General features: G+C 48.4%; 1 long non-coding RNA gene across 1 annotated transcript; it reads left to right on the top strand.

The window, feature by feature from the left end:
- The first annotated feature begins 38,108 nt into the window (after positions 1 to 38,108).
- LOC140415735 (uncharacterized) lies at positions 38,109 to 50,927 on the top strand. Its single transcript, XR_011944648.1, has 3 exons — positions 38,109 to 38,258; positions 38,491 to 38,607; positions 49,164 to 50,927. It is a non-coding gene; the product is annotated as an uncharacterized lncRNA (long non-coding RNA).
- Positions 50,928 to 72,089: the final 21,162 nt, after the last annotated feature.

Here is a 72,089-nt window from a genome sequence, read left to right as displayed (position 1 = left end):
CTGATCACGTGGAATGTGAGAGGCCTAAATGGGCCGGTTAAGAGGACCCGGGTGTTCGCACACCTAAAGGGATTGAAGGCAGACGTGGTCATGCTTCAGGAGACACATCTGAAGGTGGCAGATCAGGTCAGGTTAAGGAAGGGATGGGTGGGACAGGTGTTCCATTCAGGGCTGGATGCGAAGAATAGAGGGGTGGCAATACTGGTGGGAAAGCGGGTATCGTTTGAGGCCAAGAACATAGTAGCGGACAAGGGAGGCCGATACGTGATGGTGAGTGGTGGGTTGCAGGGGAAGGAGGTGGTACTGGTGAATGTTTCTGCCCCAAACTGTGACGATGCTGGATTCATGAAACGGATGTTGAGGCGTATTCCGGACCTGGAGGTAGGGAGTTTGATAATGGGGGGGGATTTTAACACGGTGCTGGACCTAGCACTAGATCGTTCCAGATCAAGGACGGGGAGGAGGCCGGCTGCAGCCAAGGTGCTTAGGGGGTTTATGGATCAGACGGGGGGAGTAGATCCGTGGAGATTTGCCAGACCTTTGGCCAGAGAATTTTCTTTTTTCTCCCACGTACATAAGGCCTACTCCTGGATAGATTTTTTTGTTTTGGGCAGGGCATTGATCCCGAAAGTGGAGGGAACGGAGTATTCGGCCATAGCCATTTCAGACCACGCTCCGCACTGGGTGGAGCTAGAGCTGGGGAGGAGAGGGACCAACGCCCGTTGTGGAGGTTGGATGTGGGACTGCTGGCAGACGAGGAAGTGCGCGGGAGGGTGCGGGGGTGTACTGAAAGATATCTGGAGGCTAACGACAACGGGGAGGTGCAGGTGGGAGTAGTATGGGAGGCACTGAAGGCGGTGGTCAGGGGAGAGTTAATCTCCATCAGAGCTCACAGGGTGAAGAGAGAGGGCAGGGAAAGGGAGAGGTTAGTGGGGGAGATTTTAAGGGTGGACAGGAGCTATGCAGAGGCTCCGGATGAGGGACTACTCAGGGAGAGACGAAGTCTCCAGACGGAGTTCGACCTGTTGCCTACAGGGAAGGCAGAGGCACAGTGGAGGAAGGCACAGGGGGCGATATATGAATATGGGGAGAAGGCGAGCCGGATGCTGGCACACCAGCTCCGTAAGAGGATGGCAGCGAGGGAAATAGGTGGAGTCAAAGATGGCAGGGGAACTACGGTGCGGAGTGCAAGGAAAGTGAATGAGGCTTTTAAGGCCTTCTAAGAGGAACTGTATAGGCCCCAGCCCCCAGGGGGAAAAGAGGGGATGCGGCGATTCTTGGATCAGTTGAGGTTCCCAAGGGTGGAGGTGCAGGGGGTGGCGGGTCTGGGGGCGCCAATTGGGGTGGAGGAGCTGGTTAAAGGACTGTGGAGCATGCAGGCAGGGAAGGCCCCGGGGCCGGATGGGTTCCCAGTTGAGTTCTATAGGAAGTACGTAGACCTGTTAGCCCCGTTGCTGGTAAGGACCTTCAATGAATCAAGGGAGGGGGGGACCCTGCCCCCGACAATGTCGGAGGCAATGATCTCTTTGATCTTGAAGCGGGATAAGGACCCACTGCAATGTGGGTCATATAGACCGATCTCGCTCCTTAATGTAGATGCTAAGTTGCTGGCAAAAATGTTGGCCATGAAGATTGAGGACTGTGTCCTGGGGTGATTCACGAGGACCAGACGGGATTCGTAAAGGGCAGGCAGTTAAACACTAATGTGCAAAGGCTCTTAAATGTGATAATGATGCCATCGGTGGAGGGAGAAGCAGAGGTAGTGACAGCCATGGACGCGGAGAAGGCCTTTGATCGGGTAGAGTGGGAGTATCTCTGGGAAGTGTTGAGGAGGTTTGGGTTCGGGGGAGGGTTTATTAGTTGGGTTAAGCTCCTGTATAAAGCCCCAGTGGCGAGTGTGGTCACGAACCGGCGGAGGTCGTCGTATTTCCGGCTGTATCGAGGGACGAAGCAGGGGTGCCCCCTGTCCCCTCTGCTGTTCGCATTAGCATTTGAACCTTTGGCCATGGCGTTAAGGGAGTCGGGGAAATGGAAGGAGGTGGTTCGAGGGGGAGAGGAACATCGAGTGTCGCTGTATGCAGACGACCTGTTGCTGTATGTGACAGATCCAGTGGAGGGGATGGTTGAGGTAATGCAGATCCTACGGGAGTTTGGAGATTTTTCGGGCTGTAAGCTCAATGTGGGAAAGAGTGAGCTCTTTGTGATCCATCCGGGGGACCAGGGAAGAGGGATAGAGGACCTACCGTTGAGGAGGGTGGAAAGGAGCTTTCGATATTTGGGGATTCAGGTAGCTAGGAGTTGGGGGGCACTGCACAAACTTAATTTGACGCGGTTGGTGAAACAGATGGAGGAGGATTTTAAAAGGTGGGACATGTTGCCACTCTCGCTGGCGGGTAGGGTACAGTCGGTTAAAATGGTGGTCCTCCCGAGATTTCTTTTTGTATTCCAATGCCTCCCAATTGCGATCACTAAGGCCTTTTTTAAGAGGGTAAGCAGGAGCATTACGGGATTTGTGTGGGCGAGCAAGACCCCGCGGGTAAGGAGGGGGTTCTTGGAGTGTAGCAGAGATAGAGGAGGATTGGCATTGCCGAATCTGGGTGGTTATTATTGGGCAGCCAACGTGGCAATGATCCATAAGTGGGTGATGGAGGGAGAGGGGGAGCGTGGAAGCGGTTGGAGATGGCGTCCTGTCAAAGAACGAGCCTGGGGGCGTTGGTGACGGCACCACTGCCGCTCTCGCCGACAAGGTACACCACGAGCCCGGTGGTGGCGGCATTGCTAAAGATCTGGGGGCAGTGGAGACGGCACAAGGGTGCGACGGGAGCCTCGGTGTGGTCCCCAATCAGAGACAACCATCGGTTTGTCCCAGGTAGGATGGATGGGGGCTTTCAGAGCTGGCATCGGGCAGGGATCAGAAGAATGGGGGACCTGTTCATTGACGGGACGTTCGCGAGCTTAGGGGCGCTGGAGGAGAAGTTTGGGCTACCCCCGGGAAACGCTTTCAGGTACATGCAAGTGAGGGCGTTTGTGAGGCAGCAGGTGAGGGAATTTCCGCTACTCCCGGCACAGGGGATTCAAGATAGGGTGATTTCAGGCATCTGTGTCGGAGAGGGCAAGGTGTCGGCAATATACCAGGAGATGAAAGAAGAGGGGGAGGCTTTGGTAGAGGAGCTGAAGGGTAAATGGGAAGAGGAGTTGGGGGAGGAGATTGAGGAGGGGCTATGGGCTGGAGCCCTAAGTAGGGTTAATTCCCCTTCCTCATGTGCCAGGCTTAGCCTGATACAATTTAAGGTGGTTCATAGAGCGCATATGATGGGGGCGAGGCTGAGTAGGTTCTTTGGGGTGGAGGACAGTTGTGGGAGGTGCTCAGGAAGTCCGACAAACCATGTCCATATGTTTTGGTCATGTCCGGCACTGGAGGGGTTCTGGAGGGGAATTGCGGGAACAGTATCTAAGGTGGTGAAAGTCCGGGTCAAGCCAAGCTGGGAGCTAGCAATATTTGGAGTTGTGGACGAGCCGGGAGTGCAGGAGGCGAAAGAGGCCGGCATTCTGGCCTTTGCGTCCCTAGTAGCCCGGCTAAGGATCTTGTTAATGTGGAAGGAGGCGAAGCCCCCCAGCGTGGAGGCCTGGATAAACGATATGGCAGGGTTTATAAAGTTGGAAAAGATAAGGTTTGACTTGAGAGGGTCTGCGCAGGGGTTCTACAGGCGGTGGCAACCGTTCCTAGACTATCTCGCGGAGTGTTAGATGAAGGTCGGACAGCAGCAGCAGCAACCCGGGGGGGTGGGGGGAGGGGGGGACATCGTTCGTTGGGGGGGGGGGGGTTCCTGTGGGTGGCATGTGAGCAAGAAAGCACATGAATGATCCGGAGACTGACATGTACAGGAAGAATCCATTGTACAAAGTTCTGTATTTTATTGACTTGCCATGTTCATGTCTTGCCACGCGAGTTCTTTTCTTTCTTTGTTACGGGGGGGGGGGGTTTGTTTGTGAGGTGGAAAATATTGTTATTGAAAAATTCTTAATAAAAATATATATTTTTTTAAAACAATGGACAGGGGCGGGTCAGGCTTATGGGGCAGGGCCCGGTGGTATGGTGATGGTGGATAAGAAAGGTGGGGGGGGGGTGCGAGACCCCCAGTAAGGATAATCACGTGGAACGTGAGAGGGCTAGGAGGTCCGGTCAAGAGGTCAAGGGTGCTTGCACATCTTAAAAGTTTGAAAGCCGATGTAGCAATGCTGCAGGAGACTCACTTGAGGGTGACGGACCAGGTGAGACTTAAAAAGGGCTGGGTTAGCCAAGTGTTTCACTCCGGATTTGATGGAAGGGCTCGAGGGGTAGCGGTGCTGGTCAGCAAAAGGGTACGTTTCCAGATGGAGAAGGTGGTGGCAGATCAGGGGGGTAGATATGTGATTGTGACAGGGGCACTGGAGGGGAGATTAGTGGCGCTGTTAAGTGTATACGGTCCCAATTGGGACGATGTGGGATTCACGAGGAAGGTGTTTGGGGCTATTCCCGACTTGGACACACATGAGCTGATTGTCGGGGGGGACTGGAACTTGGTGCAGGAGCCAAGGTTGGACAGATCACGGCCGCGCTCGCTGGTCCCATCAGGGGGGGGGCGAAGGCTCTGGATAGGCTAATGGTGGAAATGGGAGGGGTGGACCCTTGGAGGTTCCTGCACACAAGGGAACGGGAGTATTAATTTTTCTCAGCGGTCCATAAGGTATACTCGCGGACCGACATTTTTGTGGTGGGGAAGGCTTTGCTGGCTGGAGTCAAGGGGTCGGAATACTCTGCAATTGCAGTGTCAGATCACGCTCCACATTGGGTGGATATGGTGCTGGAGAAGGGGGCAGCGCAGAGACCGGGGTGGAAACATGATGTGGGGCTTTTGGGGAACCAAGTGTTCTGTGAGAAAATCGAAAAGGTAATTAAGGAATATGTAGGTTTCAATTATACGGGTGAGGTGTCGAAGGCAGTCGTCTGGGATGCTCTAAAGGCAGTGGTGAGAGGTGAGGTAATTTTGTTTACGGCCAGGGTGGATAAAGAGGAGAGGTTGGAGCAGTAGAGGGTAATAGATGAGATGTTGGAGGTAGATAGGAGGTATGCAGCGGATGGGGACCTGGCAAAGCTGGAAAAGAGGAAGGAACTACAGGCGAGCTTCGACCGACTGTCCACCAGGAAGGCAGTGCGCCAACTGAGACGAGCAAGGGGTGCAGTTTATGAACATGGAGATATGTTAGCAGGTCAGCTCTGGAGGGAGGCAGCGGCAAGGGAAATTCTTCAGGTGAAGGACAGGGCAGGGAAGTTGGTGGTGGCCCCAGTGCTGATTAACAAGGTTTTTGAGGAGTTTTATGAGAGGTTGTACAAGTCAGAGCCACTCGGGGGAGACCGTGAGATGCAGGAATTTCTAGATGGGTTGGAGTACCCGAGGCTAGGGGAGGGGGACAGGGCTACTTTAGAAGGAGCAATAGTGGAGCAGGAGATAAAGGATGCGATTGGGAGGATGCAGTCGGGGAAGGTGGCAGGGCCGGATGGGTTTCCGGTGGAATATTACAAAAAATTTAAGGATAGGTTGGCACCCCTGATGGTGGGGATGTTTGAGGAGGCGATAGGGAAGGGGGTGTTGCCACAAACCTTGGGGCAGGCATCGATTTCCCTGTTACTAAAAAAAGATAAGGATCCGACGGAGTGTGGGTCGTATCGGCCCATATCACTTCTGAATGTGGACGTAAAAGTGTTGGCGAAGGTACTGGCGGGTAGGCTGGAGGAGTGCCTCCCGAAGGTAATAGGGGAGGATCAGACGGGGTTCGTGAAAGGGAGACAGCTGTTTTCGAACATTAGGAGGGTTTTGAACATTGTTATGGCACCAGCGGAAAGAAAGGAAACAGAGGTAGTTGTGGCATTGGACACCGAGAAGGCATTTGATCGGGTAGAATGGGGGTACCTGATGGCAGTGCTGGAGCGGTTTGGGATTGGACCAAGGTTTGTGAACTGGGTAAAGCTATTATATAAGGAACCGAAGGCGAGCGTCCGCACAAATAATATCAGCTCGAGATACTTTTCTCTCCACCGTGGGACGAGACAGGGATGTCCCATGTCCCCCCTGCTGTTTGCACTTGCGATTGAGCCGTTGGCCATCGCATTGAGAAGTTCGGGAGCATGGAAATGAATAGTGCAGGGGGGGAATAGAGCATAGGGTGTCCTTATATGCTGACGACTTGCTGCTGTATGTGTCGGAGCCAAGTGCGTCGATAGGGGGAATATTGGAGCTACTGCGGGTATTTGGGTCTTTCTCGGGGTACAAGTTGAACCTTGGGTACTTTGTGGTGTCTCGGCCGGGGGTGGGGGCAGGGGTGGGGGGGGCTGCCATTCCGTAGAGAAGGGACTCATTTTAGGTATCTGGGGGTGCAGGTTGCCCGGGAGTGGGGGAGGCTTCGCAGGTACAACATCACTAGTTTGGTGGGGAGAGTGAAAGCCGATCTGGCAAGGTGGGACGGCCTTCCTCTGTCACTGGCGGGTTGGGTACAGGCAGTTAAAATGAATGTGTTGCCGCGATTCCTGTTTATTTTTCAATGCCTACCGATTTTCCTGCCAAAGTCTTTTTTCAGGGTGATTGAGGGAAGGATTACCTCATTCATATGGGGAGGGAAGGTGGCCAGAGTGAGAAAGGTGCTGCTACAGAGGGGAAGGCAGGCAGGGGGTTTGGGTCTCCCAAACATGTTGTACTACTACTGGGCGGCGAACGTGGAGAATGTGCAGAGCTGGGTCAGAGGGGTTGATTCTCAGTGGGTCAAAATGGAGGAGAGTTTGTGCAGGGGGTCGGGGCTGAAGGCACTTGCAACAGCGCCGCTCCCGATAGCCCCGGGGAAATATTCAGGGAGTCCGGTAATAATAGCATCATTGGAAATCTGGAGGCAGTTTCGCCAACACTTCAGGTTGGGTTTAGGGTCAAGGGAAATGCCGATTCGGGGGAACCACAGATTTGAGCCAGGGAGGTGGGATGGAAGTTTTCGGAAATGGGAAGAGAAGGGTATTAAGACGCGAAAAGATTTGTTTCTTCGGGGTCGATTTGCAGGATTGAGGGAGCTGGAAGCCAAGTATGGGCTAGAGCAGGGAGAAGTGTTTAGGTACATGCAGGTTCGGGATTTTGCCAGGAAGGAGATACAGAGCTTCCCAGAGGAACCGGCCTCCACATCGCTGGAGGAGGTGTTGACGACAAAGGGACTGGAGAAGGGGGCAGTGTCAGCGGTGTACGGAGCTATTCTGGAAGAGGATAAGGCACCACTGGAAGGGATCAAAGCAAAGTGGGAGGAAGAGCTGGGAGAGATTATAGAGGAGGGGGTCTGGTGTGAGGTGCTCCGGAGAGTGAGTGCCTCCACCTCATGTGCGAGGTTGGGGCTGATACAGCTGAAGGTGGTATATAGAGCGCACCTCACGAGGGCGAGGATGAGCCGATTTTTTGAAGGAGTAGAGGATGTGTGTGAGCGTTGTGGGGGGGGGGGCCCGCGAATCACGTTCATATGTTTTGGTAAGTCCAAAGCTAGGGGAGTACTGGAAGGAGGTGTTTAGGGTAATTTCCAAGGTGGTGCGTGTGAAACTGGACCCCGGTCCCCAGGAGGCCATATTCGGGGTGTCGGACGAGCCAGGGTTGTAAACAGGAGCGGAGGCAGATATCATAGCCTTCGCCTCATTGATCACCCAAAGGCGGATCCTGCTGGGATGGAGAGCAGCCTCTCCACCCTGTGCCCTGGCGTGGCGGGGAGACCTGTTGACCCTTGAGAAGGTTAAATTCGAACTGAGGGGAAGGTCGAAGGGGTTCTACAAGTCATGGGCACTATATATTATGCACTTTCAAGAACTGGATAACATCGAACATTAGTTGGGGGGGGGTGGTGGGGGGGGGGGGGTGTAGATTAAGGGTGACTACGGGTAATCCCTGATTCCTTTTTGTCATTTGTTTATGTAAACATGCGGGCTGATGTTTGGGGGTTGGTGGGCGGATGGGATCGTTGTTATTATGGGGATTGACATATCTTGCTGATTATTATTTATTGTTGATGGGTGTAAATGTGGGAGAAAATGTGAAAAAGGAGGAGAATAAAAATATTTTTTTTTAAAAAGGAAGGAGGGGCAAATGAAAGCGACCCCCTGACCCCGTCCCTTGTGAACCCCCCCCCCCTTCCCATGACCGCTAACCCACCCGCATTCACCTTTGGTCTGGCATCCCTCTGCAATCCTGGGCCTCTGGCAAGTGCAGTGCTGCCACTCCCATTGGCACTGGCAATGCCAATAGCTGCTGACCTCTGATTAGCTGGAAAACCTGGCTGCAGAGGGGCCTCGGTCATGGGGGGGAGAGGGAGACTCAACGGTGGCCATTTAAATGCCTGAAGGGAATTTGACTCTGTTGGGTCTCCCCATGGAACTTGTGGGGGCTTCTCACCGGTTCTCTGCCCAGTGGGCAAGACCCCCTAAAGCCCCACAAAATCTAACCTAATAGAACAACATAATTTACATCACACCCGATTGGAGTAGAAATTCACCTTGACCAGTAGCGCAAAATAGGCCTGTTTTACAGTCCCCCTGATTTATCTTACCAATTGCTTCAAGAGACACAACTTTTGTTTAGATAACAGCTGACCATGACTTTCAAAAGCAACTCAAAGTGCTTCACAGCCAGTGGAATACCTTGACATGCAATGACTAAAAAAAAAGATTATTCAATGCATGGGCACATGTAACATCAATCCCATCAACATAAAACATGCAAATAATTTACTTTGATGGTGGGTCACAAGGAGAACACCCTGCCTTTCTTTGACTAAATTCTGAGATGTTTGGCATCCATCGGACTAAGAGGCAAGTTTCAAAATAATTGTTGGTGGATTGAATCTGTTTTTGCCATAGGGGTGATGTTAACATTGAGGTGTAAGTGGATACTATTGAATACACATACATCTCTGCCAATTTTTCATTTCATGGAGCTAAATGGAAAGGGAGATCAGACAGATTGTATAATGGGTGGTTAATCGATACACCCCAGTTTCCAACATCACCCAAAATTAAAATAACACTCATTCCAATCCCACAAGCATGAATCTAGTTTGGAAACATTTTGTCCTAAAATTGGCACTATCTAAACCAAGGTCCATGGGCTCTAACTATAAAGTGCACCATACCAAGCAAGGATGTGCTACAGTGAGTGACTCATAATGGGCAAATCAGGAAGCAAAGTCCAATTGCCTCTGACAGAGTAAAGGTTCTGAAACATAAACAGAAAAGTGCTGGAAAAACTTGCAAGTCTAGCAGCATCTGTGGAGAGAGAAAATAGACTTTTTTGAGTCCGTATGACCCTCCTTCAGAGCTAGAGAGAGGGAGAAGTGTGATTGATTAATGCAAACTGAAGGAGCAGTGCCTTTTTATGATTAGGTTTGTTCCAGCCCTCAGGACTCAACATTGAGTTCAACAACTTTAGATTGTGACCTTTCTCCTCAACTTGACCCTTTCTTTATATCCAAAACATTTTTTGTCCCAATGCAATCCACCTCCCCATCCCCCACTGGCCCATATGTCATTTATTCTTTAGTTTTGCTTTCACTCATTAACACGTTCTGATAGTATACCTTTATGCAACTACTAACACCTTTTCCTGCCATTAACACTTCCTCAGTTGCAATGTCTCCTAGCTCACACCAATCATTGATCTGCTCCTACTGCCCCCCCCTTATACCATATAAAATCCATCAGATTGTTCCCTCTCTTTTGCTCTGAAATCATGCAGACTCAAAATGATAATTCTATTCACTCTCCACCGATGCTACCTGCTGAATTTTTCCAGCATTTTTCTGTTTTGAGCTACCTAAGAGACGCTAGTTGCAAGCCCTCACATTTGCACATGGAATCAAATTGCTTTTACCTCTTTGCAATCTCTTTTTGCAGAACTGTTTTTCAATCAAAAATTCAGTATGCTTTTTTTGTCAGGGTGTTGTCAGGGTGAGGCACTTTGTAGATATAAACCATATTTATAGTTGAAAAATAATGACATTAGTGGGTCAATGTTCACTTGTCACATCTAGTGCTGCAAATTGATAGTTCTGGAGTTAAAGCCAAGTATTGGTTGTGCAAAAATCCTGGAACTTCCTATTTAACAGTCCTGAGGGAATACCTTTGCATACATAGCAAAAATCCTGGAATTCCCTACTTAACAGCCCTGTGGGAATAGCTTCACATGGCTAGCAGCTGATCGAGAAGAAGGCTCACCAGTAGTCCTCCCTCTTAGCTGCAGGGACACACAGCAATCTGCAATGTACCACACAGTGCACTAAATAGGCTATGCACAACCAATGCTCTTGCTAAAATTTGTGAATGTGCGGCTGAACAGGAAACTTGAATGTACCACGCAGTGCAATAAATGAGCCATGTACAGGAAAGAAATTTTAAAGGGAAAGTTGCTCACTTCCTTGCGAGCAATGACAGATGGCCAATAAATATCAGCCTGATATCTTGTTCTGAGATCATTTTGGGTGTGTTACTTGGTTAGTAGACAGACTGTAGTCATACTCTGGGGCGAGATTCTCCGGTCCCCCAGCTGCGTGTTTCTCCACGGCGCATCATTCACTGACAGCGGAATTCTCTCTTCCCACTGCCCATCAATGGGATTCCCCATTGAAAGTTACCCCACGCCGGCTGTAATCCATGGGCACGGGTACACTGCCAGTAGGAATAGAGAATTCGGCCTTGCTTAATGCTTGTTTATTCGTACTACAATGAAACAGGTTACAGAGTAGGCATGTTTATCCTAAATATGGGTCGGGATTCTCCGTTGGCCGACGCTGGAATTGGGAAACACGGTTGAGCGGAGAATTCGGCGTCAGCTGTGAATCGAGGAGGGCATTCAATGTGCCAAATCTGTGTTGATTCGTTTGATGAATAATCTAGTTAGCTGCACTCCTCTGCACTTTCCCCATACCACCACAATTATTTCTTCAAATATTTACCTGAAGGCTACTTTTAAATCTGTATCCACATTCCATCAGATAGTGCATTCGAGACCCTAACCATTTGTTGCATTAAAAAGTCTCTCAAGCTATCTCTGATTGATTTACCAATTACCTTTAAATCATTGGAAACTGTTTCCCTTTGTAAATTTCATCTGAATGTTTCATGATTTTAAACACCTCCGTCAATTATCCTCTTAGGCATCTTTCCGCTAATAAAAACAATCCCAGATTATGCAATCTATCCATGTAACTGTGATTCCTCTTCCCCGGACCCATGCTAGTAAATCTTTTCTCTCAAAAGCATTCATGCCCTTTCTGAGGTATGGTGGCTAGAATTGGATTCAATGCACCAGTTGGGGCCAAAATATGATATTACATAGGTTAAGCATAACTCGCGGCTTTTGTATTCTATATCTCTATTGATTAAGATGTGGAGATGCCGGCGTTGGACTGGGGTGAGCACAGTAAGAAGTCTTACAACACCTGGTTAAAGTCCAACAGGTTTCTTTCGAATCACTAGCTTTCGGAGCGCAGCTCCTTCCTCAGGTGAATCATCTATTAATTAAGACCAATATTCCTTTTGCTTTATTAACCATTTTGTTAAACTTTCCTGCCACTTTCAAAGATTTGTGTAGAAATTTCTATCTTCTTTCACCATGTTTAAAATTGTACCATTAAGCATGTATTGTTCCTCATCATTCTTCCCGTCAGCAGTGTATCTCCTCACAAATATCTGTATTGAATTTCCAACCATTCCACCAACCTGTGTAGCCATCTGAGATGGCCACGTCCCGATTACAAAATGGACACCCGCAAAGAATGCAGGGAAAATTGGACAATGCTAAGAAACAAGCAGGTGCAAGCTCTGTCTGTTGATTAGAACCTTAAACGCTCAGACAGGACAGAAACTACCAAACGATCTACATACTAATGAGCCATCTCCAGGGACAAAAGGGAAACATTTAGATACACAATGTTAGGACAGACTCCCCGGTGCCAGAAGAAGCTAAGACAAAGCAGACTGACAGTCGCCAAGACACGCCCAGCGATCAGGGAACCACCCCTCTATTGGAGGAAAATCGATTCAACTGATTGAGAAAGACCCAATTAGTTGAGGCCAAGTTCAATGCCCACCCAAAAGAGCGCGAAGCCCTTTTCAATATAAGAGGTATCACCCAAGGGAGAATCGTCCTCCTTTGGCTTTGGCTCTCACCGAAGAGAGAGACCTGCCTAGACGCTGCATCAGACCAAGTAAGTCCCAAGACAACGCACGCTACGAGATAGACGCTCCTAGTTGCTACCCTGTAAACAGCTCAACCCAGCAGCCTCCGAATCGAGCAATGGCCATTGTTCCTCTGACTGAGTGGGCACCCGAAGCTAAGTATATGCTTTAGTAATAGTGGTAGTTTAGTTTGTAGAGTTTATGCATGAGTAGATTTTACTGTCTGTAAATAAATGAGCATTGCTTTTGAACTTACTAACTGGTGTATCGAGTCATTGATCAGTATTCGGTTCTGAACCTTGTGGCGGTGTCGAAAGATACCTGGCGACTCTTGAGCAAACGTGATCAAACAGAGCCAAATTAAGAGCCAACCAAAAGTTAGCAACACCTGTCTATGCTATCTTGATGTCCCTTAATATCTTCCTCATTGTTCAATGCACTTTCAAGTTTTGTTAATTGGCAAATTCGGAAATTTGCCCTATGCCTCCAAGGCCAAGTTCTTAATCTATATTAAAAACATCAGCAGTCTTTAGTATTGAATCCTTGACTGCTGAAGTGTTCCCCGACTAGAAGGGAACATTCCTGCCTGGTGATTGCCGCGTGATGTCCATTCATTCAAACTACAGCCTTCAGAACAGCGACCACGACACCACACAACCCTGCCATGGCAATCTCTGCAAGAGATCATCGACATGGATACCACCATTACACGTGAGAACACCGCCCACCAGGTACGCGGTACATACTTGTGTGCCTCGGCCAACGTTGTCTACCTCATACGCTGCAGGGAAGGATGTCCCGAAGCGTGGTACATTGGCGAGACCTTGCAGACGCTGCAACAACGAATGAACGGACATCATCCCTTCCAGTCGGGGACCACTTCAGCAGTCAAGGTCATTCAGCCTCTGATCTCCGGGTAAGCGTTCTCCAAGGCGGCCTTCAGGACGCGCGACAACGTAGAATCGCCGAGCATAAACTTATAGCCAAGTTCCGCACACATGAGTGCGGCCTCAACCGGGACCTGGGATTCATGTCGCATTACATTCATCCCCCACCATCTGGCCTGGGCTTGCGAAAACCTACCAACTATCCTGGCTTGAGACAATTCACACCTCTTTAACCTTGGGTTACCCCTATCTCTGGATCTGTAAAGTTTTAATCACCTGCAAAAACTTGCATTCTAAGCATTGTCTTGTATCTTTGAATCTGTCTATATATATGTTTCTGGAACATACCTCTTCATTCACCTGAGGAAGGAGCAGTGCTCCGAAAGCTAGTGTTTGAAGCTAACCTGTTGGACTTTAACTTGGTGTTGTAAGACTTCTTACTGTGCTCACCCCAGTCCAACGCCGGCATTTCCACATCATGGCATGTTAACTGTTAGCATGTTGGCATGTTGGCTCTCCTTTATTCGGCCATGTTTGTCCAAGTGGCTCTTAATTTTCTCCCAGATTATTTGTTCTTCATGTTTTCCCACCATTGACAAGCTGCCATGCAATTACAGATTTACTCTTCTCCCTTTTATAGAACAAGAGTATAAAATGTGCAATCCTCCAGTCCTGTAGCACCATCATTGAATCTGGGGAGGAATGGAAGAGCATGTCCAATGCCTACAAAATTTATACTCACTAACAATATGATGCATCCCATCTGGTCAGGCTGATTTATCCAATATAAATACTGTCATCCTTTCTGCTACCTGCTTTTTATCTATGCTTATCTTATCCAGTATCATTGCTACTTCCTGATTTACTTTGGCAAAGTCCTCTTCCTTGGCAAACACAGATGTTAAAGTATTCATTTGGAACCTCAGTCATGCCTTCTGTGGCCACGAGTAGATTTTCACTTTGGCCAGTTGGCTGCTCTACTCCTCCTACGATCCTTTCACTGTTAATATCATTTTTGTTAGCTCCCAATCCACTCTTGGGTTGTTTCTTTGGCCCTCGTATTTCCTTTCTCTGTACATTTTATAATTAGCCAGATTCTCCCTTGTAGTGTTAAACTGGCATCTACCTTTTCATACTTCTGCCTACTCTCTAATTCCTTCCTCATATAGAGAACACTCGTTTTGATTGCCTCCCCTTTCCCTCTTGTGCGAAAGTATCTACACTGGGCATGACACATCTCCTCTTCATAATAATAATCTTTATTATTGTCACAAGTAGGCTTACATTAACACTGCAATGAAGTTACTGTGAAAAGCCCCTAGTTGCCACACTACGACGCCTATTCGGGTACACAGAGGGAGAATTCAGAATGTCCAATTCACCGAACAAGCACACCTTTCGGGACTTCTGGGAGGAAACCAGAGCACCTGGAGGAAACCTATGCAGACACAGGGAAGATCGCTTGTTGCTCCATTACATTACTGCTTATTAGTCTTTGACTCCAACTTACCTGGTCCAGATTCCGTCTCAATTTGCTGAGTTTAGCCCTCTTCTAGTCAACTAATTTTATTCTAGATTCCTGTCTGCCCTTCTCCATAACTAATCTAAAACCTGTAATGCTGTGATGACAAGTCCTAACATGCTGCCCGATTGTGAAATTCCCCACTTGACTCATTCCATTTCCAGCAACCCCTCATTGTACAAAAAACATACTGGTCAATAAAAATTTGCTGCACATATTTCAAAAATTCCTCCCCTTCTCTGCCCTTAATTCAAGCTTGTTGGCCCACACAATCTAACTGTAAACTAACTGATCCTTGCTACATCCCCTTTCTTTGCATCAGTAGCATTATCACTTTTATTATTACTGGTAGTGCAGTGCTCCTTGGTTGCAGATCAGGGACGAGATTCTCCGACCCCCCGCCGGGTCGGAGAATCGCGGGGGCTGGCGTGAATCCCGCCCCCGCTGGTTGCCGAAGTCTCCGGCACCGGAGATTCGGCGGGTATCGCGCCGCGCCGGTTGGCGGGAACCCCCGCTCGATTCTACGGCCCGGATGGGCTGAAGACCTGCTGCTAAAATGCCTGTCCCGCCGGCGTAAATTAAACCACCTACCTTACCGGCGGGACAAGGCGGCGCGGGTGGGCTCTGGGGTCCTGGGGGGGGCGCGGGGCGATCTGGCCCCGGGGGGTGCCCCCACGGTGGCCTGGCCCGCGATCGGGGCCCACCGATCCGCGGGCGGGTCTGTGCCGTGGGGGCACTCTTTCCCTTCCGCCTCCGCCACGGTCTCCACCATGGCGGAGGCGGAAGAGACTCCCTCCACTGCGCATGCGCGGGAATGCCGTCAGCGGCCGCTGACGCTCCTGCGCATGCGCCGCCCGGAGATGTCATTTCCGCGCCAGCTGGTGGGGCACCAAAGGCCTTTTCTGCCAGCTGGCGGGGCGGAAATTTGTCCGGCGCCGACCTAGCCCCTTAAGGTTGGGGCTCGGCCCCCAAAGATGCGGAGCATTCCGCACCTTTGGGGCGGCGCGATGCCCGTCTGATTTGCACTGTTTTGGGCGCCAGTCGGCGGACATCACGCCGTTTCTGGAGAATTTCACCCCTGGTTCCAGGCAATGTAATAATTCATCTGTAGCTCTTTTGGTGAGGCATGACCTCTTCATAAATTGCTCCTCAGTGGGGTCAAGGGAGCTGGGATGGGACATGCCAGGAATTCTATTGGATCCTAGTTGTTTTGGACCTCCCTGGAACACTGCTGTTTAGCTTCCTCATTCTCAAGGAGGGTGATTCTAACTCTGGGTGAGAATGTAAAATGGATCTTATCAATACAGGCACAGATACAATTCTCCCGATTTTCATTTTCATTGACTTCAAAAGAAATGAGGCAAAACTGAGGGATGCTCTGCCTTTCAAGGATGTTACCCTTTAGCTGAGTGAGATGTTAACTGAGCTCAGTGCTAAACAAGGAGAAGAACAATCTCCACATTGATGAAACATGCCTTTGTGTCAAATTTGTTTTTATCAAACTTGTGTAATAGGAGACCACGAGGGGCTGACATTGGATATTCAGTGTTTATGTTCATTATGTCAATCTCTTCCATTGGTGTCTGTAGAATGCATGGCAAGGTTACAAGAGTCAAGCCATTTATTGGCACATGATATGTGCCATCCATCATGTAATTCATACTTTAAACAGCCTCTTTAAGAAGAAAGAAATAGCTTGTTATACATTGCCTTTTATGACCTCAACTTAACCCAAAACACTTTTTTGCCCATTAAGTATTTTGAAATGTCATCAAGAAACATAGCAAGGTCCCATTAATAGCATTGAAATAAATGACCAGGTAATCTTTTACAATGGTCGCAATTTAACGACCCCGTTGCACCCGGCACGGATCAGCTCGCCAGCAGGAAATCTCGCTAAGTGCGGCCTCAGTGGGGAATATCTCCCCGAGGCCAAAAAAACAGCTGAGTGCTGTTGAATTGCAGGGTGCCCAAAAGCAGCTTTGAAATTTGTCTGCTCAATCATGCCCAATGTAATATAAAATAAAAACAGAAAATGCTGGATAAATGCAGCAAGTCTGACAGCATCTGTGGAGGGAGAAACAGAGTTAACGCTTCAGATGCAAATGACCCTTCTACAGAACTGAAGAACGGTAGAAATGTACAGAATTATATGGTTGAAAAGGGGGCAGAGGAGGTGGGGGCAGAATAGAAGAATAGGGATAGGTTGGGGCAAAGGAGATATGGACAAATTTTTCATGCACATGAAAAAAAGATGTGTTAATGGTGCCATGAAGGGATGAAGAGTGTTAATGGTGGCAAAAGGGAAGGTATCTTTCGTATTGACATTGTTTGATGGTTGAATCTTGGACATGGCACCAGCAGAATTCTCTTACTATATTTTGAATAGAGTTGTGGGATATTTTACATCTCCCTGAGAGGGCAGGCACAGCCTCAATTTCATGTCTCATCCAAAAGGCACTTTTGATAAGAGGGGGAGAAATGTGTTCATGTAGCACCACCTTGCAAACACATCTATCCCCCATAGGGCAGCACCACAGGACACTATCTGTGCCACCCCAAGGCATTCCTCACCCATTCAATGATCAATTCAATAAATCATCATATCCACCCACCCCCTCCTTAGCTCCGCCAAAGAATTCACAGATTGACACATGCGTAAGATTAGAAAAGGCCAGAATTTCAAGAGCTTGTGAATCATGGAGGAAGGTTAGTGCTCTCACTTCCCTTGTGTTATTTCATATCAGTATCAAACCAGCTTATTGGTCCATCTCTTTGTCACTGTGGCAACCATCATCTCAGGGCTTTGAAATGTCCGTACCAACCCTTTGGGTTTGGCACTAACTGCAAAACCATTGCATTAGAAGAAAAAATTCCATTTGTGATGGTGAACAGTGATAAAGAGCAAGAATTCAGAATGCACTCACATACAATGCAAAACAAGCACTGCAAAATTCTCAGGAGGCTGTGAATAGTTTTAAGGTGGAAACTGAGAAAGGAGAACTGTGGTTTAGAACAAGGCATGATCCTACTAGGTCTCTGCCCTTTTATAGACATTCTGAGGGGGTGTCCTTCATACATATGTAACAGTATTTGAATCTATGCCCCACATTCTTGAATTCATTAAAGAACTGAATAACTATATCCCCAAAATCACTTCAAAACTCTCGGTGGGTAGTATATCTAATTTGGCTGCAGAACGTCTCGCAAACATCAATGTTTATCGGAAGTATGCAGCTTGTGACCCACAACACACTCACAGCATCAATGCTAATGACAGCTTTGGAGCATTTGACAAGTTAAAGAAAGAAATTGCTTTCATAGAGTATATTTTTACAACCTCAGGACATGTTGTAGCCAATTAAATTCTTGTTGTTGGTCACTGTTGTAATGAAGGAAATGCCGCAAGCAATTTGGGCATAGCCAGGACCCACAAATAGCACTTAGATAATAATAATAATCTATATTGTCACAAGTAGGCTTATATTAACACTGCAATGAAGTTACTGTGAAAAGCCCCCAGTCGCCACATTCCGGTGCCTATTCGGGTACACAGAGGTAGAATTCAGAACTTCCAAATTATCGAACAGCATGTCTTTCGGGACTTGTGGGAGGAAATCGGAGGACCCGGAGGAAACCCATGCAGACACAGGGAGAACGTGCAGACTCCACACAGACAGTGACCCAAGCCAAGAATCGAACCTGGGACCCTGGAGTTGTGAAGCAACAGTGCCAACCACTGTGCTACCATGCCGCCCACAGATACATTCCAAGATAATCTATTTCTATAATGTTGGTTGAAGGATAATTATTGGCCAGGATACCAGAGAAGACTCATTTGTTCAAGTAGGTACAGTACTGTTTCTAATTTTGTTATGAGCCATGGGCAGAGGGAATACTCAGGCACTGTGACTTCTGCAGATCACTTCATAGGTCTAGGTTCTGTAGATCTCATTGTACAGACGGGAAAAAGGAGCAACATCTTTTAATACTGACACAAAGGAGGAAGTCTAACTAAAGGAATTCTTTTACGAAACACAATTGCTATTTCTGTTTCCACACCATGATCTGCAGCACCCTAAGAGATAGTTTGGAAGTGCAACGTCAAGTGTGTTTGGTAATAGGAAGGGGAGTTGGGAGGGGAGATCAATTGGGGAGTATGGAGTGAGTCACTGCGTAGGATAAATGGGACGTCCCCTTGTGCAAGGATGAGCCTGATACAGTTTAAGGTGGTGCACAGGGTGCATATAACTCGGGCAAGAATGAGTGGGTTCTTTCAGGATGTAGCAGTTCGTGTGAGAGGTGTGGGCGGGGGCCAGCGAATCATGCGCACATGTTTTGGGGTTGCGAAAAATTGTGAAGATTCTGGGTAGGAGTGTTCGCGGTCTTAGCCAGGATAGTAGAGGAGGAGGTGGTGATATTTGGGGCTTCAGAGAAGCCGGAGCTCATGGAGAGGAGGAAGGCCGATATCTTAGCCTTCGCCTCTCTGATTGCACGGCGGCGAATTTTGCCGGGGGTACCGGCTTGGTTGGGTGACCTGTACGACTTCCTGTGATTAGAGGAGATAAAGTATGAGTTAAGGGGCTCTTCAGGGAGGTTTGAGGAAAGGTGGGGGATGTTTGTGATCGTGTTTGAGGGGGTGTTCATCGCGGGGGGGGTGAAAAAGGGGAAAAATCTGCACAGACTGTATAGTTGATTGTTGGGAAGTATGTTTCCCGGGGGGTTTATTCGTTGTAACATGTTTTGATACACGTTTGTAATTAAATAGATTTCAGCAAGTGTGTTCGGCGCAGAGCTGCAGAGAGAACAATTGGGGCCAAAGGCCACTTATGTGCTCTGAAGGGGCACAGCAAGCTGCCAGTACACCACCCACTGGAGTCCTAGGATCATCATGTACCCAGACCAAAAGTGGGTGACGGTGTGATGAGGGATTGGGGGGGGGGGGCAGAATATATGTCATCAACAAGGACAGGAGGATGGTTCGCAGCTGGAAACTTCCCTTCCAATGGGCTTTGCAGACTCGCTCATGTCAATTTCTTTTTCCTTGGTTTGCACCCTTTGTTGCCGGGGAACAGGGTCACCATCGTCGGGACTGAAAGATTCCACTGAGGGGAGGGGTTGCACAATTCAGCCCGAGTGTCTGATAACGAGGGACCCCATTTTCCAGACATCCGCAAGCAACTCCGTCTGGATTTGCTGGTTGATATCCCCACATGGCAACTGCCCCGCCCATTGCTGGGTTAATACCAGCAGTGGCAGGATGCGGTTGAGGGCGTGAGTGAGCGTTGGTTGCCCATTTAAGGTCTTCAGTTTTCATTAGGGTGGGAAGGCTGTCCATGAACCTTCTCTCATGGGCTTCTCCGGGGTGGAGGTGGGAAGGTGATGGGGTCACCACATGTTACCCTCCTGCCTGATTACCACCATACCACCAGACTCACTATGGAGGAGGGTATTAAATTTCTCCCTGTCTCCCTCTAAGTTTAGAGGTCTTCCCTCGCAGTTAAATATAATTGACCACCAGGCCACAAAGAGCAGTCAAGCCCTCCAAGTATTGCAAAAATGATTTCAGTTAAAACTTTTTAAATGTTATTTTTTTAAAAGATAGTCATCGCACTTTTTTTTTTAAAATTCCAACTAAGGGGCAATTTAGCGTGGCCAATCGACCTAACCTGCACATCTTTGGATTGTGGAGGTAAGGCCCACGTGGGGATATCAAACTCCACACGGACAGTGATCCAGGACCGGGAACAAACTCGGATCCTCAGCGCCGCGCTAACCACTGCGCTGCCCTACGGTCATCTCATTCTGACATTTGGTTTATTTGGTGTTTGTGGGGGATGGTTCCATATTTATCAGTAGCTAATAATTTCCAAGTAACTATCAATCTGTCAGATTGCCCCACCGGGAGGAATTAAGTTCACCTCTTTTCTTGCTAGACTTACTGACAGCAGCTCGACTTGATAGAAAGCTGAAAATGTGATTGGTCAGCTGAAAGAACCTTAACTCCTCCGGTAGACTCAAAGAACTTGGTTCAACTGTTTAGCTACCTCTAAGTCTACACTGTTCGCCACATTCCCGAGCAGGCGCCGGATTGTGGCGACTAGGAGCTTTTCACAGTACCGCAATTGAAGCCTACTTGTGACAATAAGCGATTATTATTATTATTGTCAAATAGTGTAGACTTAGAGGTAGCTAAACAGTTGTCTATAAAAGTAAGACAAAGTGCTGGAAACACTCAGCAGGCCTGGCAGTATTTGTGGAGAGGAAAACTGAGTTAATTGAGTCAAGTCCGTTATGATTCTTCTCTCAAAGTATGAGTTCTCTTCAGTGGGAGAGACATATCAACTCGAAACATGGGTGGAATTTTCGGGTCATGTCTGCCCCGAGAACCAGAAATTCCTGCCCAAGTTCAATGGACAATTAAATGGTCCATCAAATTTTCACCCCTCCAGTGTTGATTGCCATGTCGGACAGAACTGGAATATTTACCCAGTCCGTTTCTGTCTCCATGGACTGTGTCAGGCCTGCTGCAGTTTTCCTGCACTTTTTGTTTCTTTTGTTTCTGACCTCCAGCATCCGCAGTATCTTGCTATTATTTGAGCTGTCTATCTATCGTGTGCCTGCTGATAGATTATTCCAATTATACAGACTGGGGAGGGCCGGGGAAATAAACTTCAATTATAAAAGGAGGAAGAGGCTGGATAGCTGAGATCTGACCAGATTTCCAGTTGTCTCGTTGCCAGGATCGAAAGTAGGTCCTGAGCCTGCCCGGACGGATAGCGGGACGGCACACAGAGTTTTACTGGCAGCAGCCTTTGAAGAAGATGCCACGAGGACAGTTGTGTTATTGAGGGTAGGTTCAATCTGGGGCTGGTTTAGCAGAAGGCTAAAGAGCTGGCTTTTAAAGCAGACCAAGGCAGGCCAGCAGCACAGTTCAATGCCTGTACCAGCCTCCCCGAACAGGCGCCGGAATGTGGCGACTAGGGGCTTTTCACAGTGACTTCATTTGAAGCCTACTTGTGACAATAAGAGATTTTCATTTCATTTTCATTCATTTTCAATCAGGGGACTGGCGGCCCCGACAGCACCACCCATAGACCTGGCCACTGCTGAGGCTGCAGAGAGTGGAAGAGGTGCTGAGGTGCCAGTACGTTGTTTTTTCACTGTGCTGGGGACCCCATCCATGGACCATGGGGTTAGTCATTAAGGAAGGCCCCAATAGGAGGCTGCCATAGTTACCTGGTGGCCTCCCCATGCAACGGTGGGGGACGGGGGGGTTGTCCCGTGTCGGTAAACTGCTGCTGGGGGAGTGTAGTGACTGTTAATTAGCAAACTAATTGATTTAATTTGCATTTAAATGAGATATCCTGCTTGGGGTCCCACTGTCCGCCTGAATGGGCTCAGGACTGACTTTCAGTCCGGCAGCCAGGCAAGCTGGGATTTGGCCATATTTTGGCCATCCGGTTTATTCTTGCTCTTACATAATTTATTTAATTGGCCACCTGCACCCAGTTCGTGGGCGACCATACCTTTGACATTCATATTTTGGCCGGGCAAAGATGTCAGTATCCCTCCTGACACCTTCTGACATTTTACGAGGCCTCGTGCCTCTCTGCCCAACACCAGACAGTTGGTAAAATCCATCCTGATGTTCAGGCACTTGTTACTTTTCAGGAGCATTGTGCACCTCCAGGACACATTGCCAACTGGTGTGGTGCGTGGTGACTCTCTGTATGAGGGAGTTGGACAGGTTCTTGACTGGGGCCGTGATCTCGTTATGTGGAAGGTTAGAATTTTTATAGATAACAGTTGGTCCATGTGATATCTTGGCTTTGATTTGATCGCTATTTTCCCTTTGTGGCCCTGGGCTTTTCTTGCTCATTTTTGCCTTTCCCAGGACAATACACAGATGTGGGAGGTGGCTGTCTGGAGGGCTGAAGTATTTAGTCACAACGTCCTGGCCATCATAGTGTGGGGAGGACTTGATGAGTCAGCTGGTCTTTTCCTGTCCATCATTTTTTATGTTCCTAAAAGCTACAAATTTCCACAATAATGCAAATTGTACAGGCAAAAGGTTCACACAATCTGCAGAGGCTTTACATAACAAAGACAAATTTTGAATGCATCAAGTCACCTATCCCATAATTTCTCCAGCTGAACTAAAAATAAGATTCACATGGATACAGCTGGGTTTTATTCCCTTGCTGGGATTGAGGCGGGTTTTGAGGCAGGAGAATAAGGGCAGCAGATGCATGGGAGCACCACCATCTGCAAATTCCCCACACAGCATCCTGACTTGGAAATATATCGTTGCTCCTTCACTGTCGCTGGGTCAAAATCCTGGAACTCCTTTCCTAACAGCACTGTGGTTGTACATACACCACGTGGATTGCAACGGTTCAAGAAGGCAGCTCGCCGCTACCTTCTCAAGGACAATTAGGGATGGGCAATAAATGCTGGTCTAGCCAGCGATGCCCACATCCCGTAAAAGATTAAAAATAAGGTGGGAGAGGGGCAGCACGGTGGTGCAGTGGATAGCACTGGGACTACGGCACTGAGGACCCGGGTTCGAATCCCGGCCCTGGGTCACTGTCTGTGTGGTGTTTGCACATTCTCCCCGTGTCTGCGGGGGTTTCACCCCCACAACCCGAAAGATGTGCAGGTTAGGTGGATTGGCCACGCTAAATTGCCCCTTAATTTGGAAAATAAATAAATAATTGGGTACTCTAAATTTTTAAAAAAAGTAAGGTGGGAGGGGGCAACCCACAAAAGTCAAACCAAAGTGTGAAGATTGCAAAAAAGCAACGATCCTGAACAGAGTTGGGGGTGAAGTCATTGGTACTGAAGTGACATGGGATCTTTTACACACACCATTGAAGCAAAGATAACAATTAGGAATTGTGATAGTCGGTATTAGGGGTATTACGGTACCTAGGTTGAAGCTATAAGATCATTGGTGTGGGATGTACCTGAGACAGGAAGATCATTGGTGATGCCTGCCTGCTGGTTCCGCCCAGTAAGGCGGAGTATAAGAGTCTGTGTCTCCCTAGCAGCTGCATTCTGTACCTGCGCTGCTGGGGGAAACATCTAGTCCAATAAAGCCTTCAATTGACAGCCAATCTCACTTCTGGAGTCATTGATTGAGCATCAGGAATTACATGGTATAACATTCCTGTCAATACAACCAAAGAGAAGAAATCTCCTAATCTTGAAATCTTTCACTTTTCACAGTAGCATTATCTAATTTCACTTTCCTTCTTATTTCCTCTCCTCCCCTGAATTGTTCTGATTACCTCTGCAATTTACTTATCCAAATTCTTGCACAATTTTATTGTTACCATCAACCTTGACCTTGATTACGAATAGACTATCAGCCAGCTTATCAATACTTAACAAGCTGACACTGAATAACCTCTGTTTCGGTAATAAAACTAAGAGTAAAAGCTTTTACTCTGAAACTCTAGCCTTGTTGTTGGTGGCAAGGAGCCTCCATGAAATGAGATTGGAGGAGTCACGATCAAAAGTCTAGTTAAAGTGAGTTTGTCAATAATGCAAAACTGCTCCTAATTCAGCACAAGACTCTTACCAACTAACAGAAAATAATCTCAGAGAGGTTATAGATATGCTTCTGTTTATTGAGGGGAATCACCATTTCTATTGTAGGGATCTTCAGGTATAACTGGTTAAAGAATGCTCTCAAAAGAGTTGAGATAGATTTAAGAAATAAAGGACTGGATTGGATTTATTTATTGTCACATGTACCTAGGTATAAGGTACAAAGGGAATAAAAGAAAATACATAATAGGGCAACACAAGGTATACAATGAAACTACATAAGCACCGGCATCAGATGAAGCATACAGGGTGTAGTGTTCATGAGGTCAGTCCATAAGACGGTCATTTAGGCGTCTGGTAACAGCGGGGAAGAAGCTGTTTTTGGGTCTGTTTGTGCGTGTTCTCAGACTTCTGTATCTCCTGCCCGATGGAAGAAGTTGGAAGAGTGAGTAAGCCGGGTGGGAGGGGTCTTTGATTATGCTGCCCGTTTTCCCCAGGCAGCAGGAGGTGTAGATGAAGTCAATGGATGGGAGGCAGTTTCGTGTGATGGACTGGGCTGTGTTCACGACTCTCTGAAGTTTCTTGCAGTCCTGGGCCCAGGGGTTGCCATACCAGGCTGTGATGCAACAAAAGGAAGGATGGTAGGAAGATGGAAAATCGACTGTGGATATCGAAGGAAATAAGGGAGAGTATCAAATTGAAGGAAAAAGCATACAAAGTGGTAAAGATTAGTGGGAGACTAGAGGACTGGGAAATCTTTAGGGGGCAACAGAAAGCTACTAAAAAAGCTATAAAGAAGAGTAAGATAGAGTATGAGGATAAATTTGTTCAGAATATAAAAACAGATAGTAAACTTTTGTATAAATATATAAAACAAAAAAGAGTGGCTAGGGTAAATATTGGTCCTTGTTTTGGGCTTGCAGCTATAAGGTGCGTTTAGTTTCGTTTTAGATTTGGAGATGCTGCAGCCACAGCAAGATGTGTCTGAATCTCTGCAAGCTTATAAATGTCCATTTGGTGATTTCAACGTGGTAACTGTTCTCAGTAGTGAAGTTAAACCTGATGTCTTTCTGTACAAAGAGTTCTTTTTGTCTTATGGATGTTGCAAGGAAAGATTAAGAGTTATTTATAGCGTACTGTATTCTTTGGTGTTGATAGTTGTTAAGATGTTCACTGTGGGTTTATAAAGTGTTAACTGGTTTCATAAATAAACATTGTTTTAATTTAAAAGTACTGTGGATCTCTGTTGCACCACACCTGTACAGTGGGTCCATCTGCTTCCCATAACCACAATCTATTAAAAGTTGTGGGTCAGGTGAACTCCATGATACACTTTGGGGTTCTCTAAACCATGGCCCATAACACCATGCCAAGGCAAGACCTGAATTTCGTCGAGGGGAACGTGTTGGTTAAATCGCAAACAGATTGGAGCCCAGCGCGGTTCTCGTTTTTGCCTCTCCTGCTATTTAATGGCCTTGTCACGCTTTCACTTAAGCACACACCAACCATTAAATAGCGCCCCATATGTTCAAAGTCCTGGAACTGAGGTTTGACCCATCGGTCTCTTGATCTTGTGAGTGTTTAGTGGGACAATGTAAAGAGAGCTTTACTCTCCATATTCTGCACCTCAACTCACAGCAATGGTCGCTGATATTAGGTGACTAAAATGGGTAAGCATTCTAGTCTCACACAGTGAGATTCCCCACAATGAACAGCACAAGAACTATCATGAAACATAGATTAGAAAAGAAAGAACTTGCATCGGTATATCATCTTTCACCACCACAGGGCATCACAAAGCTCTTCACAGCCAATGGTTACTTTTGAAGCGTATTCACTTTTGTAATGTAAGGAAACACCACTGCAAATTTGCACCTAGCATCTCCCACAGACATCACTCTGATAATGATCATCTAATCTATTTTGAAAGGGGAAGCATGGTAGCACAGTGGGTAGCACTGATGCTTCACAGCGCCAGAGTCCCAGGTTCGATTCCCAGCTTGGGTCACTGTGCAGTGTCTGCACATTCTCCCTGTGTCTGTGTGGGTTTCTTTCGGGTGCTCCGGATTCCTCTCACAAGTCCCAAAAGACGTGCAGTTAGGTGAACTGGACATTCTGAATTCTCCCTCTGTGTACCCGAACAAGCGCTGGAATGTAGCGACTAGGAGCTTTTCATAGGAAATTCATTGCTGTGTTAATGTAAACCTACTTGTGACAATAAAGATTATTATTATGTTTTTGGTGAAATAAATATTGGCCAGGAATGTGGTAGTCACCACTGTTGTATTGTATATACCGCATACGAGGGGTATTACGGTAAGGCCCCTGTACTACAGGTAGGTGGGTAGATCCCTGCCTGCTGGCTCCGCCCAGTAGGTGGAGTATAAATGTGTCAGCTCTCTGAGCTGCAGCCATTTCGGCAGCAGCTGCGGGAGGCTACACATCTCTGCGTAATAAAGCCTCGATTACACTCTACTCTCGTCATAATTGATCGTGTATCAATTTATTACGCAGAGATTTTACAACAATGGATCTCCGCATCAAGCCTGATCGCCTGCAGCTGCATCCTTAAGCAGACAACGCCAAGTCGGCCTTCGCACATTGGCTAGCTTGCTTTAAAACCGACATCGGATCTGCGACTGAACCACCCCCAGAGGTACAGAAGCTCCAGATCCTTTACACGCGGCTGAGCTCCGATATCTTTCCCCTCATCCGGGACGCACCGACCTACGCTGAGGCCATGGCGCTACTGAAGGAGAACTACACTCAGCAGACCAACAAGCTCTATGCCAGGCACCTCCTGTCCACGCGGCATCAACTCCCCGGTGAGTCTGTGGAATATTTCTGGCGTGCCCTGCACACCCTAGTGAGAGACTGCGATTGCCAGGCCATTTCGGCCGTTGCACATTCTGACCTGCTAGTTAGAGACGTGCTTGTTAGGGGCATAGGCACGGCCTACATCCGCCAGCGCCTCTTAGAAGGGGCTACCCTCGTCCTTGCGGCGACCAAAAAACTAGCGATCTCGCTCACAGTCGCCTCACGCAATGTACAGGCGTATGCCCCCGAGCGCACGGCCCACCCCTCCTGGCATCGTGGACCCCGCCAACGAACACCCCATTGTGGACCCCATCAGCGACTGCCCCCAGCCAACCCCAGGCCTGCACCGCACGACAGCCAACCAACCCCGAGGGACCCAAGTGCTACTTCTGCGGACAGACAAAACACCCCCGGCAGCGCTGCCCGGCGCGGAGCGCGCTCTGCAAGACCTGCGGGAAGAAAGGACATTTTGCTGCTGTGTGCTAGACCCACTCGATCGCCGCTATTGTCCCTGCACCCCCCATGTGCGACATGTGGGCGCCGCCATCTTCCTCGCCTCAGACCACGTGCGGCCCGTGGGCGCCACCATCTTGCTTGCTTCACAACACGTGCGGCCCGTGGGCGCTGCCATCTTGCTCGCCATCTTGCTTGCCTTACAGCATGTGCGGCCTGTGGGCGCCGCCATCTTGCCTGCCTCAGGACACGTGCGGCCTGTGGGAACCGCCATATTCCCCGCCTCAGGACCCCTGCTCGTCGGCCACCTCATCAGGCCCCTCATCACCTGCAACTGCCGCCGACCAGCCGCATCTCGCCTCCATCACGATCGACCAGTCCCGACCACACAACCTCGCAACTACGTCGACGACAGTGAAGGTCGACGGGCACAAGATATCCTGCCTTCTGGACTCCGGGAGCACTGAGAGCTTCATCCACCCCGAAACCTCAAGGCGCTGCTCCCTCGCGGTACACCCTATGAACCAGAAAATTTCCCTGGCCTCCGGATCCCACGCCGTGGCGATCTGGGGGTACTGCACTGCCGTCCTCACCATCCAGGGCATAGAGTTCAGCTTCCGGCTCTATGTCCTCCCCGATCTCTGCGCCGCCTTGCTACTCGGCCTGGACTTGCAGTGCAACGTCCAGAGCCTAACCCTGAAATTTGACGGGCCCCTACCACCCCTTACTGTCTGCGGTCTCACGACCCTTAAGGTCGACCCGCCTTCTCTGTTTGCAAATCTCACCCCGGATTGCAAACCCGTCGCCAGCAGGAGCAGACGGTACAGCGCCCAGGACCGGACCTTCATCAGGTCTGATGTCCAGCGGCTGCTACGGGAAGGTATTATCGAGGCCAGCAACAGGCCCTGGAGAGCCCAATGGTAGTTGTGAAAACTGGGGAGAAAAACAGGATGGTCGTTGACTATAGTGAGACTATCAATCGGTACACGCAGCTCGACGTGTACCCCCTCCCACGCATATCTGATATGGTCAATCGGATTGCACAGTACCGGGTCTTCTCAACAGTGGACCTGAAATCTGCCTACCACCAGCTCCTCATCCGTAAGGTGGCCCGCCCGTACACCGCGTTTGAAGTGGACGGCTGCCTTTACCGCTTCCTTAGGGTTCCTTTTGGCGTCACTAACGGGGTCTCGGTCTTCCAATGGGAGATGGACCGAATGGTTGACCGTTACGGACTGCGGGCCAACTTCCCCTACCTGGATAACGTCACCATCTGCGGCCACGACCAGCAGGACCACGACGCTAACCTTTCCAAATCCCTACACACCGCTAAACTCCTCAACCTAACCTACAACAAGGAGAAGTGCGTGTTCAGCACGAACCGATTAGCCATCTTCGGCTATGTGGTCCAGAACGGAGTGCTAGGGCCCGACCCCGATCGCATGCGCCCCATCATGGAACTCCCCCTTCCCCACTACCCCAAGGTACTCAAACGATTCCTGGGCTTCTTCTCGTACTACTCCCAGTGGGTCCTTAACTATGCGGACAAGGCCCGCCCACTCATCCACTCCACCGTTTTCCCACTGACGGCCGAGGCTCACCTGGCCTTCAACCGTATCAAGGCCGACATCGCCAAGGCCGCGATGCACGCGGTCGACGAGATGCTCCCCTTCCAAGTCGAGAGCGATGCATCAGATGTCGCTCTAGCCGCCACCCTCAACCAAGCAGGCAGGCCCGTGGCATTCTTTTCCCGCACCCTCCATGCCTCCGAAATTCGGCACTCCTCCGTCGAAAAGGAGGCCCAAGCTATCGTTGAAGCTGTGCGGCATTGGAGGCATTACCTGGCTGGCAGGAGATTCACTCTCCTCACTGACCAATGGTCGGTTGCCTTCATGTTCAACAACACACAGCGGGGTAAGATCAAAAATGATAAGATCTCGAGGTGGAGGATCGAGCTCTCCACCTACAATTACGAGATTTTGTAAGCTCATCGAGCCCCCCTATGCCCTATCCCAAGGTACTTGTGCCAGCGCACAAGTGGACCAACTCCGGACCCTGCACGATGATGTCTGTCACACAGGGGTCACCCGCTTTTATCACTTCATAAAGGCCCGCAATCTGCCCTACTCCATCGAGGAAGTCAGGGCTATCACCAGAGACTGCCAGGTCTGCGCGGAGTGTAAACTGCACTTCTACCGGCCAGACTGAGCGCACCTGATGAAGGCCTCCCGCCCCTTTGAACGTCTCAGCGTGGACTTCAAAGGGCCCCTCCCCTCCACCGACCAAAACACGTACTTTCTTAATGTGGTCGACGAATATTCCAGATTCCCCTTCGCCGTCCCATGCCCCGATATGACGTCTACCACCATCATCAAAGCCCTCAACACCATCTTCGCTCAGTTCGGTTTCCCCGCTTACGTCCACAGCGACCGGGGATCCTCATTTATGAGCGATGAGCTGCGCCAGTACCTGCTCAACAGGGGCATTGCCTCGAGCAGGACAACCAGCTACAACCCCCGGGGAAACGGGCAGGTGGAGAGGGAGAATGGGATGGTCTGGAAGGTCGTCCAGCTGGCCCTACGGTCCAGAAATCTCCCAGCCTCCCGCTGGCAGGAGTTCCTCCCTGACACCCTTCACTCCATTCGGTCGCTCCTTTCCACTGCGACTAACGAAACTCCCCATGAACGTCTCCTTGCCTTCCCCAGGAAGTCCACCTCCGGGGTTTCGCTCCCAATGTGGCTGGCAGCTCCAGGACCTGTTGCACTCCGTATGCACGTGCGGCTACACAAGGCGGACCCATTGGTTGAGAGGGTACAGCTACTTCACGCGAACCCGCAGTACGCCTACGTAGCGTGCCCCAACGGCCGCCAAGACACAGTCGCCCTCAGGGATCTGGCGCCAGCTGGGTCCCTACACCCCCCCCCCCGCGTCCCTGGCGCCACCCTCCCTCCCCCCAGCACACCCCACCACAGCCCCCGCTCCAGGACAATCCGTCCTCCCCTTGGTCCCACCCAGGGATGAAGATGAGGTCGACACGCTCCCGGAGTCACCGACGACTGAACTGACGTCAAAATCGGCACCAGAACTGTGGCGCTCGCAACGACGGATCAAGGCACCCGATCGTCTGAATTTGTAAACTTTTCCTCAAAATGTTAAACACCTGAATGTAAATAGTTTTCCACCACCCCCGCTGGACTCTTTTTAACAGGGGTGAATGTGGTAGTCACCACTGTTGTATTGTATGTACCACATATGAGGGGTATTACGGTAAGGCCCCTGTACTACAGGTACGGGGGTAGATCCCTGCCTGCTGGCTCCGCCCAGCAGGCGAGTATAAATGTGTGGGCTCTCCGAGCTTCAGCCAATTTGGCAGCATCTGCGGGAGGCTCCACATCTCTGCGTAATAAAGCCTCGATTACACTCTACTCGCGTCTCGTCGTAATTGATAGTGCATCAAGGATACTGAGCAACTCTGCCCTACCCTCCTTCAAATATTGCTGTGAGATCTTTTGCAACTACCCAACATGGCAAATGGAGGCTCTGTTTAAGGTTGCATCCAGTAGCCATCAACTCTGACAGTGCAGTATCCCTTCAGTAATACATTAGGAGCATCAGTCTTGGTCATGTACTCAAGTATTTGGAGTGGGACACTGGGAGGAGGATGCTACCAAATGAGCGACATGCTGACATCTTAAATGAAACGATAAGTTAAAAAGGAAAATTAATGTACTCTTTGACTGTTAATAAGTTGCTAACATTCCAGATGTAGAGAAACAGTTTTTCAATACGTATCTCCGGTAGAGACTAAGATGTGACTCAATGGCATTATGCTTCTCCCTAATGCTACTTGATTGCAATTATCACCCTTCAGTGTCACAAAATGTGCTTCAAACCACTGACCGTAAAGATTATTTAATGACTATTGCAACAGATGGACAAAAGCTTCGCCACCAGTACAAAATAGGCTTGCAGGATTGTTTGAAGAGCATTTCAAAACTGAGCCTCCTTGTTTTCTGCTGTCTTCACATTTTCCCCCTCAAACGATAATCCAAACCAGAAATATCTAGCTGCTTTAGAATTGACCAGCAGGCCACAGCTATGCTTTGAACTTTTTTCTTATTCATTCATGTGGCACGGCGTCATTGGCTGGGCCAGCATTTATTGCCCATCCCACATTGCCCTTGAACTAACCAATTCAGAGGGCATTTTCAAGAGTCAACCACATTATTGTGGATGTGGAGTCACATGTAGGCCAGACCAGGTAAGGATGGCGATTTCCTTCCCTAGATGCCTTTTTACAACAATTGACAATGGTTTCATGATCATCGTTAGATATTTACTAAATTAAAATTTCACCATCTGCCGTGGTGCGATTCGAAACTGGATGCCAGAACATTACCCTGTGACACTGCCTTTCCGCACACCACTGTCACACAACATGAGGTATTGTCTACTTCTGTGGCCAAGCACAACTTGCCAGCATGGAGGAACTGGCATGGGTTTTGAGGGGGGTAATTAGAAAGAAACCCTTTCCACTGGCAGGAAAGTTGGTAAGCAGAGGAAACAGATGTAAGGTAACTGGCTAAAGAACTAGAGGTAAGGTTTTTACAAAGCGTATTGTTATGATCTGGGCTGCGCTGTCTGAAATGGTAGGCGGAAACAAATTCAATACTCCCTTCCAAAAGGGAATTGAACGATTATTTGAAGGTTGAAAGTTTTAGGACCATGGTTGATGCCGCTAACTGGACAGATCTTTCAGCACAAATATGGTGGACCAAATGCCTCTTTCTGTGCTTTCAGATTTTATGATTTGAAAACTAGCTGAGACCTTGCCTATGTTAAAATGTTGCTGTCATTTGTTCATAGGTTCATTCCTTAACAACATTCAGCACAACTTGTATTGACTTTCATGGAATGCAGTTTATGTTTTCCTTCAAATCCCTTCAGCACCTTTCTGCAAAGTTGCTTCGTTTTAGTCCCCTTAATTCATTTGCATCATCATATTAATTACAAAAAGGAATTCAATCAGAACAGTTTAGTAATTCTTAATGCAGTGCACAACTCGCAAACTCAATGCTTGTCTATTTTAAGAATGCCATTCAATTATTTCTATGCTATGATACCACCTTTTTGGCTATATCTCTGACGAAATGCACAAAAGTCCATATGTGTGCCGCATTCCAGAAATCGCACTTTGTTACAGATGCATAACAATCATTTTTTTTCAAAGGGCAAGCATTCCTCTGAACTGGAGACAGAAATTTCCCAGCCTTTGCAGTTGCCCTCTGATTGACCTCAAGCGCTGACAGACAGCTGCTTAGTCGCCCCAGAGCAGACAACTGAGCTGCCTTACATGAGCAGGACCCTGGAATAGCCAACAATGCCATGGAAGATCTGTTACGACATTAAAAGGACATCACACGTTTGCAAACACAAAAAAAATCTGTCACAGTTTTTTCAATGTTTCCTGATAAATATCGGCTGATTAAAAGCACTGTCCTATCTGTAATTGTTCCCCTTATAGTTGAGAAAAGTAAGGAGATGTTTAATAGAGGTGTCCAGAATGATGATGTCTGTGAGTAGGATGGCAGGGGTGGGGGGGTGGGGGGAGGGTGGGGGGGTTGAGGGTGAGGGGGGAGATTTGATAGAGCTGAGAATATTTTGTTTATTAAACGGTCAACAATAACAAAGATTTGAAAATCAACAACACATCATTCCACACATCACAGCGAGACTCGGCCAAACTCGTCGGCCACTCGGCCCATCAGGGCCCGGAGAATTGCCGGGGGGGGGGGCGGGGCTGCTGTCAATGGCCCCCGACTGCCGTGGCAGCGATCCCGCGGGCGTCCGAAAAACGGTGCCGGAGAATGGGGAAGTCGGCGTCAAGGCAGCGGGGAATCTCCGGCCCGGCACTGGGTCAGAGAATCCCGGCCCCGAAAACTCAGAACTGGTGCATCTAGCAGGCCATCAACAGTATGACCTTCTGGCACTCATTCTCCGTGAAGTTGTTGGCCCAGAAGATGCAATGTATCCTTTCTGCGTACTGATTCCGGTCTTCAACACCGATGTCAAATGCATCCAATCGCACAAACTGAGGCATGGCGAAATAGTTGGTTCCAACCTGGGTCCAGAAAATCAGGGAGGTGGTTCAGCTGAGTAGATTGACGCACCGACAGCAAGCCAGTTTACTCCTTGTCGCGAGATTAGTAAGGACAAGCGGAGTCAACTCCAAATAAGAATAACAAAGTTTGGTTTATTTACAATTAGGTTATATACAGCTCCCGGTAGATCGCTACTGGGTCTCTCCTCGGTTGTGCCTCACTAGTTGACCTTTTATACACATTTGAATGGAGTTCCCCCACCTCTCAGCAGGGGAGCTCATACTCCGCAAGAACCACAGGGAAGATTATCATTCCCACTCTGTAAGTCCCGTGCAGGATATTACAGACTCGATGGGCCAAATGGCCTACTTCTACTCCTATCTTTGATAGACTGCTCTATGGCCTTGATTTTGAAGAGCCAAAGTGTTGGAATTTATCAGGCAACAAGGTTGTGTTAATGAAAAGTGACGAAGTTGACTTGAAAAACTTTCATCTGTGGGTTATAACGGCGAGCCAAACTGCGTTCATTTTTTTTTGAGAAAAGGTTAAGAGGACAGCGTGAGGCAGTGTTCCTACTGGAAGTAGATAAAGATCGCCAAAGAGAAGATACTTAGGCTGCACGCCCAGAACTGGAAGACACAAGTAAAATAAAATTGGTAAGCACCTAGCAAGAGATGAGGATGTGCAACAACTTATTCGATCCCAATGTCAAGCATAGGTAAAACTGTGCCTGAGATAATGCAGTGTAATTTATTTTTTATCTGAAAGGAATTAGTTACGGTTTGAGATTCAAGATTACTGTGACAAGTACAGACAACTGTATTTATTTTATATGGAGTGATTAGAGTGAAGGCTTTAAAGGAATTTGTACTTATGCAACCCTTTTAATAAGGTGTGCAGATTAGGTGGATTGGCCATGTTAAAGTGTCCCTTCATGTCCAAAAGGTTAGGTACGGCTACTGAGTTATGAGGATAGGGTTGGTTCGTAGGCCTAGTTAGGGTACACTTTCCAAGGGTCAGTGTAGACTCGATAGGCTGAATGGCCTCCTTCTGCACTGTAGAGATTCTCTGTGATTCTGTGAATGTAGTAACGTCGCAAGGTACTTCACAGGAGTGTTATCAAACCAAAGTTAACACTGAGCCACGTAAGGAGATATCTAGCAAAGGTTTGGTAAAAGAGGTAGATTTTGAGGAGTGTGTCACTGGTGAAGAGAGGAGTGGAGAGGCTTAGTGAGGGAATTCCAAAATGTAGGTTTTATTGGCAGCTCAAGGCATAAATGGTGCAACCATGAAATTGGGAACTGCTAGAGCCTTCACAGATGCCATGGTTCCTGTGTGTGACCTGTGGAGAAGAACCAATCGGTGTTTAATGTTGGAGACGTGGGGAATAATAATTATCTGCGTGGTTTTCATGATAAACCTGGAAACGCAAAAAGAAAACGCAAGAAATAAGCAGTTTGTGCCCTTTACACTCCTTGTATTCTAGTTCACAAATTGTTGAATCATATCGCACAGGAGAAAGCATTTGTTTTCTCTGGCTTTTTGAAAGAAATCTCCAAATTGCCCCATTCCCTGGCTCTTCCCCCATAACTGAAAAGTTTTCATTTTCAAATTTAAATCCAATCACCTTTTGAAATTTCCTGTTGCATTTGCTTCCAACGCCCTTTCAGGCATACGCTCCACACCATCATAACTTGCTGTGAGAAAAAAAAAATGTTTTCATAATCCATCCTGTAATGGATGGGAAAAAGGCTGGAGATTGGTAATGTTGGGTCTCTGCTCAACTGTAATAATAATAATTGTCATAATATCCACTCATGGATATAATGAGATGCAGACAAGCAATGATTGACATACAGGATAACCAATGAACGCACACGACACATAACAACCAATCACCAGACAGGACATCACCACTAAAAAGCACACAGGGCATTAAGACTCTCCCTCTCTCTACAGGACACAGCTACTGAGATAGTAAGAGTGCACAAGCCAGTGAGCACTATCACCATGAGGTAGAGAGTTAGTCTGGTCAAGCCAGTGGGAGGTTATCAGTTAGATTGATAGAGTGTCAACTCACAGCAGACTATGTACAACAATCAGGAAGTTCAATAAAACAGTGTTGGACCATCTCCTGTGTCAGAAGCCTGTTTTTAAGAAAAAGATAGATGCCTTTCTAAAGAATAAAGGGATTCAGAGATATGGGGCGTCATTCTCCGACCCCCCGCCGGGTCGGAGAATGGCCGTTGGCCGCCGTGAATCCCGCCCCCGCCCCCGCCGAAGTCTCCGCTCCCAGAGATTGGGCGGGGGCGGGAATCCAGCCGCGCCGGTTGGCGGGACCCCCCGCTGGATTCTCCGGCCCGGATGGGCCGAAGTCCCGCCCAGAAACTGCCTGTCCCGCCGACGTAAATCAAACCTGGTATTTACCGGCGGGACCAGGCAGCGTGGGCGGGCTCCGGGGTCCTGGGGGGGGGCGCGGGGCGATCTGACCCCGGGGGGTGCCCCCACGGTGGCCTGGCCCGCGATCGGGGCCCACCGATCCGCGGGCGGGCCTGTGCCGTGGGGGCACTCTTTCCCTTCCGCCTCCGCTACGGCCTCCACCATGGCGGAGGCGGAAGAGACTCTCCCCACTGCGCATGCGCGGGAAACTTTCGGCGGCCGCTGACGCTCCCGCGCATGCGCGGGGAAACTGACAGCGGCCGCTGACGCTCCCGCGCATGCGCCGCATTTCCGCGCCAGCTGGCGGGGCAACAAACGCCATTTCCGCCAGCTGGCGGGGCGGAAATCCCTCCGGCGTCGGCCTAGCCCCTCAATGTTGGGGCTAGGCCGCCAAAGATGCGGAGACTTCCGCACCTTTTTGCCGGCGCGATGCCCGTCTGATTTGCGCCGGCTTTGGCGCCAGTCGGCGGGCATCCCGCCGTTGGGGGAGAATTTCGCCCATGGTGTACGGGCTGGAGAGTGGAGCTGAGTCCACAAAGATCAGCCATGATCTCATTAAATGACGGAGCAGGCTCGAGGGGCCAGATGGCCTACTCCTGTTCCTAGTTCTTATGTTCTTATGTTCTAGTTTCACTGCACCCAGTTGCAGTCAACGTTGAACCAACTTAATTAACACATCAATAATCAGTTGACCAGACTGGGGATGAGCAGTGGAAACTCAGACCTCTAACAGGTAGAGGAGTTCAGCCAAATGATCAGGTAATTGCTGTCAGGATGCTTCCCGTGTGCATATTTTTGTCTGAGCTGGAACAATATCCAATTGTAATCATTCCCACATGCAATAAAAATTCAGTTTGCAAGGGAGATCAGGCTAAAAAAGTTCATTTGAATGGAATTGTATAAATTGATCAGGGATTCCGAGTGTCGCTGTTCCAATAATCCAGAAAACATAAGTTCAAATCATTTCATGCCAATTAGGTTTTCAAGATAAAGATGGATAATTTTTTGAAGAATAAAGGAGTAAAGGGGTATGGTATTCGGCCATGATCTCATTGAATGGCGGAGCAGGCTCGAAGGGCCAGATGGCCTAATCCTGCTCCTAGTTTTTATGTTCTTATGATATAGGTAGGAAATTGTTACAAGATAAATTCCCCATATGGAGAAAAATATATCAGCTGGACAAAATACATGGGAGTTGAGGCTCAAAACAGTCCATAATAAAAGAAAATGATGTAGTAATTGGATGGAAAAGCAAGGGAAATATGGGAAACAGGTAAGAAAGGATGGCAAGTACTTAGCACCTCACATCATCTCTGGAAACTTCAAATGCTGGGCTGAATCTTATGGCCCCATCACAGAGGAGGTGGGGCTGCAAAATGCGGCGAACCATTCAAAAGTCATTGACTTTGGCATTCCACCCAACTGTCACACGGTGTAATGTGGAAACGTGGCCACCAATTTGCAGATAACAGGGTCCCATGAGCAACAAGATATTTGCCGATGGTTAAATGGTGGCTAGGTTTTGAAGCAAATTTCTGCAGCACGTTTTTTGAAATAGTACAACTGAATCTTTTATATGCAACTTCGAGGGCAGGCGGGGCCTTGTTATAAGGCCTCATCTGAATGATGGCACTTCTGACAGACTCCTTTCAGATTGCCCGATCGTGCAGGCAGGCTAAGTTGTGGAGCTTTCTCAAGTGGGTCCAGAACCCACAAGCTTCTGACTCAGAGGTTGGTGAGTTACAATGGGGCAATGGTTGATACCTAATGCAAGATCTAAATTTTCTAAAGGTAGTGTTGGGGTCAAAGGGCTGACAAAATCCTGTTGCTGAAATGGTTGCTGTCACTCAGATGGTAGTACTCGTGCCATCAGAAGGTTATGGGTTCAAGTCCCATTCCAGAGACTGAGGCACAAAATCTCAGGCAGTCACTCGAGTGCAGAGTGCCACACTGTTGGACATCTCTTTTGGATAAGAAGTTAAACCAAGGCTTTGACTGACCTCTCAGATGGATGTAAATGATCCCTTGGCTGTATTTCCAAGAGGCTTAGTGGAATTTTCCACAGTGTCCTGGCTAATAATTACTCCTCAACAAAGGTCACTAAAAGAACAGCTTACCTGATCTTTATCACATTGCTATTTGTGGGACAATCTTGTGCACAAATTAGTTGCTGTATTTATCATACAACAGTAGATGTACTGCAAATGTGATTCATTGGATGTGAATTAAGTACCACGCCTATCCTTAATTCATAAAAGGTGCAATATAAAAGCAAATATCTGTTCTTTTTGTATTCAATTTGGCTCAAACAGCATGCAAGGCCAAAATTGTAAAGATGGGAGAGGAGTATTGCAGGAGCAGCAATGTAATTGTGGAAATTGCCGGGAATGAGTGTGGTATCTGAGCTTTGGTCCTTACCGGCTGCATAGGCATGTATTATGAAGCTTTAGCCATGTGTAAAGTTTAATTTCTGTTCTCATTAATTTTCAGGCATAACTAGCTGTTGCCAACAGATCTTGGTGTTCTCAATAAGCATTTATTCAACAAAGAATCAACAGCGTAAAGAATAGACCTTTTGAAACCTCCAACTCTACAAAATCTGAACAGGTCAGTGCAGCAAATAAGAGATCGAAGTGTCAATATGGATTATGTGGAATAGAACAAAGAAAAATTGGATTTATATAGCACCTTTAACACAACCAAGGCTCGTCACAGGAGTGTTCTCAGATAAAAAATTGTCAGAGAGCCAAAGAATGAGAATGAGACATTCGGACATGTGACCAAATGCTTGGTGAAAGCAGGGCAGCACGGTAGCATTGTGGAAAGCACAATTGCTTCACAGCTCCAGGGTCCTAGGTTCGATTCCGGCTTGGGTCACTGTCTGTGCGGAGTCTGCACATCCTCCCCGTGTGTGCGTGGGTTTCCTCCGGGTGCTCCGGTTTCCTCCCACAGTCCAAAGATGTGCAGGTTAGGTGGATTGGCCAGAATAAATTGCCCTTAGTGTCCAAAATTGCCCTTAGTGTTGGGTGGGGTTACTGGGTTATGGGGATAGTGTGGAGGTGTTGACCTTGGGTAGGGTGCTCTTTCCAGGAGCCGGTGCTGACTCGATGGGCCGAATGGCCTCCTTCTGCACTGTAAATTCTATGAAAGTGATGGGTTTTAAGGAGCCTCACGGAATGGCAGATTAGGTTTGGAGTGAAAATTCAAGAGTTTAGAGATGAAGCAGCTGAAGGGACTACTGATACTGCGGTGATGGAAATGGAGATGCAGAAGGCCAGAGCTGAAAGGAACTCAGACAAAAGTCAACTGCAGGGCTTGGAGACCAAGGATTGAAAATCACGGAATGAGGAGATTCTCGCCAGAGATTAAATAACTGGGGTGAGCCCTGTGATGGAGTGCATTGTGACGATCTTTGAGGAGAGGTGCCTAAGACTGTTCTTGTTGCAAATGTTGCTCACATTATTTAGAAGGAACTAGTTCACTGTGAGTGAAAGGGGTGGTGACGGGAGGGGGGGCACCCTCTACACCTGTTAACTGCAGTGTTGATTTGATGAGCCGCTTACAGTTTGGAGTCCCCTCCATCTCCGTGGCAAGGTCTTTCAATCTTATTGCTGAGAGTGTGTTTTGTGCCTGCAAGGGTGACTATTCCGTGAGAAGCTTAGAATAATGTGGAATGCAGTTGTGGAAAGAAATCCAAAACATGACGATTCAGGTTGCCTTTCACAAACTGAAAAGTTGTCAAATACCCTTTGGCAACTGTGGAACAGGCATCAATGCACCACTGATTGAATGTCATCATATTCCTGCCGGCAGCTGAAACAAGCCGCTTCAAGGAAACCACAGACGTTTCCCCTATAAGCGAAGGCATTTCGCGTGGCTTGTTCTCATGGGGGCTTGCACATTGCGTGATATTTTATTCCAATGTTCCTAATCTCAAACATAATTTATTATTTCAGTTCAAAACACCCATATCTCATGATTGACCACTATTTGTTTCCCTTCCTTGATGGACACGAGCTGCCTATCTGCCTCAGATTTGCATGATCCTGTATCTGGCATGTTTATGTGATTTGGAGTATGCGGATAGATACAAATGGGATGATTAATTACGACATGGGACATAGGCCCTCTGTTTCTGGGGTTGTTAAGTTGAAATAGGGCATGGGACCAAACGCAATATATGCACCCATCATGGACCTCTTGATATTACAGTTTATGATGGGGTAGTTGTTTTGATGTTACAATGATATAAAGGTGCCAATCACTCACAAGGGATTGGGTAAACACATTGTGGGTTCATTTATTAAGATCAGCCACTTGAGAACAGATACACATGGGTATAAAGCTTGAAGACATCTGTCCTGAGGTCTGCTCAAAGGCAAAGGTGAAACTGAAACTGGATCACATGGTGCACTTCCCTTCTAGTGATATCATGCTGGGCTCCCTTAAAGGCATATTACAACAACCCCTTTCTTTTTAAAGATACTTTCCCCGGCAGCAATTTGGCCTGACCAAAATGTCAGACAAAGCTCCCATCTGTAACAACCATAGGTTCACACCAGCACTGACTGATGCCACCTGCAAAAGGATGAGACAGGATGAGGGGACACTGACAGTCAGGGACCTGTACACTGATGGCAGGGTCGTGACACTGGATGAACTGACGAAGAACTTCCAGCTGGCCAGGGGGAATGAGCTAAGGTACCTGCAGCTCAGAAACCTCCTACGAAAAGAGACAAGGACTTACCCACAGTCGCCAGGACAGACATTACTGGAAGAGTTACTGGACGCAAGCATATTAGAGAGAGGAAACTGTAGCGACATGTTCGACCGACTGGTAGGAGGGGCCGACACAGTACTGGACGCAACAAGAAGGAAATGGGAGGAGGACCTGGGGATCGAGATAGGGTGGGGACTCTGGAGCGAAGCACTGCACAGGGTCAACTCCACCTCCACCTGCGCAAGGCTCAGCCTGATGCAACTAAAAGTGGTACATAGAGCCCACTTAACAAGAACTCATATGAGTAGGTTCTTCCCGGAGGTGGAGGACAGATGTGAACGGTGCCAAGGAGGCCCAGCCAACCACGCCCACATGTTCTGGTCCTGCCCCAGACTTGTGGACTACTGGACAGCCTTCTTCGAGGCAATGTCCAAAGTGGTGGGGGTGAGGGTGGAGCCATGCCCAAAAGTTGCGGTCTTCGGGGTTTCAGACCAGCCAGATCTATTTCTGGGGAGGAGGGCAGACGCCCTTGCCTTTGACTCCCTGATCGCCCGCCGTAGAATCCTGTTCGGCTGGCGGTCAACAAACAAGCAGAAGAATAGCCAGGTAGCCGGGAACCAGGGGAAAGCAGCCAAAGCATGAGAGGGGGAGATAGAACTGAAGGGGGGGGGCACAACTCAGTCTAAGAGGAAGGAAAGTCGAACCACAGGGGGGTTGGAGGAGGGAAGAGACAGGGAACAATGGAGGAGAGCCAGGGAGGTGGAGGGGGGCGAGGGGGTGGGGGGAGGGGGGAGGCAGGGAAACTGACATCCACAGGAACAGAGAAAAGGGAGAATACAGGTGGAGGACGGGAGGGCTGGCTGAAGCGGCAGCATGCACGAGAAAACAACGGCGGCGAAATCCGACCGGGAGAAGCGAGGGGCAACACCGGCACCAGACCCACTCGAGGATTGCCCTCCGGAAGTGCGTCGCCGGCACAAACGGATGTCTACTTACATATATATAGATATATCATATCCTGTGTACATAACAGCAAAATATACTCTGTGCAAAAATCCAATAAAAAACATTTCTAAAAAAACCACTAAAACTCTGCAGATAAATTTAACTTGGCTTATTTTGCAGTTAAACACAATTATTCAGAAATGTTGGGCGAGATTTTCCAGTCCCGGAACCACCTGCTTCTTGGCGGTGTGACATCCACTGGCGGCGAAATTCTCTATTCCCGCCGCTTCTCAATGGATTTCCCATGAAACCACCGAATGCCGCTGGAAACCCGCAGGCAGGTGAGTGCTGCCAGCGGGAACAGAGAATCCCAATGCCCACTCTTTATAGTTCTTTTTGTGTGTTTTTCTTCTACGTTAATAAATATTTTTTATTAATTGATAAAAAAAAAAAGATACTTTCCCCCCACCCAGAAAAAGTATAATTATATACAATACATGTTCATGTTTAGTTACTATTACACAAGTGTTTTGGACCAGTGAATCTAGGAGTCTTTAAAGCGTAGAGGTAGTCTATTGCTACGCTCAGATCTTGTAATGGTAGCCTTGTCGAGAGATTTCTTTAATTGCTGTGGAATTGTCCTTCTTGGATGTTTTTTCTGGCTGCATTTGAGATCTTGTCCAAGATGCAGTAGAACTGTATGACGGTAGGAGCTGGAATTGATTTGATTTGTCCTCAGTTTAGTCTCACAATTGTGCCTTTGTGTGTAATAACCTCATAGGAACTTGGTTCTGAATAAATCTTTGTCACTTTGGCTGATTGTCACATACCTTCTGTGTGATCATGCATGTGAACGCATTTTCCCAACTGTTCAATTGAAAATTCTGTACCCGCATTTTCTTGTGTATGTTGATCATCTTCTCATGGTTTTAAAAGTTGCGTTCTAGTTTCTGAAAAAGGGCAAGAGTAGGTAAATTGGTAACCACTGGCCTGTCAAGCATGAGTTCTGCCACTGATGGAATAGTTGCACCTCTTTAATATTCATTCATGGGATGTGGGCATAACTGAGCCAGCATTTATTGTCCACTGCTAATTGCCCTTCAATTCCCCGCCAACTCCATTTACAGGTGTCACTCTCAGATATAACATTGCAATGTGTAGATCTTGCATGGTCTGTTTGTATTTGAGAATCAGGATTTCACCGTGCAAATCATTCATTCAGCTCAGCCATAAGATCTAGGGTAACAAAGAAAATTAGATATAGCTCTTGGGGCAAAAGCGATCAAGGGATATGGGCGGAAGGCGGGATCAGGGTATTGAACTTAATGATCAGCCATGATTATAATGAATGGCGGAGCAGGCTCGGAGGTCTGAATGGTTGTCTCCTGCTTCTATTTTCTATGTTTCTATGTAGTAGTGTGATCAATATTACACTTTTCACACATATCCTGAAATGGCATACCAATAAAAGGAAGACCGTTATCTGACATGATCTTTCTTGGCGCATCAACTAAACTGAAAATAGCACTCAAGTGTGTGTGCAACAGTTGTGCTTTTTGCATTGTGCAATTATTGAATCATGAGGTGATTGGTAAAATAGTCAACGATGACAATGAAATCAGTGCCATGAATATGAAAGAGTTTGGGTGTGATTTGGGATCAAGGATGGGAAATGACGTTATGTGGAATCTTGTTTTTTGTGCTGACTTGGCACTTTCTCTTGACATGCCTCACACTTCGTGATGACAACTTCAGTGTCATTGTTCATACCCAGCCAATAAACTGTCTCTCTTGCAAGTCTTTTTTCCCAATCTATGCCCAAGACCATGTGTGAGTGACAAAATTGTTCAAGAACACAAAGTCAAAAGATTCCAGCATGATGACCTGCCTGCCTTTAAGAATGACTCCACAGGAGATGCCTAGCTTGTCCCAGTTAGACCAAAATAGTCTCATGTGTTCATGGACAAGCTGAATTGAATCAGCCCATCCTTCAGTGATGGTTTTTCACAGTTTCTATAGTGCAGAACCTTTTGCCATTTCCTCTTGTAGTTATTGGCATTTGCATTGCCCAAAATGTACCAAATCAATTGACGAACGTGCGCTCTCCTGCAAGCGAAATATTGCATCTCCCTTGAAACTGCCAATAACACTGCTGCCTCACAGCACTCGGGTCCCAGGTTCAATCCTGGCCTTGGTGGCTGTCTGTGTGGAGTTTATACGTCCTCTCAGTGTCTGCATGGATTTCTTACGGGTGGTCTGGTTTCCTCCCAGAGTCCAAAGATGTGCAGGTTAGACAGATTAGCCATGCTCAATTGCCTCTGAGTGTCCAAAGATGTGCAGGCATTATGGGGACAAGGGCAGGGGTCGGCGGGGTCGGGGAGGGGTGGGGGGGTAGTAGGTCTGGGTTGGGTGCACTTTCAGAGGCTGAGTCCAGTCTCGATGGGTCAAATGGCCTCCTTCTGCATTGCAGGGATCCTATGGATCTGTGTTCTCTTCTGCTGCGACGTCTATATATAATGGATCTTTCGCAAGAATGTTATACAGCCAGGCTTGTGCAAAGACCAGAAAGATGCCGACCAAAAACTTTAGCAATGCTTCCGCAATGACACAATGTTTATGGAATGTCATTGAAAAGAGACAAAATACAAATTGTAGCGGTTGACTTTTCTGGACTTTTTGTAGTCACATTCAATTATTTTTGAAAATTTTAGTGATTACTTAAGAACCTAAGGATATTTTACGAATGGGGAAAAGTCATTAAGCCTGATAGCCATGGTCTTTTTCAAAAGTTTAATCCCACATTCCACCTTCCTACCATAATTTACAACAGTTCATTTAATTGCCAATAAAGCGCATTGGGATGTCCTGAGGTCACAAAAGACACACTATGAATTTAAATCTTCATTTCTCTTTCTTTAATTTGCTCTCTCATTCTTTCTTCTTTTGTCTCCTCTTTCTCTCCCCCTCTTTCATCCTCTTTCTTTCTCATGTTCTCTCTCTCCAGCAAAGCATTTGGTTGTCTCTTGAACCCCTTATGTCCTCCAATGGATTTGCTCGCTCACATTGTTCATTCCTTTTCCGTTCAGGCACAAACTTTCCTACTTAATTCTAATTTGTTGCATTCACTTTGTGTTTCCCTAATTTTCATTGAAGTAAAATGCTTTGATTTCTACCCAGTAATGGAATATTCTGCAAGCATCCAAATTTACATGCCAAGAATGTAACTCACAAATGTTAATAAGTTGAAGTCATTAAGAACCAGTATATTTCCATACATAGTTCTGTGCTGGTATCTTAATTCGTGCATGGATTAGAAAAAATACACTGGACCCGCGATACACATGAGAACAAGACCAAGAGATCAGTCACGCCAGTCAGGTGTACAACACCATTTTCTGAGTGCAAGTTGCTGCCAACAAAAATTTTACTATTAATCAATATGGACTGAGCAGAATCTTTCATCAAGCACTGAATGTTTTCCTGTGGGTTTGAAATTCTTTTCTGGCATATAGCTGCATGGCACGAAACCATATTTCAAATACCTCAGAGGTTTGTGTTTTCATTTTAATAAAAACATTTAGCCTGACGAATCTTCATTCACGCAAGCATGCCTCCAATGTTCACGCCATTGGGACACAAGTCAAAGGGCAAGGGTCACGGTGCAAATGTACGTCAAGCATTTGCATTTCAAAGCAGCTCTGCTGTAATATCTCCAAAATGGAGGATGCCAAGAATAATTTTATTTCACTGCTGTCTTGGTAGGGTTGTGCATTCAGATCAGGAAAAAGTCCACATTCAAGTTTTATTCTGTGCTAAATTTGCTGATCAGTGGACAGCAGTAAGACAATTTAGGATAGAAATTCTGCTGACAGAATGCAGGGCGGAACAGATTTTCTGCCTAGTGCTTTAATCCACTATTGTGGCAGCCTTCCACCCATGTGCTGATAACTCTGTTAAGCATCATCTGGTGTAGCTCAGGAACCCCACTCTGGCATGACACACTCATCCGCATTTTCTGCAGAGGAAGACAGTGGCCTGAAGATGTACACAAATCCTTCCTCTCTGTTTTCTCTGGGCCCTCTTCTCAGCTGTGCTTCTTGCTTCTGCCCACCTCTTCCAATGCCCTTTAAAGCAGTCAGTCTCTAAAGGCCATGCTTATCAGTGATGCTTACTGACTGCCAGAGCCAATGTCCGCCATCTTCATATCTTGCTTGCTGGTGGGCTTATAAAGAAGGTACAAACATCCAGTGCTCAATTCACTGTACAGAAGGTTTTGGATATTCGGCCATCATCGTCCAATGAATGTTGCTGAGCCAGTGCAGGTGTCGCCACACTACCAGAAGGATGTGGAGTCTTTAAAGAGGGTGCAGAAGAGATTTTACCAGGATGTTGCCTGGTAGTGAGGGCATTAGCTATGAGGAGAGGTTGAATAAATTAGGTTTGTTCTCACTGGAACGACGGAGGTTGAGGGGCGACCTGATAGAGGTCTACAAAATTATGAGGGGCATAGACATGGTGGATAGTCAGAGACTTTTTCCCAGGGTAGAGGGGTCAATTACTAGGGGGCATAGGTTTAAGGTGCGAGGGGTAAGGTTTAGAGTAGATGTACGAGGCACGTTTTTTACACAGAGGGTAGTGGGTGCCTGGAACTCGCTGCTGGAGGAGGTGGTGGAAGCAGGGACGATTGTGACGTTTAAGGGGCCTCTTGACAAATACATGAATAGGATGGGAATAGAGGTATAGGGACCCCGGAAGTGTAGAATATTTTAGTTTAGACGGGCAGCATGGTCGGCACAGGCTTGGAGGGCCGAAGGGCCTGTTCCTGTGCTGTACTTTTCTTTGTTCTTTGTTCCTTGTTGTTGGTTCCGTAATGAGTATCTCCTGATTGAATTAGCACTCTTCAGGACTTCTTAAGTTAGTGATCTTGTCTTGCTAAGAGATTCCAAGGATACTCTCTAAGAGAGCGAAGGTGGAAACAGTTCAGCATTTTCCCTTGCCTGGTATATGTTGTCAAGGTCTCACCACTGTAGAACAGTGTGCTGGGGCTGCAGGCTTGGTAGACTCACAGTTTGGTGTTCCCAGTCCAGTCGCTGTTGTTCCACACTCTCATACTCAGCTTGAAAATAACACATGCAGATTTTACAATGCATATGTTGGTTTCATCATCAAGTGACGTCGTGCTGATGATTATGGTGCATAGATATGTGAAGCTGACAACAATCTCCAGTGCCACATTGTCAGTGCTGACAGATGGCAGTCTGGCAATGTCCTGGACAACATTTTTTAAATTTCGGATTTGGCATCGCTAACTGGGCCAGCATTTGTTGCCTATCCCTAATTGCCCTTGAACTGAGTGGTTTGCTAGGCGTTCAGAGTGGGGCAATTAAGAGTCAGCTGCCTCGCTGTGTGGGTCTTGAGTCACATGTAGGCCAGACTGGGTAAGGGTGGCAGATTTGCACCCCTGAAGGACATTAATGAACCAGATGGGTTATTACGACAATCAGCAATGTTTCATGGTCATCATTATACTTTTAGTTCCAGATTTCTCTTTTATTGAATTCAAATTTCACCATCTGCCATGGTGGGATTCGAACCTGGGACCCCAGAGCATTTATCTTGGGTCTCTGGATTACTGGTCTAGCAACAATGCCACTACGCCCCCGCCTCCCAATAACCTTTGTATTCCTGATGCAGGTGGTCCAGTTGCCACTGAAGGTGTTCCTCGGTTTGGAATACTAGTGTGGCATTGTTAGCGGAGAGCAACTCTTTGATGAAGACTTGGTCTATCTTTGTTTTCGACATCAGGCAAGAAAGGCTGAACAGCTTCCCACCAATTCTAGTATGTAAATAGACAACCTCCATAGATGACCTGAAGACATGTATCAGCCGCAGAGAAGAATGTGGCAATGTGTATTGCGAATCTCAAAGGGTTCAGATGTTGTACCGCTCTTGCATCTTATATGTTTAATAATATAGTCTTGTAAATGAAGTCTTGAAGTACGTTCCATTTCACTTCTATACTTAAGTGTGCCAGTTTAATTGAATCGAAGAACTGTTAGTTGGGGAGCAGTATTGCTGACATTGGTATGAGGGAAGCAATTCTACTTTGAATGATAAATACTTCAAGGGTTGTATTCTGCCCCCAGTGCACACCATGCAGGGAGTGATCTGATCGCAGTCAGCACGGTAGTAGCTGCATGTGTTGAGAATGCTGTTCAGAGAGTCACATCTGGTGATGACCAGATCCAGCTGTGATACCTGCCATGATATGGCCGCTGAGGGGAGTGGAGGCTGTGAGACAGAATTGAAGGTCAGGGATAGGTTGACAAAGATGTCATGGACACAAGACAAAGGGAGTGTCAATGGTGGCATTAAGAACTAAAGAAGTGCTAATAGTGGCATTATGGTAAGAAAGCAGAAAGTGTTAATGGTAGATCAAAGGTCAATGCTCAGTGAAAACAAAACTAAGGAACAAGTGACAGATAGCACTGTGGGGAAGGTGGGCAGGGATGTTTGCATTGGGACAACCTATGGAAACAAAAAGGGGGTCAAACTGGCAGGGAAAGTACACAGCATAAAGTTCACAGTTTGTCTGCTCTTTCTGCTTTGCTGGATCCAAATTTAGTCAGAATGTCCAGTGCACGAACACATTATTCCACCCAACTTGTCAATGTTGGCCTTTATGCTCTATTTGAGCCTCCTTCTGCACTATCTCATCTAAACACATCAGCAAACCTTTATTTCTTTCTCCCTCATGTGTTTATCTAATTTTCCCTTATATGTACTTGTGCTAATCACTTCAACTATTTGTTGTGATTGCACATTCCACATCCTAATCACTCTGAATAAAGAAATGTCTCCTAAATTTCCTTTTGGATTTATTGGTAACAATCTACTTTTAATTCTTTCATGGCATGTGGGCAGTCCCTAATTGACCTTGAGAAAGTGGTGGCAAGCTGCCTTCTTGGACCGCTGCAGTCACTGAGGTGTAGGTACACCTGCAGTGCTGTCTGGGAGGGAGTTCCAGGATGTTGACACAGTTACAGTTACATATTTCCATGTCAAGATGGTGCGTGGCTTGGACAGGAACTTGCAGGTGGCGGTGTTTCCTGCATCTGTTGCCCTTGATCTTCCAGGTCAGTGTTTTTAAAACTTTTTATCCCAGCACCCACTTTTGTCAAACGGCCAATCTTCAGGACTATGCAGGCCGACATTCGCGACCCACGCCAGCCGACCTTCGTGGCCCACGCCAACCGACCTTCAGGACATATGCCACGTTCGCTTAAGCACACTGTCTTGTGTCCATGACATCTTTGTCAACCTATCCCTGACCTTCAATTCTGTCTCACCACCTCCACTCCCCTCAGCGGCCATATACAATTACATTTCTATCGCTCTTCAGTTCTGTAACAGGGTCGCATAGCCTCAAAACGTTAACTCTGTTTCTCTCTCCACAGCTGCTGCCAGACCTTATCCCGCATTTTCTGTTTTTTTATAGAAGAAAGATGATAGCAGGACTCGGAGTTATCATTTCAACTGGCCTTTGATTCCTATTGAATGTCGTGGCTGGATGTTGCTCCACAGGGCAGGTACCCATGTAGTGACACGACTGGAATAGTCAACGACATCCCAGGTAGAATAAAAATCCATCCGTCCCTGCAGTTTGGAGGTTGTGGCTAAATCCACCCCAGAAGCCACGGATTAACTTGTATCTGAGATCACCATTTCAGATGTCACAGCAGCCTTCTCGAAGGTCAACCCACGGAAAGCCACTGGCCCAGATGGGGTACCCAGACGCGCACTCAGGTCTTGCGCGGATCAGCTGGCGGGGGTATTCGCAGACATCTTCAACCTCTCTTTACAACAATCAGAGGTCCCTATCTGCTTCAAGAAAATTACCATCATCCCTGTACCAAAAAAAGTCAAGCAGCATGCATTAATGACTATCGTCCAGTGGCTCTGAAATCCATCTTCATGAAGTGCTTCGAAAGGTGAGTCATGGCACGAATCAATTCTAGCGTCCCAGATTGCCTTGATCCACTACAGTTCGCCTACCGCTGCAACAGGGCCACAGCAGACGTCATCTCCATGGCCCTGCACTCTACCCTGGAACACCAAGATAACAAAGACACCTATGTCAGACTCCTATTTATCGACTATAGCTCAGCCTTCAACACCACCATTCCTACGAAACTCATCTCCAAACCCCATGGCCTTGGCCTCGGCTCCTCCCTCTGCGACTGGATCCTGAACTTTCTAACCTACAGGCCACAATAGTTAAAGAGAGGCAACAGCACCTCCTCCACGATCATCCTCAACACCGGTGCTCCACAAGGCTGTGTCCTCAGACTCCTACTTTACTCCTTATATACCTATAACTGTGTGGCTAAATTGCCCTCTAACTCGATTTTCAAATTTGCTGATGTCACCGCCGTAGTGGGACGGATTTCAAACAATGACGAGACAGAGTACAGGAATGAGATAGAGAATCTGGTGAACTGGTGCGACGACAATAATCTCTCCCTCAATGTCAACAAAACGAAAGAGATTGTCATCGACTTCAGGAAGCGTAGTGGAGAACATGCCCCTGTCTACATCAATGGGAACGAAGTAGAAAGGGTCGAGAGATTCAGGTTTTTAGGTGTACAGATTACCAACAGCCTGTCCTGGTCCCCCATGCCGACACTATAGTTAAGAAAGCTCAACAACGGCACTATTTTCTCAGAAGATTAAGGACATTTGGCATGTCAGCTACAACCCTCACCAACTGCACCATAGAAAGCATTCTTACTGGTTGTATCACAGTTTGGTATGGAGCCTGCTCTGCCCAAGACTGCAGGAAACTACAAAAGGTTGTGAATGTAGCCCAGTCCATCACGCAAACCAGCCTCCCATCCATTGACTCTACCTATAATTCCCGCTGCCTCAGAAAGGCAGCCAGCATAATTAAGGACCCCACGCACCCCGGACACACACTCTTCCACCTTCTTCCGTCAGGAAAAAGATACAAAAGTTTGAGGTCACGTACCAACCGACTCAAGTACAGCTTTTTCCCTACTGCCATCAGACTTTTGAATGGACCTACCTCGTATTAAGTTGATCTTTTCTCTACACTTTGCTATAACTGTAACATTATATCCTGCAGTCTCTCCTTCCTTCCCTATGTACGGTATGCATTGTTTGTACAGCATGCAAGAAACAATACTTTTCACTGTACACTAATACATGTGACAATAATAAATCTAATCAAAATCAAATCAAAGTCTTCATCCTTATGGAAACGGAAAGTTCAACCTTGCACACGTATGCTTTTGTGAAGGGCAATAACAACAAAATGCATGTTTTACTCAAAACTCGATACTCTTGGGAGATGCTACACCAGAATGCCGACAGCTTCATGGGCTTTTGGTGTGTCTATAATGTGGTATTGTATGTCAGGTACAGCAGCGTAGTCTTTTAATTTGGAGTCAGCTCTAAGTTAATAACTGACTCTGGGATCTCAAGCTCAAAAGGAATTTTTCACCCATCACTTCTCTTTCAAAATCTGAAACTTCACCTCTCATTTGCTAATACTTCCCTGCATATAACACACATGCGCTTTGCATCCTTATTTGCACAATTGACAAAACCGTACCTCAAGAAATAATTTATGCTACTTTATTCCGTGTTAAATTTCTTCTTTGTAGGCTGTTATTCAGAGGCCCTAGAGCTCTGTACAGAGATAACACCAGCACTGCTCTATCCTGGACTCTCCTGTGCAGCTCTCTCCAGTAGATTCTGTTGTGAGTCTCTGGCCATCTCTTACTTTTAATAAAACCATTAATCGTTACAGTTCATTTGCCTTGCTTGCCACTAGCTGGAACAAAATGCAACACAGCTCCATGATTTGGCGCCAAAAACACGAACCTGGCGGATGCTTGACAGCAAGTGTGCCTGCTGGGCGCATGACCTGCTCTCTGCTGCCTCTTCTGGCCAGAAGAGTCCACACAGCCTCATTTATTTCCATTTAAAAGATGGCAGCCATTGTCATTCTCAATGTAAAAGCCAGTAGTGGCTGTTGGGCACTTCACCCGCGATCAGGACCACCACCAAAATGGTGTTACTGATCACTTAATGACCCTTCCGACACCTACACATGACCCACCCACTGGGTCATGACCCACACTTTGATAAAACTCTGTTCTAGGTGGTAACGATTGTGGATTTGGAAGGTGCTGTTGAAGGAACCTTGGTGAGTTGCTGCAGTTCATCGTGTAGATGATACACATTGCTGCCACTGTTGAAGATGACTGAACGTTGAAGATGCTGAATGCGGTGCCAATCATGCAGGTTGATTTGTACTTAATGGTTCTTGAGTATTGTTGAAGCTGCACTCATCCAGGCAAGTGGAGGGTATTTCAACTTACTCCTGGCTTGTGCTTCATAGATGGTGGACAGGCTTTAGAGAGTTAGGAGGTGACTTATCCACTGCAGAATTCCTATCATTTCACCTGCTCTTGTAGCCACAGTATTAATATGGCCAGTCCAGTCCAGTTTTGATCAATGGTAACCTCCAGCATGTTGATAGTGTGGGATTCAGCAATGGTAATACCATTGACTGTCAAGGGGAATTGGTTGGATTCACTCTTGTTGGAGATAGAACATAGAACATAGAACAGTACAGCACAGAACAGGCCCTTCGGCCCTCGATGATGTGCCGAGCATTGTCCGAAACCAAGATCAAGCTATCCCACTCCCTGTCATTCTGGTGTGCTCCATGTGCCTATCCAATAACCACTTGAAAGTTTCTAAAGTGTCCGACTCCACTATCACAGCAGGCAGTCCATTCCACACCCTAACCAGTCTCTGGGTAAAGAAGCTACCTCGGACATCCCTCCTATATCTCCTGAAGTGTTGGGTACTCTGATACACAGACGAACCAACACGGTTGCGAATGGTAAAACGCAGTTTTATTTCAATGAACTATTAACATATTAAACTCTGGTATTCAGCACATGGTGAACCTCTGAGTGGCTGGCAATGAGGTCTGTGCCCTAAGCCCTCTCCTGCTCGAGTGCCCAGGAAGTGTTGTGTTCCCTGCTTTGTACTGTGTATGCTCTTGTCCGTGATTGGCTGTTGTGTTTTGTGTGTTGATTGGTCCGTTGATCTGTCGATCATTATGTGTGTATGTATGTGCTGTGATGTTCACCTGAATATCATGACATCCCCCCGTTTTTACAGGATTATGTGCCGACGTGTTTATAAATAGAGATGTGTACTGAGTGTAGCTAAATCTGTGTGTGTGCAATATTTACAGCATGTACATGGGGCTTAACTATGTACAAGGGGCGATGTCGGGTGTGACATAACAACGAGGTTGTACCATAACAAAGAACGGGGAAATGTTGAACAATAAAACAAATTCCTGTAACGATAAGAACATAAACATATTAACAAAGTGGTTGCATGAGTTCAATGTATAAACAGTCTCATAAGTCCAGTCTAGTAGGTGGGCGACGAATTCGGGTTGACCGCCTCAAGGGTAGATCTGGGACCACCGGATGAGGAACGGGCCTGGCCACGGGTGACGACGGAAGGGGCATGGTAGCAGGCAGCTCCACGAAGTCAAAATCAGGGACAACAGGAGGGCACGGTGTCGGTGTAAGGTCTCGTAGCGAGCATGGAAGCAGACGAAGAGCCCGGCGATTGCGCCTACAAACGGATCCATCAGGCATGCGAACCAGGAACGAGCGGGGAGCCACGCGTCGGAGAACTTCGGCAGGTGCTGGCCAGCCACCTTCTGGTAGGTGGATGCGGGCTTCGTCTCTAGGGGCCAGGGCGGGAAGATCAGTTGCCCGTGTGTCATATGACCTGTTCTGGCAACCGCGCTGCAGTTGCATCCTGTGCAGTACCGGAGCATGGTCGATTGTGGGCGCCAGAATGGAAGGCACAGTAGACCCCAGGGCGCGACCCATCAACAGCTGGGCTGGTGAGAGACCAGTGGCTAGTGGGGCCGAGCAATAGGCCAGCAGGGCGAGGCAGAAATCCGATCCGGCAGCAGCAGCCTTACAGAGGAGCCGCTTGACAATGTTAACGCCCTTCTCCGCCTTTCATTGGAGTGGGGGTGCAGAGGGCTAGACGTCACGTGTGTGAAGCCATATGAGGCAGCAAACGATGACCATTCCTGGCTGGCGAAACACGGCCCATTGTCCGACATGACCGTCATCGGAATGCCGTGGCGAGCGAAGGTGTCTTTGCAGGCCCTTAAGACAGCAGACGACGTCAAATCATGCAGGCGTATGACCTCTGGGTAGTTGGAGAAGTAGTCAACGACGATGACATAGTCCCTGCCGAGCACGTGAAAGAGGTCCACACCCACCTTTGCCGAGGGGGACGTCACCAGCTCATGGGGCAGAAGCGTTTCAGGAGATTGCATCGGCTGAAACCTTTGGCAGGTTGGGCAGTTGAGCACCATTTTGGCAATATCATCACTGATGCCCGGCCAGTATACTGCCTCTCGGGCCCTCCTTCTGCACTTCTCGACCCCCAGGTGGCCTTCGTGTAGTTGGTCGAGAACCAGCTTGTGCATGCTGTGCGGAATCACAATCCGGTCCAGCTTCAGAAGGACACCATCAATGATGGCCAAGTCATCTTGGACATTGTAGAACTGCGGACACTGCCCTTTGAGCCACCTTCCCGTCATGTGGCGCATCACACGTTGTAGAAGGGGGTCGGCCGTAGTCTCTCGGCGAATACGGGCCAGACTGGAGTCGTCAGCTGGCAGATTTGTCGATGTGAAGGCCACCTGCGCCTCGACCTGACATACAAACCCCTCCGAATCTGGCGGCGTGCTCACTGCTCTAGATAGGGCATCCGCAATGATAAGGTCCTTACCCGGGGTGTAGACCAGTTGGAAGTCATACCTCCTGAGTTTAAGTAGGATGCGCTGGAGGCGAGGGGTCATCTCGTTCAGATCTTTGTTTATGATGCTGACCAGGGGGCGGTGGTCAGTTTCAACAGTGAACCGGGGAAGACCATACACATAATCATGGAACTTGTCTAAACCGGTTAGCAAGCCCAGGCACTCCTTTTCGATCTGCGAGTAGCGCTGCTCTGTGGGGGTCATGGCCCACGAGGCATAGGTGACCGGGGCCCATGACGAAGTGTAATTCCGCTGCAGGAGCACTGACCAAATGCCGGACTGGCTGGCATCAGTCGAGATTTTAGTGGCACGAAACGTGTCGAAAAACGCCAGTACCGGTGCAGTGGTGAGCTTGAGTTTGAGCTCCTCCCATTCCTGCTGGTGTGTGTGCTGCCACTGGAACTCCGTGGACTTTTTGACGAGGTAGCGCAGAGCTGTCGTGTGGGAGGCAAGGTTGGGAATGAACTTCCCCAGGAAGTTGACCATGCCAAGGAAGCGTAGCACTGCTTTCTTGTCTGCCGGCTGTGGCATGGCTGTGATGGCGCTCAGCTTGTCTGCATCCGGATGGACCCCTGACCGGGAAATGTGGTCCCCCAGGAACTTCAGCTCGGTTTGGCCGAAAGAACACTTGGCTCGGTTGAGGAGCAGGCCGTTTTCACGTATGCGTGCAAAGACGCATTGGAGACGATAGATGTGCTCTTGTGGTGTGGTGGACCAGATGATGACGTCCTCCATGTAGACGCGCACCCCTTCGATGCCTTCCATAATCTGCTCCATGATCCTATGAAAGACCTCGGACGCCGAGATGATGCCAAATGGCATTCGGTTGTAGCAGAACCTGCCGAAAGGGGTGTTGAAAGTGCACAGCTTTCGGCTAGACGGATCCAGTTGGATCTGCCAAAAGCCTTTAGAGGCATCCAGTTTGGTAAATATTTTCGCCTGGGCCATTTCACTCGTGATCTCTTCCCGTTTGGGTATGGGGTAATGTTCCCACATAAGATTGTTATTGAGGTCTTTCGGATCAATAGCGATCTGGAGCTCGCCGGAGGGCTTCTTGACACACACCATGGGGCTGACCCACGGCGTGGGCTCCATGACCCTGGATAGGACCCCTTGGTCCTGGAGATCCTGCAGCTGCTGCTTGAGGCGGTCTTTGAGTGGTGCAGGGACTCTGCGAGGTGCGTGAATGACCGGGGTGGCGTCCGGTTTGAGCCGAATTCTATAGGTGTATGGCAGTGTTCCCATGCCCTCGAATGCCTCCTGGTTGTGGGCGAGGAGCGATTGGAGCTGTGCATTAAACTCTGCATCCGGGAAGCCAGACGTTCCGTCTGGAGAGAGAGAGTGGACTCGTTGCATGAGGTGGAGAGCCTTGCATGCCTGTGCGCCCAGCAGGGAGTCCTTCGATGAGCCGACTATCTCGAATGAGAGTGTGGCCGTGTGTGTGCTGTGTGTCACCTGGAGCTGGCAGGATCCCATAGCCGGGATAACGTTCCCGTTGTAGTCGACCATCCTGCACCGGGACGGCCGAATTGATGGTCTGACATTCATGGCGTAGAAGGCTGACCATGCTATGAGGTTGGCGGAGGCGCCAGTGTCCAGGCAGAAAGTTATCGGCAATCGGTTGACCGCCAGGGTGGCACACCATTCATCACCCAGATTGATCGTGTTAACTTGGTTCCCATCAATGACCGCAACACGGAAGGCGTCTCGGTCATCTGTGTCACCGGTCTGGATGTGTTCTGGGCAAGATTCGCAATGGTGAGGCTGAATGGCCTGCACGTCCCTGCGAGGTTGTCGGAGTTGTGGAAGATTGACAGGTTGAGCTGCTCGATGGTAAGCAGCGTAGTGGCCCACCTTGCCACAGCATAGGCATTGTCGGGTTCTTGCGGGACATTGCCGCTTTAAATGTGCAGCTCCACAGTTGCCGCATGTCGTGACGTCATGATGTTCGTTGCGCCACTGCGCATGCGCAGTTCGGTCTTGCGTCGGGCGCGCCTGCGCATCACATCCCTCAGTGTTGCAGTAGGTTTTGGCGCGCACAAGCGCAGGAGGCCCCGAAAAGCGCGCAAAATGGCCGACGTCGTCCGGTTCGCGGGCCGGGAGGAACTCGATCACCTGGACCCGTTCGTCCTCGTGGGGCACCTGGCTCGCCGATCCGGCCGCGCAGGACCCCCACCGCGCCGATTCAGTCGCCTGAAATTGTGCATAGCGGCTCGTCGCGTTTTCGTGCAGGACACAGGCTTCGATTGCGGAGGCTAAGGTGAGGCCTTTTATTTTTAAAAGCTGCTGGCGTAGGGTGCCCGAGGCGACCCCAAAAACGATCTGGTCCCGAATCATGGAGTCTGAGGTGGTGTCGTAACCGCAGGACTGTGCGAGAATGCGGAGATAGGTAAGGAATGACTGAAAGAGTTCATCCTTACCTTGCCGGCGCTGCTGGAAGACATATCTCTCGAAGCTTTCTTTGACCTCGACGTTGAAGTGTTGGTCGAGCTTGAGAAGGACCGTCTTGTATTTGGATTTGTCCTCGCCTTCCGCGAACACCAGGGAATTGTAGGCATGGATGGCATGCTGCCCTGCGGTGGGAGGAGGATGGCGATCATTCTGGTGTCCGAGGCGCTCTCTCTTTCGTTGGCTTCCAGAAAGAGCTGGAAGCGCTGCTTGAACAACTTCCAATTTACGCCGAGGTTCCCAGCGACTTGCAGCGGCTGCGGTGTGTTGACGGTGTCCATGGCGCAGGATGGCAGATTTGTGGGTAGGTGTCAAATCACTCCTGGTATCATGAAGTGTTGGGTACTCTGACACACAGACGAACCAACACGGTTGCGAATGGTACAACGCAGTTTTATTTCAATGAACTATTAACATATTAAACTCTGGTATTCAGCACATGGTGAACCTCTGAGTGGCTGGCAATGAGGTCTGTGCCCTGAGCCCTCTCCTGCTCGAGTGCCCAGGAAGTGTCATGTTCCCTGCTTTGTACTGTGTATGCTCTTGTCCGTGATTGGCTGTCGTGTTTTGTGTGTTGATTGGTCCGTTGATCTGTCCATCATTATGTGTGTATGTATGTGCTGTGATGTTCACCTGAATATCATGACATCTCCCATCCTGAATCGTATAGTTATGCCCCCTTCTAACAGCTACATCCAGCCGAGGAAATAGTCCCTGAACGTCCACTCTATCTATCCCCCTCATTATCTTATAAACCTGCGTTAAGATAAATCCTATCCTTCAGGACCTTTCCCATTATCTTCCCAACCATCGAAGTAAGACTAACTGGCCTATAATTACCAGGGTCATTCCTATTCCTTTTCTTGAACAGAGGAACAACATTTGCCACACTCCAGTCCTCTGGCACTATCCCCGTGGACAGCGAGGACCCAAAGATCAAAGCCTAAGGCTCTATAATCTCATCCCTTGCCTCCCAAAGAATCCTTGGGTATATCCCATCTGGCCCAGGGGATTTGTCGACCCTCAGGTTTTTCAAAATTGCCAATACATCCTTCCTCAGAACACCTACTTCCTCCAGCCTACCCGCCTGAATCACACTCTCATCCTCAAAAACATGGCCTCTCTCCTTTGTGAACACTGAAAAAAAGTATTCATTCAATGCCTTTCCTATCTCTTATAACTCCATGCACAAGTTCCCACTACTGTCCTTGACCGGCCTGACCCTCACCCTGGTCATTCTTTTATTCCTCACATAAGAGTAAAAAGCCTTGGGGTTTTCCTTGATCCGACCCGCCAAGGACTTCTCATGCCCCCTCCTAGCTCTCCTAAGCCCATTTTTCAGCTCATTCCTTGCTACCTTGTAACCCTCAAGCGACCCTACTGAACCTTATTTTCTCATCCTTACATACTCTTCCTTTTTCCTCTTGACAAGACATTCAACCTCTTTTGTGGACCATGGTTCCCTCACACGGCCATTTCCTCCCTGCCTGACAGGGACATGCCTATCAAGGACACGCGGTATTTGTTCCTTGAACAAGCTCCACTTTTCATTTGTCCCTTCCCCTGACAGTTTCTGTTCCCATCTTATGCTCCCTAATTCTTGCCTAATTGCATCATAATTACCCCTCCCCCAATTATAAACCATGCCCTGCCATATGGCCCTATCCCTCTCCTTTGCAATAGTGAAAGACACCAAATTGTGGTCACTATCTCCAAAGTGCTCTCCCACAAACAAATCTAACACTTGGCCCGGTTCATTACCCAGTACCAAATCCAATGTGGCCCCCGCTCTTGTCGGCCTATCCACATATTGTGTCAGGAAACCCTCCTGCATACACTGTACAACAACTGCCCCATCCGAACTGTTTGACCTATAGAGGTTCCAATCAATATTTGGAAAGTTAAATTCACCCATGACAACTACCCTGAGACCTCCACACCTATCCATAATCTGTTTTGCACTTTCTTCCTCCACATCACTATTACTATTTGGGGGCCTATAGAAAACTCCTAACAATGTGACCGCTCCCTTCCTATTTCTAACTTCGGCCCATATAACCTCAGTAGGCAGATCCCCTTCAAACTGCCTTTCTGCAGCCGTTAAACTATCCTTGATTAACAATGCTTCTCCTCCACCTCTTTTACCACCTTCCCTACTCTTACTGAAACATCTATACCTCGGAACTTCCAACAACCATTCCTGTCCCTGTTCTAACCATGTCTCCGTAATGGCCAAAACATCGTAGTCCCAAGTACCAATCCACACTCCAAGTTCACCTACCTTATTCAGGATACGCCTTGCATTGAAGGAGACACACTTCAACCCACCTTTCTGTCTGCCGGTACACTCCTGCGACCTTGATACCCTCCTCAGTACCTCACTACTCTCAACACTGGCTTCTGGACTACAGCTCGTTTTCTCAGCCCCCTGACAAATTAGTTTAAACCCCCCCCGAAAAGCCATAGCAAAATTCCCTCCCAGAATATTGGTGCCCCTCTGGTTCAGGTGCAAACCGTCCTGTCTGTACAGGTCCCACCTTCCCCAGAATGTGCTCCAATTATCCACATACCTGAAACCCTCCCTCCTACACTATCCCTGCAGCCACGTGTTTATCTGCACTCTCTCCCTGTTCCTCACCTCACTAGCACGTGGCACCGGCAACGAACCAGAGATGACAACATGGTTTGTCCTGGCTCTCAGCTTCCACCCTAGCTTCCTAAATTCCTGTTTTAAATCCCCGTCCCTTCTCTTACCTATGTCATTGGTACCAATGTGTACCACGACTTGTGACTGCTCCCCCTCCCCTTTAAGGATTCTGAAAACAAGGTCCGAGACGTCACGGACCCTGGCACCCGGGAGGCAACATACCATCCGTGAGTCTCTTTCGCTGCCACAGAACCATCTGTCTGTCCCTCTAACTATCGAGTCCCTAATAACTACTGCTCTCCTGCTCTCCCTCCTTCCCTTCTGAGCCACAGGGACGGACTCAATGCTGGAGAACCGTTCACCGTGGCTTATCCCTGATAGGTTGGCCCCCTCAACAGTATCCAAAGCGGTATACTTGTTACTGAGGGGAACGACCACAGAGGATCCCTGCACTGACTGCTTCCTCCCAGCCCCTCTCACCGTCACCCATCTATCTTGATTCTTCGGAGTAATTACATCTCTGAAGCTACTATCTATGACCACCTCTGCCTCCCGAATGATCCGAACTTCATCCAGCTCCAGCTCCAATTCCCTAACGCGGTTTCTGAGGAGTTGGAGATGGGTGCACTTCCCACAGGTGAAATCAGCAGGGACACTGACGGCGTCCCTCACCTCAAACATTCTGCAGGAGGAACATTGCACTGCCTTCCCTGCCATCCCCTCTAGATAAAAAAAGAAAACGAAAGAAAGAGCTTACCTGTTATTCACTCTACCCCTGAGGTTAAAGGAGGTGGAAGGGTGGGGGACACTACAAGTGTAGTGTCTAGGGTTTAGAAACTGCCCAACTTGAATACAGGTAAAAATAAAACACTTAACCAGCAACCACTGCGCCCCACACGAGAACAGCAATCAGCTGTTATGGGCCTGCGCAAACAATTTAAATCTTTACTACTTACCCAGCAGTCACTCTGTCCTCACTCCGACCGGATTTAGCTGGAAACTCCCAACAGTAATTTTTTTTTAAAATTTACTCCCCTTCTCAGCAAGCACTCACTCAGCAACCACTGCGCCCCGCGTGATAACACCTGAGGTAAAAGAAAAACTACTTACCAGTCACCAGCCAATCACTTACCTGCAGCTGTGATGTCACGGTTCAACTTCTTTCTACTTCTACCTGTCCCCGAGTCTCCCTCTTGATCTTTACTCAGCTGGGATCCTTACAGTGATTGTCTTTTTTTTTGGTTAGAGGAGGAGGTAGGGAGGGAAACACTGAAGACGTGTTTCGGGTTTAACCGTCACTTGACAACAGCTCCTCCACAAACCACCTTCAAGATACGGTGACTGCAATGCACTGATGCAAATTTTCCCTACAACAGCCAATCAGCAGCTCTGCTGTACTACCCTCTGCTCATCACCTGCCTTCACTTGAACACCTAGGGTGCCTTGCTCAGGTACACCTTCTGGATGCAGTGACCACAATGCACTGATGCAAATTGTCCCTGCAACAGCCAATCAGCAGCTCTGCTCTACTGCCCTCTGCTGGATGCTTGCCTTCACTTCAACATCTAGGGTGTGTTGCTCAGGTACACTTTCTGGATGCAGTGACCACAATGCACTGATGAAAATTTTACCTGCAACAGCCAATCAGCAGCTCTGCTCTACTGCCCTCTGCTGGATGCTTGCCTTCACTTCAACATCTAGGGTGTGTTGCTCAGGTACACTTTCTGGATGCAGTGACCACAATGCACTGATGTAAATTTTCCCCACAACAGCCAATCTGCAGCTCCACTCTACTGCATTCTGCTGAATGCTTGCCTTCACTTGAACACCTAGGGTGTCTTGCTCAGGTACACTTTCTGGATGAAGTGACCACAATGCACTGATGCAAATTTTCCTCGCAACAGCCAATCAGCAGCTCTGCTCAACTTCCCTCTCCCGGATGCTTGCCTTCACTTGAACACATAGGGTGTCTTGCTCAGGTACACGTTATGGATACAGTGACCACAATACACTGATGCACATTTTCCCCGCAATAGCTAATCAGCAGCTCCACTCTACTGCCCTCTGCTGGACGCTTGCCTTCACTTGAACACTTCAACGCCTGCCACTTGTATGGTATGAATGTAACCTACCATTTTTCAGCCCAAGCCTGGATATTTTTCAAGCCTGGATATTCTTGCTGCATTTCGACATGGACTGTTTCATTATCTGAAGAGTCGCGAATGGCGCTGAACATTGTGCAGCCATCCGCAAACATCCCCATGACTGACCTTATGATGGAAGGAATGTCATTGATGAAGCAGCTGAAGATCCTTGGGTATGAAACACTATCCTGAGGAACTCCTGCAGTGATGTCCTGGGACTGAGATGATTGACCTCCAACCACCACAAAAATCTCCCTTTGTGCTAGGTATGACTCCAACCTACGGAATTTTCCCTCTGATTCCTATTGAATCCAGATTTGCTAGAACTTATATGGCCTCTAGTTTTGGTCTCCCCACAAGTAGACACATCTTCTCTATCTAAGCTACAAAGCCCTTTCATAACCTTAAAGATCTTTGTTAGATCACCTCTCAGATTCCCTTTTCTGTAGAAAAGATTCCCAACCTGTTCAATCTCTGTTGGATCTAACCCATTAAGGCATGCACTGCTGTCTGAAGGTGTTCTACAGAAATAATTGTTTCTGGCTTGTTTTCTGAATAGCTTGGAGATTTCCAGCACACACACTTCTGCCTCCATTGGAATTTACTGCGGCTGTTTTCATGGGGAAGTGATCTCAACATCTACCTTCCAGGAGCCACTACATCACAGTTCTCCAATAAAGAGTTTCCATTCCTTTATTTCTTCTGAAAATTCCTAATTATTCAAACATTGAATGATGAGGTAAATCCAAACAGCTGATGATGCCTCGCTGCTTTCCTCCAATCTCATAAATTGGCGAAATCGAAACATTCAAACTCAATCTATATGCTCATACACAGACTGTAATTTTAATGAGACCCAAACCTCCAACAAACGGTAAAGAGTCTGGGCTAGGTGATAAAATCCTAAAAATTGAGATTTACCGCCTCCCATTGGGCAAAAATATTCACTGCAGCAATTTGCGCTTTGGATGTGACTCTCATTAAAGGTTGGCAGGGGTCTACTTGAGATTCAGAGATGTCATTGGCATCATAGTGTATCCTGTGGGGAATCTTGCATCAGGGAATCTTGCAAACTGTCTGCACATGATGCGGGGAGCTGACTGACTGGAAAGTTTTTAAAATTTAGCCAGACTTTGAAGATGCATTGGATGAGGAAAAGCAGCAGTGCTCCCTCACAAGCCCTGCAAGGAGTCCATTGGCCTCCCCAGCCCCAACATTCCCCATGATCCTTCATCCAAAAGAAACCCTTCTACCCCTCTCACTCAGAAGCTGGAGAATCTCCTCGACCTTCAGACTGCCAGGGGCAACCGATACAGAGCCCTTCTGCAGTCTCCCAATCTGGCTGGGTATAAGGGAGATTTATGCAAAGATTGATTCAGGCGAGGCCTTGGCATTAAGATGGATGGGGCCTCAATGTCTACAGCCTTGCGAGGATTTGACGCCCACTATCAGCTCCCTGACATCCTTCCCATCTCCTTTAAAAAGGGACACACATTATTACGGGGATGGGATACTGATCTCAGCAGTATTTGGGGGACAAAAATTCAAATAGGTTTCCTGGTTGCTATACTGTGACTTATGTTGGAAACCACATTAGTGTGTCAAGATGAAATTGGGCATGGCCATGATGGCTCCTGCAGTTGGTTAACTCAGGCTTTTTCAAAGTGCGGGTCGCAACCCGTGGGTGGGTCAGGAGCAGGTGTAAGAAGGGTCGCGGAGTTAAGGGTCACACTCCGCACTTTTGTAAAATAAGGAAGTGTTGGGGATTCAGGTACATGGACACACAGACCTATCCTTCGAACAATCCAGTGTAAGTGAGTGAGAGACAGAACTGTGACAGAATAGATGGGGAAAATATCGAAGCAACGTATTGTCACTGAGTTCACTTTTTTTAAATATATTTTATTCAAAATTTTTGGCCAACTATGATAGTACATTGTGTATCCTTTACACAGTAATATAACAATATAATAACAATGGCCAGTTTTAAGCAAGAAATAAATAATATATAAACAACATCGAAATTAAAAAACAAAACTAAATGGCAACTGCCTTGCCCCAGATAAATACTCTCCAAAAATACAATTTAGCAGTCCAATATACAATTACCTATAACAACAACCTATACATATTATACATATACACTAACATCCCTGAGAGTCCTTCTGGTTCCTCCCCCCCCCCCCACCTCCCCCCCCGCTCTCCCCCCCCCCCCCCCCCCCCCCCCCCCCCGCCCGGGTTGCTGCTGCTGTCTTCTTCTTTTCCATTCCCTCTATCTTTCTGTGAGGTATTCGACGAACGGTTGCCACCGCCTGGTGAACCCTTGAGCCGATCCCCTTAGGACGAACTTAATCCGTTCCAACTTTATAAACCCTGCCATGTCATTTATCCAGGTCTCCACACCCGGGGGCTTGGCTTCCTTCCACATCAACAGTATCCTGCGCCGGGCTACTAGGGACGCAAAGGCCAAAACATCAGCCTCTTTCGCCTCCTGCACTCCCGGCTCCTCTGCAACTCCGAATATAGCCAACCCCCAGCTTGGTTCGACCTGGACCCCCACCACCTTCGAAAGCACCTTTGTCACCCCCACCCTAAACCCCTGTAGTGCCGGACATGACCAGAACATATGGGTGTGATTCGCTGGGCTTCTCGAGCATCTCGCACACCTATCCTCTACTCCAAAAAATTTACTGAGCCGTGCTCCAGTCATATGCGCCCTGTGTAACACCTTAAATTGTATCAGGCTTAGCCTGGCACACGAGGACGATGAGTTTACCCTACTTAGGGCATCAGCCCACAGCCCCTCCTCAATCTCCTCCCCCAGCTCCTCTTCCCATTTCCCTTTCAGCTCATCTACCATAATCTCCCCATCGTCCCTCATTTCCCTATATATGTCTGATACCTTACCGTCCCCCACCCATGTCTTTGAGATCACTCTGTCCTGCACCTCCTGCGTCGGGAGCTGCGGGAATTCCCTCACCTGTTGCCTCGCAAAAGCCCTCAGTTGCATATACCGGAATGCATTCCCTTGGGGCAACCCATATTTTTCGGTCAGCGCTCCCAGACTTGCAAACGTCCCATCTACAAACAGATCTCTCAATTGTGTTACTCCTGCTCTTTGCCATGTTCCAAATCCCCCATCCATTCTCCCCGGAGCAAACCTATGGTTATTTCTTATCGGGGACCACACCGAGGCTCCCGTCTTACCCCTATGCCATCTCCACTGCCCCCAGATTTTCAGAGTAGCCACCACCACCGGGCTTGTGGTGTATTTCTTCGGTGAGAACGGCAACGACGCCGTCACCATAGCTTGTAGGCTAGTCCCCCTGCAGGACGCCCTCTCCAATCTCTTCCACGCCGCTCCCTCCTCTTCTCCCATCCACTTACATACCATTGAGACATTGGCGGCCCAGTAGTACTCACTTAGGCTCGGTAGTGCCAGCCCCCCCCTATCCCTACTACGCTGCAGAAATCCCCTCCTCACTCTCGGGGTCTTCCCGGCCCACACAAAACTCATGATATTCTTCTCAATCCTTTTGAAAAAAGCCTTCGTGATCACCACCGGGAGGCACTGAAACACAAAAAGGAACCTCGGGAGGACCACCATTTTAACCGCCTGCACCCTCCCTGCCAGTGACAGGGATACCATGTCCCATCTCTTGAAGTCCTCCTCCATCTGTTCCACCAACCGCGTTAAATTTAACCTATGCAATGTACCCCAATTCTTGGCTATCTGGATCCCCAAGTAGCGAAAGTCCCTTGTTACCTTCCTCAGCGGTAAGTCCTCTATTTCTCTGCTCTGCCCCCCTGGATGCACCACAAACAATTCACTTTTCCCCATGTTCAGTTTATATCCTGAAAATTCTCCAAACTCCCCAAGTATCCGCATTATCTCTGGCATCCCCTCCGCCGGGTCTGCCACATACAACAACAAAACGTCCGCATACAGAGATACCCGGTGTTCTTCTCCTCCCCTGAGTACTCCCCTCCACTTCCTGGAACCCCTCAGTGCTATTGCCAGGGGCTCAATCGCCAGTGCAAACAATAATGGGGACAGAGGACATCCCTGCCTCGTCCCTCTATGGAGCCGAAAATATGCAGACCCCCGTCCATTCGTGACCACGCTCGCCATCGGGGCCCTATACAGCAGCTGTACCCATCTAATATACTCATCTCCAAAGCCAAATCTCCTCAACACCTCCCACAAATAATTCCAATCCACTCTATCAAATGCTTTCTCGGCATCCATCTATCTCCGCTTCCCCCTCTGGTGGGGGCATCATCATTACCCCTAGCAGCCTCCGTATATTCGTATTCAGCTGTCTCCCCTTCACAAACCCAGTTTGGTCCTCATGGACCACCCCCGGGACACAATCCTCTATCCTCATTGCCATTACCTTGGCCAGAATCTTAGCGTCTACATTCAGGAGGGAAATAGGCCTAAAGGACCCGCATTGCAGCGGGTCTTTTTCTTTCTTTAGGAGAAGCGATATCGTTGCCTCTGACATAGTCGGGGGCAGCTGTCCCCTTTCCCTCGCCTCATTAAAGGTTCTCATCAGTAGCGGGGCGAGCAAGTCCACGTATTTCCTGTAAAATTCAACTGGGAATCCATCCGGTCCCGGAGCCTTCCCCGCCTGCATGCTCCTAATTCCTTTCACTACTTCCTCCATTTCGATCTGTGCTCCCAGTCCCACCCTCTCCTGCTCCTCCACCTTAGGAAATTCCAGCTGGTCCAGAAAACACATCATTCTCTCCTTCCCATCCGGGGGCGGAGCTTCATATAACCTTTCATAGAATGCCTTGAACACTCCATTCACTCTCTCCGCTCCCCGCTCCATCTCTCCCTCCTCATCCCTCACTCCCCCTATTTCCCTCGCTGCTCCCCTTTTCCTCAATTGGTGGGCCAGCAACCTGCTCGCCTTCTCCCCATATTCGTACTGTACACCCTGTGCCTTCCTCCACTGTGCCTCTGCAGTACCCGTAGTCAGCAAATCAAATTCTACGTGTAGCCTTTGCCTTTCCCTGTACACTCCCTCCTCCGGTGCCTCCGCATATTGCCTGTCCACCCTCAGAAGTTCTTGCAGCAACCGCTCCCGCTCCCTACTCTCCTGCTTTCCTTTATGTGCCCTGATTGATATCAGCTCCCCTCTAACCACTGCCTTCAGCACCTCCCAGACCACTCCCACCTGGACCTCCCCATTATCATTGAGTTCCAAGTACTTTTCAATACACCCCCTCACCCTTAGACACACACCCTCATCCGACATTAGTCCCATGTCTATTCTCCAGGGTGGACGCCGTTCTTTTTCCTCCCCTATCTCCAAGTCCACCCAATGTGGAGCGTGATCCGAAATAGCTATGGCCGTATACTCCGTCCCCCTCACCTTCGGGATCAGCGCCCTTCCCAAAACAAAAAAGCCTATTCGCGAATAAACTTTGTGGACATAGGAGAAAAACGAAAACTCCTTACTCCTAGGTCTACTAAATCTCCATGGGTCTACTCCTCCCATCTGCTCCATAAAGTCTTTAAGCACCTTGGCTGCTGCCGGCCTCCTTCCAGTCCTGGACCTCGATCTGTCCAGCCCTGGTTCCAGCACCGTGTTAAAATCTCCACCCATTACCAACTTCCCCACCTCTAGGTCCGGGATACGTCCTAACATGCGCCTCATAAAGTTGGCATCATCCCAGTTCAGGGCATATACGTTCACTAAGACCACCGCCTCCCCCTGTAATTTGCCACTCACCATCACGTATCTGCCCCCACTATCCGCCACTATGGTCTTTGCCTCAAACATTACCCGCTTCCCCACTAATATAGCCACCCCCCTGTTTTTCGCACCCAGCCCCGAATGAAACACCTGCCCCACCCATCATTTGCGTAGTCTAACCTGGTCTATCAGTTTCAAATGCGTCTCCTGTAACATAACCACATCTGCCTTAAGTTTCTTTCGGTGTGCGAGTACCCGTGCCCTCTTTATCGGCCCGTTCAGCCCTCTCACATTCCACGTGATCAGCCGGGTTGGGGGGCTCTTTACCCCCCCCCCCCTTGTCGATTAGCCATCCCCTTTTACCCAGCTCCTCACCCGGTTCCCACGCAGCTGTGTCCCCCCCAGGCGGTGCCCCCCCGCCCCACCCCCCCCATACCAGCTCCCCCTTCTCCCCAGCAGCAGCAACCCAGTAAATCCCCCCCTCCCACCCCCCCCGCTAGATCCCCCACTAGCGTAGTTACACCCCCCCATGTTGCTCCCAGAAGTCAGCATACTCTGGCCGACCTCGGCTTCCCACCGTGACCTCGGCTCGCACCGTGCGACGCCCCCTCCTTCCTGCTTCCCTATTCCCGCCATAATTATCATAGCGCGGGAACAAAGCCCGTGCTTCCCTTTTGGCCCCGCCCCCAATGGCCAACGCCCCCAACTCCTCCACCTCCCTTCCTCCCTCCCCCACAACCTGTGGAAGAGAGAAAAATTACCGGGTTGCAGGATTAACAACATAAAAATCCTCTCTCCCCCCTTTTTTCCCCCCTCTTCTCCCCCCATATTCGCCCCACCACTTTGTCTCGAACGTTCTTTTTTAATAACCCACTCATTCCAATTTCTCTTCAACAATAAATGTTCACGCCTCATCCGCCGTTTCAAAGTAGTGGTGCTTCCCTTGATATCTGACCCACAGTCTTGCCGGCTGCAGCATTCCAAATTTGATCTTCTTTTTATGAAGCACCGCCTTGGCCCGATTAAAGCTCGCCCTCCTTCTCGCCACCTCCGCACTCCAGTCTTGATATACGCGGATCACCGCGTTCTCCCATCTACTGCTCCGAGTTTTCTTTGCCCATCTTAGGACCATCTCTCTGTCCTTAAAACGGAGGAATCTCACCACTATGGCTCGAGGAATTTCTCCAGCCCTCGGTCTTCGCGCCATAACTCGATAGGCTCCCTCCACCTCCAGCGGACCCGTCGAGGCCTCCGATCCCATCAACGAGTGCAGCATCGTGCTCACATATGCCCCGACGTCCGCCCCTTCTGTACCTTCAGGAAGACCAAGAATCCTTAAATTCTTCCTCCTCGCATTATTCTCCAGCACCTCCAGCCTTTCCACACATCGTTTATGGTGTGCCTCGTACATCTCCGTCTTCACCACCAGGCCCTGTATATCGTCCTCGTTCTTGGCAGCCTTTGCCTTCACGACCCGAAACTCCCGCTCCTGGGTCTTTTGCTCATCTTTTAGCCCTTCAATCGCCTGTAATATCGGGGCCAACAGCTCCTTCTTCATCTCCTTTTTAAGCTCTTCCACGCAGCGTTTCAAAAACTCGTATTGTTCAGGGCCCCATATTAAACTGCCACCTTCCGACGCCATCTTGGTTTTTGCTTGCCTTCCTTGCCGCTGCTCTAAAGGATCCACCGCAATCCGGCCACTTTCCTCTCCTTTTTCCATCCGTATCTAGGGGGGATTCCCTTCTGGTTTACCGCACAGTGCTTTTAGCCGTTAAAATTGCCGTTGGGGCTCTTATTAAGAGCCCAAAAGTCCGTTCCACCGGGAGCTGCCGAAACGTGCGACTTAGCTGGTCATCGCCGCACCCGGAAGTGATCGTCACTGAGTTCACTTATTCAACCATGTGCAGTGACTGTCTTGTGCTGGTTGTGCGCCGCCTCTCTCGCTGCCCTTAGCCCCACTCCCGACTTATTGCAACTGCTTGGTGTTGGGCGTAAGTCGCTGTCCATTCACCTGGTGTTTTATTTTGACCCACACACTAAAGTACTGGCCCTCCAGCACTTTGACCCATACCAGAAGTGGAGCCGTGAAATATTCCTTGTTAACACGGTGTCCCAAATCTGTGACCACCGCCTCGCAGAATAATAATGGCGGCAGGGGCATAGAAACGTGAAGATTACCCTCTAATTCTCACGTTTATGTCTAACTCTACTTTTGGAATGGTGTCAGGAAGGATAATGTTTTGAGCACTGAAATAGGAAGGTAAGAGTTAGTGCATTTTTTAAAAGTATTAATTTGTAAATATTTCATAATCTGTAATGAATTTTCTGATATCTGAGAGTGCAGTCATTCAACCCTTCAGAAACAAAATGCTCCTTTGGTTTCTCACCATTGCTAGGGAAGGGGCAGCATAGTGGTGCAGTGGTTAGCACTACTGCCTCATGGCGCCCAGGATGCGGGTTCAATCCCAGCCCCAGGTCACTGTCCATGTGGAGTTTGCACATTCTCCCTTGTCCGCATGGGTCTCACTTCCACAACCCAAAGTTCATAGAAGATCACAGAATTTACAGTGCCAAAGGAGGCCATTTGGCCCATTGAGTCTGCACATGCCCGTGGAAAGATCACGCTATCTAAGCCCACACCTGAAAATGAAATGAAAATCACTTATTGTCACAAGTAGGCTTCAAATGAAGTTACTGTGAAAAGCCCCTGTCGCCACATTCCGGCACCTGTTCGGGGAGGCTGGTACGGGAATTGAACCGTGCTGCTGGCCTGCTTTAAAAGCTAGCTCTTTAGCCCTGTGCTAAACCACACCCCAGTAACCCCATCTAACCTTTTTGGATACTAATGGCAATTTTTCATGGCCAAACCATCTAACCTGCCCATCTTTGGAGTGCGGGAGGAAACCGAAGGACCTGGAGGAAACCCACGCAGACACGAGGAGAACGTGCAGACTCCACACAGACAGTGAAACAAGCTGGGAATCGAACCTGGGACCCTGGAGCTGTGAAGAAACTGTGCTAACCACTGTGCTACCATGCCGCCCAAAGTTTTGCAGGGTAGGTGGATTGGCCATGCTAAATTGCCCCTTAATTGGAATTTTAAAAAAAATATATGAATGAAATGAAATGAAAATCACTTATTGTCACAAGAAGGCTTCAAATGAAATTATTGTGAAAAGCCCCTAGTCGCCACATTCCGGTGCCTGTTCGGGGAGACTGGTACGGGAATTGAACCGCGCTGCTGGCCTGCCTTGATCTGCTTTAAAAGCCTGCTCTTTAGCCCTGTGCTAAACCAGCCCCTACAATATACAAACACGGGCAGCACGGTAGCATGGTGGTTAGCATAATTGCTTCACAGCTCCAGGGTCCCAGGTTCAATTCCGGCGTGGGTCACTGTCTGTGTGGAGTCTGCACATCCTCCCTGTGTGTGCGTGGGTTTCCTCCGGGTGCTCCGGTTTCCTCCCACAGCCCAAAGATGTGCAGGTTAGGTGATTGGCCATGATAAATTGCCCTTAGTGTCCAAATTTGCCCATAGTGTTGGGTGGGGTTACTAGATTATGGGGATAGGGTGGAGGTGTTGATCTTGGGTCGGGTGCTCTTTCCAAGAGCCGGTGCAGACTTGATGGGCCGAATGGCCTCCTTCTGCACTGTAAATTCTATGATTCTATGATATATGTTTATATACAATTTCTAGGGATGTGGAAATGTGCAGATCTCAAGTTTTGTTTGATTATCGTTGGAAGTCATGAGGAAATTTTGCAGCACTTTCCCTGTGGCGTTTAACCTTGATTCCATCATGGAGTCGTGTTTCTGAATCTTCCTTCATAGCAGTTTTTGCACTATTAATAACATAAGGCTAATATACCAGGAACTTATGCATAAAGATCCTGAACAGGAAAACAGGATGATTTTATTTCTGTCCCTTGCCTGGGGCAAGAAAACTATAGTGTCCCAAACACTGCCTTGACTCAGGATAGACTGGGCAAAGGAACATGGCGTGGATCCCAATGGTCGGTCAGTTAGCAAAAGTGGGTCCTGGGAAAAAAAAGTTTGAAAAACACGGCACTAGCCTATGTGCCACATGAGGGTATACATACACACACACGCAAGCTAACACTATTGTGTCAGATGGCATCACCAGAGGGAAAGTGTGACATAGGATCTGGCCTCAGTTTCACTTTGGCCTGTGCACAGAACACAGCACACACAGCTCTCCTGCAGATGTCTTAAATCTTTCCAGCCCCGCATCTATCTTCCATAGAGAATAGAATCCATGGAATCCCGACAGTGCAGAAGGAGTCGACACCAACCCTCTGAAAGAGCACCCTATCTAGGCCCACTCTCCCACCCTCTCCCCATAACCCTGTAACCCCACCTAACCTGCACACCTTTGGACTGCGGGAGGAAATCGGAGCAATCGGAGGAAACCCACGCAGACAGAGTGAGAAGCTGCACGCAGACAGCCACCCATGGTTAGAATTGAACCCGGGTCCCTGGCTCTGTGAGGCAGTAGTGCTAACCACTCTGCCGCCCTTCTGCTCTTTCTATGTGCCTCGTCTAAACAATTGAACCTACA

Source organism: Scyliorhinus torazame, chromosome 1, assembly GCF_047496885.1.
Source record: "Scyliorhinus torazame isolate Kashiwa2021f chromosome 1, sScyTor2.1, whole genome shotgun sequence".
Lineage (NCBI taxonomy): Eukaryota > Metazoa > Chordata > Chondrichthyes > Carcharhiniformes > Scyliorhinidae > Scyliorhinus > Scyliorhinus torazame.
The sequence above is the reverse complement of the archived record's forward strand: the minus strand, read 5'-3'. Positions and strand labels throughout refer to the sequence as shown.